At 45.9% G+C, this 72089-nt stretch overlaps 1 protein-coding gene across 1 annotated transcript; it reads left to right on the plus strand.

The window, feature by feature from the left end:
- Positions 1 to 12549: 12549 nt before the first annotated feature.
- On the plus strand, positions 12550 to 55251 carry LOC141165471 (N-acetyllactosaminide beta-1,3-N-acetylglucosaminyltransferase 3-like). Its single transcript, XM_073651072.1, has 2 exons — positions 12550 to 13141; positions 54730 to 55251. The coding sequence occupies exons 1-2, from the start codon at positions 12550 to 12552 to the stop codon at positions 55200 to 55202; spliced, it is 1065 nt and encodes a 354-aa protein (XP_073507173.1). The 3' UTR covers positions 55203 to 55251.
- Positions 55252 to 72089: the final 16838 nt, after the last annotated feature.

A 72089-nucleotide genomic window follows, 5' to 3' on the forward strand; every position in this document is an offset into this window, starting at 1 on the left:
TCCTGCCTGTACATCCCATTATCCCTGCCCTGCCTGTATATCTTGTATCTGTCCTGCCTGCATATCTTATTTATCCCTGCTCTGCCTGTATATCTTGTATCTGTCCTGCCTGTACATCCCATTTATCCCTGTCCTGCCTGTATATCTTGTATCTGTCCTGCCTGTACATCCCCTTTATCCCTGTCCTGCCTGTATATCTTGTATCTGTCCTGCCTGTACATCCCCTTTATCCCTGTCCTGCCTGTATATCTTGTATCTGTCCTGCCTGTACATCCCATTTATCCCTGCCCTGCCTGTATATCTTGTATCTGTCCTGCCTGTACATCCCATTTATCCCTGTCCTGCCTGTATATCTTGTATCTGTCCTGCCTGTACATCCCCTTTATCCCTGTCCTGCCTGTATATCTTGTATCTGTCCTGCCTGTACATCCCCTTTATCCCTGTCCTGCCTGTATATCTTGTATCTGTCCTGCCTGTACATCCCATTTATCCCTGTCCTGCCTGTATATCTTGTATCTGTCCTGCCTGTACATCCCATTTATCCCTGTCCTGCCTGTATATCTTGTATCTGTCCTGCCTGTACATCCCATTTATCCCTGTCCTGCCTGTATATCTTGTATCTGTCCTGCCTGTACATCCCCTTTATCCCTGTCCTGCCGGTATATCTTGTATCTGTCCTGCCTGTACATCCCATTTATCCCTGTCCTGCCTGTATATCTTGTATCTGTCCTGCCTGTACATCCCATTTATCCCTGCCCTGCCTGTATATCTTGTATCTGTCCTGCCTGTACATCCCATTTATCCCTGTCCTGCCTGTATATCTTGTATCTGTCCTGCCTGTACATCCCATTTATCCCTGTCCTGCCTGTATATCTTGTATCTGTCCTGCCTGTACATCCCATTTATCCCTGCCCTGCCTGTATATCTTGTATCTGTCCTGCCTGTACATCCCATTTATCCCTGTCCTGCCTGTATATCTTGTATCTGTCCTGCCTGTACATCCCATTTATCCCTGTCCTGCCTGTATATCTTGTATCTGTCCTGCCTGTACATCCCATTTATCCCTGTCCTGCCTGTATATCTTGTATCTGTCCTGCCTGTACATCCCATTTATCCCTGCCCTGCCAGTATATCTTGTATCTGTCCTGCCTGTACATCCCATTTATCCCTGCCCTGCCTGTATATCTTGTATCTGTCCTGCCTGTACATCCCATTTATCCCTGTCCTGCCTGTATATCTTGTATCTGTCCTGCCTGTACATCCCATTTATCCCTGCCCTGCCAGTATATCTTGTATCTGTCCTGCCTGTACATCCCATTTATCCCTGCCCTGCCTGTATATCTTGTATCTGTCCTGCCTGTACATCCCATTTATCCCTGTCCTGCCTGTATATCTTGTATCTGTCCTGCCTGTACATCCCATTTATCCCTGCCCTGCCTGTATATCTTGTATCTGTCCTGCCTGTACATCCCATTTATCCCTGTCCTGCCTGTATATCTTGTATCTGTCCTGCCTGTACATCCCATTTATCCCTGCCCTGCCTGTATATCTTGTATCTGTCCTGCCTGTACATCCCATTTATCCCTGCCCTGCCTGTATATCTTGTATCTGTCCTGCCTGTACATCCCATTTATCCCTGCCCTGCCTGTATATCTTGTATGTGTCCTGCCTGTACATCCCATTTATCCCTGCCCTGCCAGTATATCTTGTATCTGTCCTGCCTGTACATCCCATTTATCCCTGTCCTGCCTGTATATCTTGTATCTGTCCTGCCTGTACATCCCATTTATCCCTGCCCTGCCAGTATATCTTGTATCTGTCCTGCCTGTACATCCCATTTATCCCTGCCCTGCCTGTATATCTTGTATCTGTCCTGCCTGTACATCCCATTTATCCCTGCCCTGCCAGTATATCTTGTATCTGTCCTGCCTGTACATCCCATTTATCCCTGTCCTGCCTGTATATCTTGTATCTGTCCTGCCTGTACATCCCATTTATCCCTGCCCTGCCAGTATATCTTGTATCTGTCCTGCCTGTACATCCCATTTATCCCTGCCCTGCCTGTATATCTTGTATCTGTCCTGCCTGTACATCCCATTTATCCCTGCTCTGCCTGTATATCTTGTATCTGTCCTGCCTGTACATCCCATTTATCCCTGCTCTGCCTGTATATCTTGTATCTGTCCTGCCTGTACATCCCATTTATCCCTGCCCTGCCTGTATATCTTGTATCTGTCCTGCCTGTACATCCCATTTATCCCTGTCCTGCCTGTATATCTTGTATCTGTCCTGCCTGTACATCCCATTTATCCCTGTCCTGCCTGTATATCTTGTATCTGTCCTGCCTGTACATCCCATTTATCCCTGTCCTGCCTGTATATCTTGTATCTGTCCTGCCTGTACATCCCATTTATCCCTGTCCTGCCAGTATATTTTGTATCTGTCCTGCCTGTACATCCCATTTATCCCTGCCCTGCCTGTATATCTTGTATCTGTCCTGCCTGCATATCTTATTTATCCCTGCTCTGCCTGTATATCTTGTATCTGTCCTGCCTGTACATCCCATTTATCCCTGCCCTGCCTGTATATCTTGTATCTGTCCTGCCTGCATATCTTATTTATCCCTGCTCTGCCTGTATATCTTGTATCTGTCCTGCCTGTACATCCCATTTATCCCTGTCCTGCCTGTATATCTTGTATCTGTCCTGCCTGTACATCCCATTTATCCCTGCCCTGCCTGTATATCTTGTATCTGTCCTGCCTGTACATCCCATTTATCCCTGCCCTGCCTGTATATCTTGTATCTGTCCTGCCTGTACATCCCATTTATCCCTGCCCTGCCTGTATATCTTGTATCTGTCCTGCCTGTACATCCCATTTATCCCTGCCCTGCCTGTATATCTTGTATCTGTCCTGCCTGTACATCCCATTTATCCCTGCCCTGCCTGTATATCTTGTATCTGTCCTGCCTGTACATCCCATTTATCCCTGCCCTGCCTGTATATCTTGTATCTGTCCTGCCTGTACATCCCATTTATCCCTGCCCTGCCTGTATATCTTGTATCTGTCCTGCCTGTACATCCCATTTATCCCTGCCCTGCCAGTATATCTTGTATCTGTCCTGCCTGTACATCCCATTTATCCCTGTCCTGCCTATATATCTTGTATCTGTCCTGCCTGTACATCCCATTTATCCCTGCCCTGCCAGTATATCTTGTATCTGTCCTGCCTGTACATCCCATTTATCCCTGCCCTGCCTGTATATCTTGTATCTGTCCTGCCTGTACATCCCATTTATCCCTGTCCTGCCTGTATATCTTGTATCTGTCCTGCCTGTACATCCCATTTATCCCTGCCCTGCCTGTATATCTTGTATCTGTCCTGCCTGTACATCCCATTTATCCCTGTCCTGCCTGTATATCTTGTATCTGTCCTGCCTGTACATCCCATTTATCCCTGCCCTGCCTGTATATCTTGTATCTGTCCTGCCTGTACATCCCATTTATCCCTGCCCTGCCTGTATATCTTGTATCTGTCCTGCCTGTACATCCCATTTATCCCTGCCCTGCCTGTATATCTTGTATCTGTCCTGCCTGTACATCCCATTTATCCCTGCCCTGCCAGTATATCTTGTATCTGTCCTGCCTGTACATCCCATTTATCCCTGTCCTGCCTGTATATCTTGTATCTGTCCTGCCTGTACATCCCATTTATCCCTGCCCTGCCAGTATATCTTGTATCTGTCCTGCCTGTACATCCCATTTATCCCTGCCCTGCCTGTATATCTTGTATCTGTCCTGCCTGTACATCCCATTTATCCCTGCCCTGCCAGTATATCTTGTATCTGTCCTGCCTGTACATCCCATTTATCCCTGTCCTGCCTGTATATCTTGTATCTGTCCTGCCTGTACATCCCATTTATCCCTGCCCTGCCAGTATATCTTGTATCTGTCCTGCCTGTACATCCCATTTATCCCTGCCCTGCCTGTATATCTTGTATCTGTCCTGCCTGTACATCCCATTTATCCCTGCTCTGCCTGTATATCTTGTATCTGTCCTGCCTGTACATCCCATTTATCCCTGCTCTGCCTGTATATCTTGTATCTGTCCTGCCTGTACATCCCATTTATCCCTGCCCTGCCTGTATATCTTGTATCTGTCCTGCCTGTACATCCCATTTATCCCTGTCCTGCCTGTATATCTTGTATCTGTCCTGCCTGTACATCCCATTTATCCCTGTCCTGCCTGTATATCTTGTATCTGTCCTGCCTGTACATCCCATTTATCCCTGTCCTGCCTGTATATCTTGTATCTGTCCTGCCTGTACATCCCATTTATCCCTGTCCTGCCAGTATATTTTGTATCTGTCCTGCCTGTACATCCCATTTATCCCTGCCCTGCCTGTATATCTTGTATCTGTCCTGCCTGCATATCTTATTTATCCCTGCTCTGCCTGTATATCTTGTATCTGTCCTGCCTGTACATCCCATTTATCCCTGCCCTGCCTGTATATCTTGTATCTGTCCTGCCTGCATATCTTATTTATCCCTGCTCTGCCTGTATATCTTGTATCTGTCCTGCCTGTACATCCCATTTATCCCTGTCCTGCCTGTATATCTTGTATCTGTCCTGCCTGTACATCCCATTTATCCCTGCCCTGCCTGTATATCTTGTATCTGTCCTGCCTGTACATCCCATTTATCCCTGCCCTGCCTGTATATCTTGTATCTGTCCTGCCTGTACATCCCATTTATCCCTGCCCTGCCTGTATATCTTGTATCTGTCCTGCCTGTACATCCCATTTATCCCTGCCCTGCCTGTATATCTTGTATCTGTCCTGCCTGTACATCCCATTTATCCCTGCCCTGCCTGTATATCTTGTATCTGTCCTGCCTGTACATCCCATTTATCCCTGCCCTGCCTGTATATCTTGTATCTGTCCTGCCTGTACATCCCATTTATCCCTGCCCTGCCTGTATATCTTGTATCTGTCCTGCCTGTACATCCCATTTATCCCTGCCCTGCCAGTATATCTTGTATCTGTCCTGCCTGTACATCCCATTTATCCCTGTCCTGCCTATATATCTTGTATCTGTCCTGCCTGTACATCCCATTTATCCCTGCCCTGCCAGTATATCTTGTATCTGTCCTGCCTGTACATCCCATTTATCCCTGCCCTGCCTGTATATCTTGTATCTGTCCTGCCTGTACATCCCATTTATCCCTGCCCTGCCTGTATATCTTGTATCTGTCCTGCCTGTACATCCCCTTTATCCCTGTCCTGCCTGTATATCTTGTATCTGTCCTGCCTGTACATCCCCTTTATCCCTGTCCTGCCTGTATATCTTGTATCTGTCCTGCCTGTACATCCCATTTATCCCTGTCCTGCCTGTATATCTTGTATCTGTCCTGCCTGTACATCCCATTTATCCCTGTCCTGCCTGTATATCTTGTATCTGTCCTGCCTGTACATCCCATTTATCCCTGTCCTGCCTGTATGTCTTGTATCTGTCCTGCCTGTACATCCCATTTATCCCTGCCCTGCCAGTATATCTTGTATCTGTCCTGCCTGTACATCCCATTTATCCCTGTCCTGCCTGTATATCTTGTATCTGTCCTGCCTGTACATCCCATTTATCCCTGCTCTGCCTGTATATCTTGTATCTGTCCTGCCTGTACATCCCATTTATCCCTGCTCTGCCTGTATATCTTGTATCTGTCCTGCCTGTACATCCCATTTATCCCTGCCCTGCCTGTATATCTTGTATCTGTCCTGCCTGTACATCCCATTTATCCCTGTCCTGCCTGTATATCTTGTATCTGTCCTGCCTGTACATCCCATTTATCCCTGCTCTGCCTGTATATCTTGTATCTGTCCTGCCTGTACATCCCATTTATCCCTGCTCTGCCTGTATATCTTGTATCTGTCCTGCCTGTACATCCCATTTATCCCTGCCCTGCCTGTATATCTTGTATCTGTCCTGCCTGTACATCCCATTTATCCCTGCCCTGCCTGTATATCTTGTATCTGTCCTGCCTGTACATCCCATTTATCCCTGTCCTGCCTGTATATCTTGTATCTGTCCTGCCTGTACATCCCATTTATCCCTGCCCTGCCTGTATATCTTGTATCTGTCCTGCCTGTACATCCCATTTATCCCTGTCCTGCCTGTATATCTTGTATCTGTCCTGCCTGTACATCCCATTTATCCCTGCCCTGCGTGTATATCTTGTATCTGTCCTGCCTGTACATCCCATTTATCCCTGTCCTGCCTGTATATCTTGTATCTGTCCTGCCTGTACATCCCATTTATCCCTGTCCTGCCTGTATATCTTGTATCTGTCCTGCCTGTACATCCCATTTATCCCTGCCCTGCCAGTATATCTTGTATCTGTCCTGCCTGTACGATATTAGTGAAAAGTTTGGACACACTTGTTCATGCAATAATTTTTCTTGCCCTTATTGGAATGTGCACATGTGGAAACAAATCATAAAGAAACAAACCAGAATATATGTTACGTATTAGATGTCTGACAGTAACCACGTTACTCCGATGACAGATTTACACCCCCTTGACATTTTCTCAAGCAGCTTCATCTGGTAGTCACCTGGTATGGCTTCCAACAGGCGTGAAGGATTTCCCAGAGGCACTGAGCACTTGTTGGTGGCTTTGCCCTCACTCTGCATCCAACTTATCCCAACCATCTCAATTAGGTTAAAGCTGGGTGATTGTAGAGGCCATGTCATCTGACGCAGCCTCCATCCCTCTCTTTCAATAGTCTTGCTCATCATTATTGGCACCCATGAAGTTTAAAGCGCACCTGTCAGCAGAATTGTGCTCAGTAAACCACATACACTGTCAGGTGGGCGACGTTACACTGAGTAAAATGATACCTTGGTTGATGAAATCCGTCCTGTGGTTCTTGTGTAATCTTTACTTTCAGTTTGGAGATAGTGATATGCTCTTGCTCCGGGGCGGCCTGTGGGGGGCGCTCTATCTGGTGCTCTGCTTACATATTCATCTGTCTGCTCTTATGTCAGCTCACTGACCAGCCTCCTATTTTACATAATGCATCTAGTAGTCCGGGGCTAGGTAACATAGGAGGCAGGTCAGTGAAGGCACAGTGAGCTGCCATAAGAGCATGTAGATGAGGTCTGTAATTTTTATCGTAGGCACACTTCATCAGTGAGAGAGAAAATCTTTTAAAAAATTCCAGAAAATCACATTGTGTGATTCTTACATAATTAAATTGCATTTTATTGTATAAAATAAGTATTTGATCACCGACCAACCAGCAAGAATTCTGCCTCTCACAGACCTGTTAGTTTTTCTGTAAGAAGCCTCCTACTCTGCACTCATTACCTGTATTAATTGCACCTGTTTGAACTCGTTACCTGTATAAAAGACACCTGTCCACACTCTCAATCAATTACACTCCAACCTCTCCACCATGGCCAAGACCAAAGAGCTGTCTGAGGACAACAAGGACAAAATTGTAGACCTGCACAAGGCTGGGATGGGCTACAGCACAATAGGCAAGCAGCTTGGTGAGAAGGCAACTACTGATCCCGATTGCTCACAGAGACCACCCACTGTGATCTCTTGAGCAAACAGCTCTCTGCTGCCCCCTATCGTCCGGACAATTGCACGATTGGCCGACGATCAATATAGGAGGCTGCAGGCTGTTCTCTCGAAGTAGTTATAGGCAAGCTAGCAGTGAGCGTATGGCATACACACCACCTTCCAACACATGGAATATGTGTATATGCCCAGCACGGTCACTGCCAGCTTCACGATAGCCCAGTTACAATTATTCACTGCCACCACCGATCAGCTTTAAAATATAATACGGGCCTGATCGGACGCCTGCTTCGGAGGAGGGACGATTACAGGACAGAAGGAACAGACTATTACATTTTATATTTAATCCAAAAGGGAGGCAGTGTTTATGAAAAATATACAAAAGGTTTTACAAAAGGAGACAATACAATACAGGGTATACAGTTACACAAAATAAAAAGGATTAATAGAAGACTTACTATACCGATCAAATACTTACATAAATAATTTGCATTTTATTGCATTAAATAACAATCATACAATGTGATTTTCTGGTGGTGATTCTGTCTCTCACAGGTGAAGTGTATCTGACGCGCCCCCTGGGCCAGTGTTGTTTGGGGGATACCCGGAGCCGGATCAGATGGGGGTTGTAGTCTCCGAGTGGCGGTGACCTGGTCCGTGCCCAGGGTGTCAAGCTCAGTGTGTGGCAGTCCTACAGATGTTACTGGATGTTCTTTAGTGTCGACTACGCCACCCGTTGATTTGCGGTCACTACGGCCGCCGCTGCAGCAGGGTCCGCTGAGGCTGGTGGTGTGTGTGCAGCTCAGGTAGTATAACCCCCAACGGGAGGGGTATAGCCTCAGGGGGTCATAGAATCATAGAATGGTAGAGTTGGAAGGGACCTCCTGGGTCATCTGGTCCAACCCCCTGCTCAAAGCAGGATTCACTAGATCATCTCAGACAGATGTCTGTCCAGCCTCTGTTTGAAGACGTCCATTGAAGGGGAACTCACCACCTCTCGTGGCCGCCTGTTCCACTCATTAATCACCCTAACTGTCAAAAAGTTTTTTCTAATATCTAATCTGTGTCTCCTCCCATTTAGTTTCATCCCATTGCTTCTAGTCTTTCCTTGTGCAAATGAGAATAAAGATGATCCTTCTACAATGTGACAGCCCTTGACATATTTGTAGACAGCTATTAAGTCTCCTCTCAGTCTTCTTTTTTGCAAGCTAAACATTCCCAAATCCTGCAACCGTTCCTCATAGGACATGGTTTGCAGACCAGTCACCATTCTGGTCGCTCTTCTCTGAACTTGCTCCAGTTTGTCTATGTCTTTTTTAAAATGTGGTGCCCAAAACTGTACACAGTATTCCAGATGAGGTCTGACCAAAGAGGAGTAAAGACCGATAATGACTTCACGTGATCTAGACTGTATGCTTCTGTTAATACATCCCAGAATTGTATTTGCCTTTTTTGCTGCTGCATCACACTGTTGACTCATGTTCAGTCTATGATCTATTAGTATACCTAAGTCTTTTTCACATGTACTGTTGCTTAGCTCTATTCCTCCCATTCTGTATATGCTTTTTTCATTTTTATTGCCCAGATGTAGTACTTTGCATTTTTCCCTGTTAAAAACCATTCTGTTGGTTGCTGCCCACTGCTCCAGTTTATTTAGGTCTTTTTGAATCCTCTCTCTCTCTTCTCTAGTATTAGCTATCCCTCCTAGCTTTGTGTCATCAGCAAATTTAATCAGTTTACCCTCAATTCCTTCATCTAAATCATTGATAAAGATGTTGAACAATACAGGTCCCAGGACGGAGCCCTGTGGTACCCCACTTGAGACATTCATCCAGCTGGATGTGAAGCCATTTACAACCACCCTTTGAGTCCGATCACTAAGCCAGTTATGAATCCACCTAACAGTTGCCTGGTCCATTGCATACTTGGTCATTTTTTCAATAAGAATGATGTGAGATACTTTGTCAAATGCTTTGCTGAAGTCAAGATATACTATATCTACAGCATTTCCCTGATCCACCCAGTCAGTGATTCTGTCATAGAAGGAAATTAAGTTAGTCTGACATGACTTGTTAGTTACAAACCCATGCTGACTCTGGTTAATCACTTCATTCTTATCCATGTACTTACATACATGTTGTTTAATAATTTGTTCAAATATCTTTCCTGGTATAGAAGTCAGACTCACCGGCCTATAGTTCCCTGGGTCCACCTTCTTCCCCTTTTTGAAGATAGGAACAACATTTGCTCTTCTCCAGTCTTCTGGGACTTCTCCTGTTCTCCAAGAATTTTCAAAGATTATGGAGAGTGGTTCTAAAATTTCTTCTACGATCTCCTTCAGTACTCTGGGGTGTAATTCATCTGGACCTGGAGACTTGAACTCATTTATGTTAGCTAAATATTCCCTCACAATCTTTCTGTTTACAGATAACTTGGATTCCTCTATTCCTTTAAAAGGACAGTGAAGATCAGTTGATGTTACATTTTCTTTCTGAGAGAAAACAGATGCAAAATAGGAATTAAAAAGTTCGGCCTTCTCAACATCCTCTCTTACCATTTCTCCATTTTCATCCTGTAAAAATCCTTTAGCATCTTTGACTTTTCTTTTACTTTTGACATACCCCCAAAATCCTTTTTTATTGCTTTTGACATCTCTTGCAAGCCTTAATTCATTGTCAGCTTTAGCTAACCTGATACGTGCCCTGCAGGATCTGCAGACTGCATTATAATCTTCTTTAGATATGCCTCCCTCTTTCCATTTAATAAACATTTCTTTCTTTCTTTTTAGCATGTGTTTAAGTTCTGTGTTCATCCATCCTGGTTTCCTTAAATGCTTACCATTCTTCCTACTTTTCGGGATTGTTAACGATTGTGCTTTGAGAATCTCATTTTTAAAAATTTCCCATCCTTCCTGGACACTTTTGTCCTTAAGGACATCCAGCCATTGGATCCCTCCTATTCTCTTTCTGAGTCTCTTAAAATCTGCCTTTCTAAAATCTAACCTTGAAGTCTGAGTCTTCACATGTCTTCCTCCTCTAGTTATCCAAAATTCTATAATAGCATGATCGCTGCCTCCTAGGGTCCCAGCCACTTTTACCTCCTCAACCATTTCCTCCTTGTTTATAAGGATTAGATCCAAAGTAGCAGATCCCCTTGTTTTCTCCCCTACCTTTTGGAAGATAAAGTTGTCAGCAAGAGAGGATAAGAATTTGCTTGACCTGTTAGTTTTACTTGAGAGAGATTCCCAACAAATGTCTGGATAGTTGAAATCTCCCATGACCACTACGTCATATTTTTTGGAGAACTTGGTCATTTGATACATAAAGAGTTCATCCATATCTTCAGCTTGCCCAGGTGGCCTGTAGTAAATGCCTACAATGGTGTCCTTTCCGTTGTTCTCTCCTTGTATTCTTACCCAGACAGTTCCCACAGAACTCCCAGTCTCTGAAGCTTCAATCTCTGTGCAGATATACGCTTTTCTAACATACAATGCGACACCTCCTCCTCGTTTATCAAGTCTGTTTCTTTCAAATAAGTTGTATCCTTTTAGCCTTTTATTCCAATCATGTGTATCGTCCCACCAAGTTTCAGTGATTCCAATGACATCATATTCCTTTTCCTGCGTTAGTAGTTCCAATTCTCCTTGTTTGTTGCCCATGCTTTGTGCATTTGTATAAAAACATTTTAGTTTGTGATTGGTTTCTCTTCCTCCCATATTTTTATTATTTAAATTGTTTTGTCTTTGTTCTTCCTTTCCACTTCCAGTAGCAGAGATCTCAATAGTATTTGTCAGCTGTATCCCTATCCTGCCTGTATCTGTCTTGTCTGTTGTATCCCTATCCTGCCTGTATCTGTCTTGTCTGTTGTATCCCTGTGCTGCCTATATGTCTTGTCTGTTGTATCCCTATCCTGCCTATATGTCTTGTCGGTTGTATCCCTATCCTGCCTGTACCTGTCTTGTATCTGTCCTGCCTGTACATCCTTGTATCCCTATCCTGCCTATATCTGTCCTGTCTGTTGTATCTCTATCCTGCCTATATCTGTCCTGTCTGTTGTATCTCTATCCTGCCTGTACCTGTCTTGTCTGTTGTTCCCTATCCTGCCTATATCTGTCTTGTCTGTTGTTCCCTATCCTGCCTGTATCTGTCTTGTCTGTTGTTCCCTATCCTGCCTATATCTGTCTTGTCTGTTGTTCCCTATCCTGCCTATATCTGTCTTGTCTGTTGTTCCCTATCCTGCCTGTATCTGTCTTTTCTGTTGTTCCCTATCCTGCCTGTACCTGTCTTGTCTGTTGTTCCCTATCCTGCCTATATCTGTCTTGTCTGTTGTTCCCTATCCTGCCTGTATCTGTCTTTTCTGTTGTTCCCTATCCTGCCTGTACCTGTCTTGTCTGTTGTTCCCTATCCTGCCTATATCTGTCTTGTCTGTTGTTCCCTATCCTGCCTGTATCTGTCTTTTCTGTTGTTCCCTATCCTGCCTGTACCTGTCTTTTCTGTTGTTCCCTATCCTGCCTGTATCTGTCTTGTCTGTTGTTCCCTATCCTGCCTTTAGATCTAAATCGTCAGTTCATCACATATACCAAACACAGCTATGTACTAAATGATAGGTTATGTACTTCCCACTGCTTATATTCTACAACTCTGTATCATTATTACATTTTCTATTATAGATCAATGATGACAAGATTAGTAACCAGAGATATCCCTTCTATTCTACTGTGTATAGTAGTATTTGGAGACCTGTGATGTCACAACTGAAAGAAACAAATAGCTTGATTCTGTGATGTCATCGGTGTCACGTGACTCATAGAAATAGTACTTCTTACGCCTTAGTGTTTGACTGATACTTATATATTACGTGGTACCACCTTTCACTTAGTATGAATATATAAAGGCACCGATATAGGATGCATCATACATTTCTGTGGCTGGGAGATCATGACTAAGAGCCTTTCTCTTTGCAGGTCATGGTACGTCGACGACGTTCTGTCATTGCCGTCCTCTCACTTGCCCTTTGTTGCACCCTCTGTCTTCTTGCATGGATTATAGTGGAAGAGGAGCCAATATGGAACATTCCAGACTTACAGGATCCGTTTCCAGCAAACCTCAGCTCTCCGCCATCCCTCCGTCGTTCTGCTACGCTCTATGACTCAAACTTTAGCTTCTTTTTAGACCTATCCGAATACAACAAGACTTACCCAGGTCTCCAGAACTATAGATGTCGAGCCATCATAGGGCTATTAGGGTATTGCCGCACAGAGTACCCCCTAATTCTGATGGCAGTGAAATCCCATCCAAGAGCAAAAAATCGCAGAGATTCCCTCCGAAAGACGTGGGCAAAAGAGAGAAGGATTGATGGCTATACGTTTAAGCCGGTGTTTTTGATGGCAAGCTCTGGAAAGAAGAGGCAAATGATGAGGTTGATTGAAGAAGCTTTCTTTTACAAAGACATACTTTTGTGGGATTTCTTCGAGAGCCACCATAACTTATCTCTTAAAGAAAGGTGTTTTCTGGAGTGGTTGTATTATCGGTGTTCACAGGCAAAATACATATTCAAAGGTGAGTTTCTGCCGTATATCTGAGACTGGGCATGAGCCTTGTGTCTCCAGGACCGGCTGCATAGAAGACGCTTCTGTCACGGGTGTGTCAGAGGTGACAGACAGTCGCCCTGCAGTTGGTTGCAGGAGATCTCTACTTTTGGCATTACAGACATCTTCTTAGATGAGAGGCTGTCTCTAGGACCTAGCGGCTACCTCCCTCTGGTAATTATCTTCCTGGCCTGGGTGTATATATACCTGATGTGTCTGAGAGGGAGGTGTCGGCTATATTCATTTCTACTTGTGAGGCTTAGCAAGAGCAGTACTTCGTCCTCTCTAGAGCTTGAGGCCGTGTGCACATTTGGAGTCGTCTAAAGCTAAGCAATTTCCCCCTGTTTGTCTATCCTTGTTGTCTATAGAGTTTAGTGGAGATCAACTAGTGCTCATCTCCTCCCATCCCTAGCCTTAGCCATACATCAGGGAAAGTCAGGGTGAGGCAAGCATGCGAGAATTGCTGAAGAGGCAATATAGGGATGATAGTTGAGACAGGGTGACACTCGACCAGACTAGGAGGTCTCCACTTCCCACTAGTGTCTGGGCTCCCTTTCCCTCTTCCCTCTGTGTTGCACTAAGTCTTTCCCACACCTGCCGTGACATTATAGCCGGCCGAGCAGCACGTTTTGAAAAGGAAAAAAAAAAATACTGCCTTTTTTTCTGTGTGTTTTTGGGTGTGCACCTTTTTTTTTCCTTTCTCCCTTGGTATGGGATCAGTTGCAGAGCAGCTGCGCACTCTATCTCTGGAGGTGAATGACCTCCGCGGTGAGGTACAGCAGTGGCAGCGGTTACAGGTCGCCAATGTGGGGGTCTCTGCAGGTAGGTCTGTCCAGACTGAACGCAAGGTTGCCCTCCTGGACAAGTTTTCTGGAAGTAGAGACAAGGAAGACCTGTATAAGGAGACCTGCAAATTGTATTTCGAACTTCGTCCTTACTCCTCCGGTAATGAGTTTTTCCCACACCTGGCGTGACAGCTTACTGCTTTAGACAGTTTTTACTTCTTAAAAGGGTAGGAAAAATAGAAAAATAAACATTTTATAAGACTTCGAAGTACAACTGGAACTGCCCTTGATAGTTTACTGACCTATTTACATGGGCCCACAAAAACTAATGGGAACCTCATGGAGGTATTTCAGGACCTCTCCATCAATCTTGGGGGAACAATGGAGTACAGGTGAAAAAGGTTAGAACTAGTCTCCATGAAGAACGTAGCATAACGTCACAACCATGATGGCAACACGCTGATTATTGCTTTGCTGTCATAAATTTAAATGTACACATTATTATAGCGCAAAGTGCCCTTACAATTAATGCGCTAAGGGCATAGAAAATAATACACCAGCAAAAATCACTGAACGACCCCTGGTCCCTGAAGGAGCCCTTATGCTTCAGCCTAGTTACCTATATATTATTAACTAGATGGTGGCCCGATTCTAATGCATCGGGTATTCTAGAATAGGTATGCGGCCGACAGGGCGCAATCAGCAGAGCGGTGTTTAAATTTGGCGCCAAAATCGCTGATTGGTCGAGGCCGGCAACCGTGACCAATCACCAAAGCGGTGTTAAAATTTGGCGGCTATATCGCAGATTGGTCACAGCCGGCGGTCGCGACTAATCAGCAGAGCGGGGTTTAAATTTGGCGCCAATAATGCTGATTGGTCGCGGGCAGCGAACGCGACCAATCAGCAGAGCGGGGTTTAAATTTGGCGCCAATAATGCTGATTATTTGTGACCGGTAACCGCGACCAATCAGCATAGTAGTGTTTAAATTTGGCGACAGTATCGCTGATTGGTCGCGGCCGGCCACTGCGACAAATCAGTAAAGCGGTGTTTAAATTTGGTGTAAATAAAGCTGATTAGTCGCGGCCAGCAACCGCGACCAATCAGCAGAGCGGTGTTAAAATTTGGTGCCAATATCGCTGCTTGGTCGCGGCCGGCCACCGCCACCAATCAGCGAAGCGGTGTTTAAATTTGGCGCCAATATCGCTGATTGGTCACGGCCGGTGGTTGCGACTAATCAGCAGAGCGGGGTTTAAATTTGGCGCCAATACTGCTGATTGGTCGCAGCCGGCGACCGCGACTAATCAGCAGAGCGGTGTTTAAATTTGGCGCCAATAATGCTGATTGGTCGCGGCCGGCGACCGCAACCAATCAGCAGAGCGTTGTTTAAATTTGGCGCCAAAATCGCTGATTGTTCGCCGGGGAGCGGCGCTGCCTGTGCGGGTACTTCCGCTGCGAGCAGCTGGGAGATGAGCGGCTGCTCGCAGCAGAAGCATCCCGACCGGCGGCACCGCTCCTCGGTCCTCCGTTCTTGCCGTCGGGAGATCAGAGCGGTTTAAATTTGGCACCAATCTTGCTGATTGGTCGCGGTCGGCTGGCAGCCGCAACCAATCAGCAGAGCGTTGTTTAAATTTGGCGCCAATCTCGCTGATTGGTCGCGGCTGGCGTCGGCGACCAATCAGCAGAGCGTTGTTTAAATTTGGCGCCAATCTCGCTGATTGGTCGTGGCTGGCGTCCGCGATCAATCAGCAGAGCGATGTTTAAATTTGGCACCAATCTCGCTGATTGATTGCGGACGCCAGCCGCGACCAATCTGCAGAGCGTTTTTTAAATTTGGCGACAATCTCCCTGATTGATCGCGGAGGCCAGCCGCGACCAATCAGCAGAGCGTTGTTTAAATTTGGCGCCAATCTCGCTGATTGTTCGCGGCTGGCAGCCGCGACCAATCAGCAGAGCGTTGTTTACATTTGGCGCCAATCTCACTGATTGGTCGCGGTCGGCTGGCGGCCGCAACCAATCAGCAGAGCGTTGTTTAAATTTGGCGCCAATCTCGCTGATTGGTCGCGGCTGGCAGCCGCGACCAATCAGCAGAGCGTTGTTTACATTTGGCGCCAATCTCACTGATTGGTCGTGGTCGGCTGGCGGCCGCAACCAATCAGCTGAGCGCTGTTTAAATTTGGCGCCAATCTCGCTGATTGGTCACGGCTGGCGTCGGCGGCCAATCAGCAGAGCGTTGTTTAAATTTGGCGCCAATGTCGCTGATTGGTCACGGCTGGCGTCCGCGATCAATCAGCAGAGCGTTGTTTAAAATTGGCGCCAAAATCGCTGATTGTTCGCCGGGGAGCGGCGCTGCCTGTGCGGGTACTTCCCCTGCGAGCAGCTGGGAGATGAGTGGCTGCTCGCAGCAGAAGCATCCCGACCGGCGGCGTCGCTCCTCGGTCCTCCGTTCTTGCCGTCGGGAGATCAGAGCGTTGTTTAAATTTGGCGCCAATCTCGCTGATTGGTCGCGGATTGCGGCTGCGACCAATCAACAGAACGTTGTTTAAATTTGGCACCAATCTCGCTGATTGGTCACGGTCGGCTGGTGGCCGCAACCAATCAGGAGAGCGTTGTTTAAATTTGGCGCCAATCTCGCTGATTGGTCACGGCTGGCGTCCGCGATCAGTCAGCAGAGCGTTGTTTAAATTTGGCGCCAATATCGCTGATTGGTCGCGGTCGGCTGGCGGCCGCAACCAATCAGCAGAGCGTTGTTTAAATTTGGCGCCAAACTCGCTGATTGGTCACGGACGGATGGTGGCCGCAACCAATCAGCAGAGCGTTGTTTAAATTTGGCGCCAATCTCGCTGATTGGTCACGGCTGGCGTCGGCGAACAATCAGCAGAGCGTTGTTTAAATTTGGCGCCAATGTCGCTGATTGGTCACGGCTGGCGTCCGCGATCAATCAGCAGAGCGTTGTTTAAAATTGGCGCCAAAATCGCTGATTGTTCGCCGGGGAGCGGCGCTGCCTGTGCGGGTACTTCCGCTGCGAGCAGCTGGGAGATGAGTGGCTGCTCACAGCAGAAGCATCCCGACCGGCGGAGTCGCTCCTCGGTCCTCCGTTCTTGCCGTCGGGAGATCAGAGCATTGTTTAAATTTGGCACCAATCTCGCTGATTGGTCACGGTCGGCTGGCGGCCGCAACCAATCAGGAGAGCGTTGTTTAAATTTGGCGCCAATCTCGCTGATTGGTCGCGGCTGGCGTCCGCGATCAGTCAGCAGAGCGTTGTTTAAATTTGGCGCCAATATCGCTGATTGGTCGCGGCCGGTGGTTGCGAATATTCAGCAGAGTGGGGTTTAAATTTGGCGCCAATACTGCTGATTGGTCGCGGCCGCGACCAATCAGCAGAGCGGTGTTTAAATTTGGTGCCAAAATCGCTGATTGTTCGCCGGGGAGCGGCGCTGCCTGTGCGGGTACTTCCGCTGCGAGCAGCTGGGAGATGAGCGGCTGCTCGCAGCAGAAGCATCCCGACCGGCGGCGTCGCTCCTTGGTCCTCCGTTCTTACCGTCGGGAGAGCAGAGCGTTGTTTAAATTTGGCGCCAATCTCGCAGATTGGTCGTGGCTGGCGTCGGCGACCAATCAGCAGAGCGTTGTTTAAATTTGGCGCCAATCTCGCTGATTGGTCGCGGCTGGCGTCCGCGATCAGTCAGCAGAGCGTTGTTTAAATTTGGCGCCAATATCGCTGATTGGTCGCGGCCGGTGGTTGCGAATATTCAGCAGAGTGGGGTTTAAATTTGGCGCCAATACTGCTGATTGGTCGCGGCCGCGACCAATCAGCAGAGCGGTGTTTAAATTTGGTGCCAAAATCGCTGATTGTTCGCCGGGGAGCGGCGCTGCCTGTGCGGGTACTTCCGCTGCGAGCAGCTGGGAGATGAGCGGCTGCTCGCAGCAGAAGCATCCCGACCGGCGGCGTCGCTCCTTGGTCCTCCGTTCTTACCGTCGGGAGAGCAGAGCGTTGTTTAAATTTGGCGCCAATCTCGCAGATTGGTCGTGGCTGGCGTCGGCGACCAATCAGCAGAGCGTTGTTTAAATTTGGCGCCAATCTCGCTGATTGGTCGCGGCTGGCGTCCGCGATCAGTCAGCAGAGCGTTGTTTAAATTTGGCGCCAATATCGCTGATTGGTTGCGGCCGGTGGTTGCGAATATTCAGCAGAGTGGGGTTTAAATTTGGCGCCAATACTGCTGATTGGTCGCGGCCGCGACCAATCAGCAGAGCGGTGTTTAAATTTGGTGCCAAAATCGCTGATTGTTCGCCGGGGAGCGGCGCTGCCTGTGCGGGTACTTCCGCTGCGAGCAGCTGGGAGATGAGCGGCTGCTCGCAGCAGAAGCATCCCGACCGGCGGCGTCGCTCCTTGGTCCTCCGTTCTTACCGTCGGGAGAGCAGAGCGTTGTTTAAATTTGGCGCCAATCTCGCAGATTGGTCGTGGCTGGCGTCGGCGACCAATCAGCAGAGCGTTGTTTAAATTTGGCGCCAATCTCGCTGATTGGTCACGGCTGGCGTCCGCGATCAATCAGCAGAGCGTTGTTTAAATTTGGCGCCAATCTCGCTGATTGGTCGCGGCTGGCGTCTGCGACCAATCAGCAGAGCGTTGTTTAAATTTTGCGCCAAAATCGTTGATTGGTCACGGCTGGCGTTCGCCCCCAAACAGCACAGCAGTGTTTAAATGTGTCGGCAAGATCGATGATTGGTCGTGGGCAGCGTCCACGACCAATCAGCACAGCAGTGTTTAAATGTGGCGCCAAAATCGCTGATTGGTTGCGGGCAGCGTCCGCGACCAATCAGCACAGCAGTGTTTAAATGTGGCGCCAAAATCGCTGATTGGTTGCGGGCAGCGTCCGCGACCAATCAGCACAGCAGTGTTTAAATGTGGCGCCAAGATCGGTGATTGGTCGCGGACGCTATTTAAATGTGGCGCGCAAATCGGTGATTGGTCGCGGGCAGCGGCCGCGACCAATCAGCAGAGCGGTGTTTAGCTTTAGCGCCAAGATCACTGATTGGTCGCGGGCGGAGTGCGAATCGTATTGGTGAGGATCGGGGAGCGCCGCTGCCTGTGCGGCTACTTCCGCTGCGAGAAGCCGGGAGATGAGCGACTGCTCGCAGCAGAAGTATCCCGACCCGCAGCGCCGCTCCCCAGTCCTCCCTTCCGCATGGAGGTCATCGGCGCCGGCGGTCGGGGTCCTTCTGCTGCTAACGGCCGCCATCTTTTTTCAGAAATCCCGCGGCGCTGATTGGCCGCTGCCGGACCAATGAGCGACACGGGATTTCCAGGACAGATAGAAAGACAGACAGACAGACGGGATAAGACGATTATATATATAGATAATATTATCCTGGGACAGGATGATGATTATTATGACTGTTCTGTACGGACCGAGCTCTATAGCTTTATCCAGAATAAACAAACTCATAAACTGTACCCGATGATCGCTGGCATAATTACACAAAGAGTTAAATGGGAATACTGATTCATTTCCCAGACCACCTCAATACTGCCCCCTATGTACAAGAATATAACTACTATAATACTGCCCCCTATGTACAAGAATATAACTACTATAATACTGCCCTCTATGTACAAGAATATAACAACTATAATACTGTTCCTATATACAAGAATATAACTACTATAATACTGCCCCCTATGTACAAGAATATAACTACTATAATACTGCCCCCTATGTACAAGAATATTACTACTATAATACTGCTCCTATATACAAGAATACAACTACTATAATACTGCCCCCTATGTACAAGAATATAACTACTATAATACTGCTCCTATGTACAAGAATATAACTACTATAATACTACCCCTATGTACAAGAATATAACTACTATAATACTGCCCCCTATGTACAAGAATATAACTATAATAATACTGCTCCCTATGTACAAGAATATATCTACTATAATACTGCTCCTATGTACAAGAATATAACTACTATAATACTGCTCCTATGTACAAGAATATAACTACTATAATACTGCTCCCTATGTACAAGAATATAACTACTATAATACTGCTCCTATGTACAAGAATATAACTACTATAATACTACCCCTATGTACAAGAATATAAATACTATAATACTGCCCCCTATGTACAAGAATATAACCACTATAATACTGCTCCTATGTACAAGAATATAACTACTATAATACTGCCCCCTATGTACAAGAATATAACTACTATAATACTGCTCCTATGTACAAGAATATAACTACTATAATACTGCTCCTATGTACAAGAATATAACTACTATAATACTGCCCCCTATGTACAAGAATATAACTACTATAATACTGCCCCCTACGTACAAGAATATAACTACTATAATACTGCTCCTATGTACAAGAATATAACTACTATAATACTGCCCCCTATGTACAAGAATATAACTACTATAATACTGCCCCCTATGTACAAGAATATAACTACTATACTACTGCCTCTCTGTACAAGAATATAACTACTATAATACTGCTCCTATGTACAAGAATATAACTACTATAATACTGCCCCCTATGTACAAGAATATAACTATAATACTGCCCCTATGTACAAGAATATAACTACTATAATACTGCTCCTATGTACAAGAATATAACTACTATAATACTGCACCCTATGTACAAGAATATAACTACTATAATACTGCCCCCTATGTACAAGAATATAACTACTATAATACTGCCCCTATGTACAAGAATATAACTACTATAATACTGCCCCTATATACAAGAATATAACTACTATAATACTGCTCCTATGTACAAGAATATAACTACTATAATACTGCCCCTATGTACAAGAATATAACTACTATAATACTGCCCCTATGTACAAGAATATAACTACTATAATACTGCCCCTATATGCAAGAATATAACTATTATAATACTGTCCCTATGTACAAGAATATAACTACTATAATACTGCTTCTAGGTACAAGAATATAACTACTATAATACTGCCCCCTATGTACAAGAATGTAACTACTATAATATTGCCCCCTATGTACAAGAATATACCTACTATAATACTGCCCCCTATGTACATGAATATAACTACTATAATACTGCCTCCTATGTACAAGAATATAACTACTATAATATTGCCCCCTATGTACAAGAATATAACTACTATAATACTGCCCCCTATGTACAAGAATATAACTACTATAATACTGCCCCCTATGTACAAGAATATAACTACTATAATACTGCTTCTATGTACAAGAATATAACTACTATAATACTGCTCCTATGTACAAGAATAAAACTACTGTAATACTACTCCTATGTACAAGAATATATCTACTATAATACTGCCCCCTATGTACAAGAATATAACTACTATAATACTGCCCCCTATGTACAAGAATATAACTACTATAATACTGCCCCCTATGTACAAGAATATTACTACTATAATACTGATCCTATGTACTACAAGAATATAACTACTATAATACTGCCCCCTATGTACAAAAATATAACTACTATAATACTGCCCCTATGTACAAGAATATAACTACTATAATACTGCCCTCTATGTACAAGAATATAACAACTATAATACTGTTCCTCTATACAAGAATATAACTACTATAATACTGCCCCCTATGTACAAGAATATAACTACTATAATACTGCCCCCTATGTACAAGAATATAACTACTATAATACTGCTCCTATGTACAAGAATATAACTACTATAATACTACCCCTATGTACAAGAATATAACTACTATAATACTGCCCCCTATGTACAAGAATATAACTATAATAATACTGCTCCCTATGTACAAGAATATATCTACTATAATACTGCTCCTATGTACAAGAATATAACTACTATAATACTGCTCCTATGTACAAGAATATAACTACTATAATACTGCTCCCTATGTACAAGAATATAACTACTATAATACTGCCCCCTATGTACAATAAATAACTACTATAATACTGATCCTATGCACAAGAATATAACTACTATAATACTGCCCCTATGTACAAGAATATAACTACTATAATACTGCCCCTATGTATAAGAATATAACTACTATAATACTACCCCCTATGTACAAGAATATAACTACTATAATACTGCTCCTATGTACAAGAATATAACTACTATAATACTGCCCCTATGTACAAGAATATAACTACTATAATACTGCCCCCTATGTACAAGAATATAACTACTATAATACTGCCCCCTATGTACAAGAATATAACTACTATAATACTGCTCCTATGTACAAGAATATAACTACTATAATACTGCCCCCTATGTACAAGAATATAACTACTATAATACTGCCCCCTATGTACAAGAATATAACTACTATAATACTGCTCCTATGTACAAGAATATAACTACTATAATACTGCCCCCTATGTACAAGAATATAACTACTATAATACTGCCCCCTATGTACAAGAATATAACTACTATACTACTGCCTCTCTGTACAAGAATATAACTACTATAATACTGCTCCTATGTACAAGAATATAACTACTATAATACTGCCCCCTATGTACAAGAATATAACTACTATAATACTGCCCCTATGTACAAGAATATAACTACTATAATACTGCTCCTATGTACAAGAATATAACTACTATAATACTGCACCCTATGTACAAGAATATAACTACTATAATACTGCCCCCTATGTACAAGAATATAACTACTATAATACTGCCCCTATGTACAAGAATATAACTACTATAATACTGCCCCTATATACAAGAATATAACTACTATAATACTGCTCCTATGTACAAGAATATAACTACTATAATACTGCCCCTATGTACAAGAATATAACTACTATAATACTGCCCCTATATGCAAGAATATAACTATTATAATACTGTCCCTATGTACAAGAATATAACTACTATAATACTGCTTCTAGGTACAAGAATATAACTACTATAATACTGCCCCCTATGTACAAGAATGTAACTACTATAATATTGCCCCCTATGTACAAAAATATACCTACTATAATACTGCCCCCTATGTACAAGAATATAACTACTATAATACTGCCTCCTATGTACAAGAATATAACTACTATAATATTGCCCCCTATGTACAAGAATATAACTACTATAATACTGCCCCCTATGTACAAGAATATAACTACTATAATACTGCCCCCTATGTACAAGAATATAACTACTATAATACTGCTTCTATGTACAAGAATATAACTACTATAATACTGCTCCTATGTACAAGAATAAAACTACTGTAATACTACTCCTATGTACAAGAATATATCTACTATAATACTGCCCCCTATGTACAAGAATATAACTACTATAATACTGCCCCCTATGTACAAGAATATAACTACTATAATACTGCCCCCTATGTACAAGAATATTACTACTATAATACTGCTCCTATGTACTACAAGAATATAACTACTATAATACTGCCCCCTATGTACAAAAATATAACTACTATAATACTGCCCCTATGTACAAGAATATAACTACTATAATACTGCCCTCTATGTACAAGAATATAACAACTATAATACTGTTCCTCTATACAAGAATATAACTACTATAATACTGCCCCCTATGTACAAGAATATAACTACTATAATACTGCCCCCTATGTACAAGAATATTACTACTATAATACTGCTCCTATATACAAGAATACAACTACTATAATACTGCTCCTATGTACAAGAATATAACTACTATAATACTGCTCCTATGTACAAGAATATAACTACTATAATATTGCTCCCTATGTACAAGAATATAACTACTATAATACTGCCCCTATGTACAAGAATATAACTACTACAATACTGCCCCTATGTACAAGAATATAACTACTGTAATACTGCTCCTATGTACAAGAATATAACTACTATAATACTGCCCCTATGTACAAGAATATAACTACTATAATACTGCTCCTATGTACAAGAATATAACTACTATAATATTGCTCCCTATGTACAAGAATATAACTACTATAATACTGCTCCTATGTACAAGAATATAACTACTATAATACTGCCCCTATGTACAAGAATATAACTACTATAATATTGCTCCCTATGTACAAGAATATAACTACTATAATACTGCCCCTATGGACAAGAATATAACTACTACAATACTGCCCCTATGTACAAGAATATAACTACTGTAATACTGCTCCTATGTACAAGAATATAACTACTATAATACTGCCCCTATGTACAAGAATATAACTACTATAATACTGCTCCTATGTACAAGAATATAACTACTATAATATTGCTCCCTATGTACAAGAATATAACTACTATAATACTGCTCCTATGTACAAGAATATAACTACTATAATACTGCTCCTATGTACAAGAATATAACTACTATAATACTGCTCCTATGTACAAGAATATAACTACTATAATATTGCTCCCTATGTACAAGAATATAACTACTATAATACTGCTCCTATGTACAAGAATATAACTACTATAATACTGCCCCTATGTACAAGAATATAACTACTACAATACTGCCCCTATATACAAGAATATAACTACTATAATACTGCTCCTATGTACAAGAATATAACTACTATAATACTGCCCCTATGTACAAGAATATAACTACTATAATACTGCTCCTATGTACAAGAATATAACTACTATAATACTGCCACCTATGTACAAGAATATAACTACTATAATACTGCCCCCTATGTACAAGATTATAACTACTATAATACTGCTCCTATGTACAAGAATATAACTACTATAATACTGCCCCCTATGTACAAGAATATAACTGCTATAATACTGCTCCCTATGTACAAGAATATAACTACTATAATACTGTACCCCATGTACAAGAATATAACTACTATAATACTGTACCCCATGTACAAGAATATAACTACTATAATACTGCCCCTATGTGCAAGAATATAACTACTATAATACTGCCCCAATGTACAACAATATAACTACTATAATACTGCCCCTATGTACAAGAATATAGCTACTATAATACTGCTCCCTATGTACAAGAATATAACTACTATAATACTGCCCCTATGTACAAGAATATAACTACTATAATACTGCCCCCTATGTACAAGAATATAACTACTATAGTACTGCCCCTATGTACAAGAATATAACTACTATAATACTGCCCCTATGTACAAGAATATAACTACTATAATACTGCCCCTATGTACAAGAATATAACTACTATAATACTGCCCCTATGTACAAGAATATAACTACTATAATACTGCCCCCTATGTACAAGAATATAACTACTATAGTACTGCCCCTATGTACAAGAATATAACTACTATAATACTACCCCTATGTACAAGAATATAACTACTATAATGCTGCCCCTATGTACAAGAATATAACTACTATAATACTGCCCCCTATGTACAAGAATATAACTACTATAATACTGTCCCTATGTACAAGAATATAACTACTATAATACTGCTCCTATGTACAAGAATATAACTACTATAATACGGCCCCTATGTACAAACATATAACTACTATAGTACTGCCCCTATGTATAAGAATATAACTACTATAATACTGCCCCTATGTACAAAAATATAACTACTATAGTACTTCCCCTATGTACAAGAATATAACTACTATAATACTGCCCCTATGTACAAGAATATAACTACTATAATACTGCCCCCTATGTACAGGAATATAACTACTATAATACTGCTCCTATGTACAAGAATATAACTACTATAATATGGCCCCTATGTACAAACATATAACTACTATAGTACTGCCCCTATGTACAAGAATATAACTACTATAATGCTGCCCCTATGTACAAGAATATAACTACTATAATACTGCCCCCTATGTACAAGAATATAACTACTATAATACTGCCCCCTATGTACAAGAATATAACTACTATAGTACTGCCCCTATGTACAAGAATATAACTACTATAATACTGCCCCTATGTACAAGAATATAACTACTATAATACTGCCCCTATGTACAAGAATATAACTACTATAATACTGCCCCTATGTACAAGAATATAACTACTATAATACTGCCCCCTATGTACAAGAATATAACTACTATAGTACTGCCCCTATGTACAAGAATATAACTACTATAATACTGCCCCTATGTACAAGAATATAACTACTATAATACTGCCCCCTATGTACAGGAATATAACTACTATAATACTGCTCCTATGTACAAGAATATAACTACTATAATACTACCCCCTATGTACAGGAATATAACTACTATAATACTGCTCCTATGTACAAGAATATAACTACTATAATACTGTCCCTATGTACAAGAATATAACTGCTATAATACTGCTCCCTATGTACAAGAATATAACTACTATAATACTGCTCCTATGTACAAGAATATAACTACTATAATACTGCTCCTATGTACAAGAATATAACTACTATAATACGGCCCCTATGTACAAACATATAACTACTATAGTACTGCCCCTATGTACAAGAATATAACTACTATAATACTGCCCCCTATGTACAAGAATATAACTACTATAATACTGTCCCTATGTACAAGAATATAACTACTATAATACTGTCCCCTATCTACAAGAATATAACTACTATAATACTGCTCCTATGTACAAGAATATAACTACTATAATACGGCCCCTATGTACAAACATATAACTACTATAGTACTGCCCCTATGTACAAGAATATAACTACTATAATACTGCCCCTATGTACAAGAATATAACTACTATAATACTGCCCCTATGTACAAGAATATAACTACTATAATACTGCCCCCTATGTACAAGAATATAACTACTATAGTACTGCCCCTATGTACAAGAATATAACTACTATAATACTGCCCCTATGTACAAGAATATAACTACTATAATACTGCCCCCTATGTACAGGAATATAACTACTATAATACTGCTCCTATGTACAAGAATATAACTACTATAATACTACCCCCTATGTACAGGAATATAACTACTATAATACTGCTCCTATGTACAAGAATATAACTACTATAATACTGCTCCCTATGTACAAGAATATAACTGCTATAATACTGCTCCCTATGTACAAGAATATAACTACTATAATACTGCCCCTATGTACAAGAATATAACTACTATAATACTGCCCCCTATGTACAAGAATATAACTACTATAGTACTGCCCCTATGTACAAGAATATAACTACTATAATACTGCCCCTATGTACAAGAATATAACTACTATAATACTGCCCCCTATGTACAGGAATATAACTACTATAATACTGCTCCTATGTACAAGAATATAACTACTATAATACTACCCCCTATGTTCAGGAATATAACTACTATAATACTGCTCCTATGTACAAGAATATAACTACTATAATACTGCTCCTATGTACAAGAATATAACTACTATAATACTGCCCCTATGTCCAAGAATATAACTACTATAATACTGCCCCCTATGTACAAGAATATAACTACTATAATACTGCTCCCTATGTACAAGAATATAACTACTATAATACTGCTCCTATATACAAGAATATAACTACTATAATACTGCTCCCTATGTACAAGAATATAACTACTATAATACTGCTCCTATGTACAAGAATATAACTACTATAATACTGCCCCCTATGTACAAGAATATAACTACTATAATACTGCCCCCTATGTACAAGAATATAACTACTATAATACTGCTCCCTATGTACAAGAATATAACTGCTATAATACTGCTCCCTATGTACAAGAATATAACTACTATAATACTGCCCCTATGTACAAGAATATAACTACTATAATACTGTCCCCTATGTACAAGAATATAACTACTATAATACTGCCCTCTATGTACAAGAATATAACTACTATAATACTGCCCCTATGTACAAGAATATAACTACTATAATACTGCCCCTATGTACAAGAATATAACTACTATAATACTGCCCCCTATGTACAAGAATATAACTACTATAGTACTGCCCCTATGTACAAGAATATAACTACTATAATACTGCCCCTATGTACAAGAATATAACTACTATAATACTGCCCCCTATGTACAGGAATATAACTACTATAATACTGCTCCTATGTACAAGAATATAACTACTATAATACTACCCCCTATGTACAGGAATATAACTACTATAATACTGCTCCTATGTACAAGAATATAACTACTATAATACTGTCCCTATGTACAAGAATATAACTGCTATAATACTGCTCCCTATGTACAAGAATATAACTACTATAATACTGCTCCTATGTACAAGAATATAACTACTATAATACTGCTCCTATGTACAAGAATATAACTACTATAATACGGCCCCTATGTACAAACATATAACTACTATAGTACTGCCCCTATGTACAAGAATATAACTACTATAATACTGCCCCCTATGTACAAGAATATAACTACTATAATACTGTCCCTATGTACAAGAATATAACTACTATAATACTGTCCCCTATCTACAAGAATATAACTACTATAATACTGCTCCTATGTACAAGAATATAACTACTATAATACGGCCCCTATGTACAAACATATAACTACTATAGTACTGCCCCTATGTACAAGAATATAACTACTATAATACTGCCCCTATGTACAAGAATATAACTACTATAATACTGCCCCTATGTACAAGAATATAACTACTATAATACTGCCCCCTATGTACAAGAATATAACTACTATAGTACTGCCCCTATGTACAAGAATATAACTACTATAATACTGCCCCTATGTACAAGAATATAACTACTATAATACTGCCCCCTATGTACAGGAATATAACTACTATAATACTGCTCCTATGTACAAGAATATAACTACTATAATACTACCCCCTATGTACAGGAATATAACTACTATAATACTGCTCCTATGTACAAGAATATAACTACTATAATACTGCTCCCTATGTACAAGAATATAACTGCTATAATACTGCTCCCTATGTACAAGAATATAACTACTATAATACTGCCCCTATGTACAAGAATATAACTACTATAATACTGCCCCCTATGTACAAGAATATAACTACTATAATACTGCCCCTATGTACAAGAATATAACTACTATAATACTGCCCCCTATGTACAGGAATATAACTACTATAATACTGCTCCTATGTACAAGAATATAACTACTATAATACTACCCCCTATGTTCAGGAATATAACTACTATAATACTGCTCCTATGTACAAGAATATAACTACTATAATACTGCTCCTATGTACAAGAATATAACTACTATAATACTGCCCCTATGTCCAAGAATATAACTACTATAATACTGCCCCCTATGTACAAGAATATAACTACTATAATACTGCTCCCTATGTACAAGAATATAACTACTATAATACTGCTCCTATATACAAGAATATAACTACTATAATACTGCTCCCTATGTACAAGAATATAACTACTATAATACTGCTCCTATGTACAAGAATATAACTACTATAATACTGCCCCCTATGTACAAGAATATAACTACTATAATACTGCCCCCTATGTACAAGAATATAACTACTATAATACTGCTCCCTATGTACAAGAATATAACTGCTATAATACTGCTCCCTATGTACAAGAATATAACTACTATAATACTGCCCCTATGTACAAGAATATAACTACTATAATACTGTCCCCTATGTACAAGAATATAACTACTATAATACTGCCCTCTATGTACAAGAATATAACTACTATAATACTGCCCCTATGTACAAGAATATAACTACTATAATACTGTCCCTATGTACAAATGTGGCGCCAAAATCGCTGATTGGTCGTGGGCAGTGTCCGTGCCCAATCAGCACAGCAGTGTTTAAATGTGGTGCCCAAATCGGTGATTGGTCGCGGGCAGCGGCCGCGACCAATCACCAGAGCGGTGTTTAACTTTAGCGCCAAGATCACTGATTGGTCGCGGGTGGAGAGCGCGACCAATCAGCGAATCGTATTGGTGAGGACCGGGGAGCGGAATTGACTCGCCCCCTGGGCCGTGAGGCACTCGGAGCCGGGCGATAGGGAAACGATGGGGGTAGTGGTGGCAACCCGGTTCCGTGGTTCAGGGTGGTCAGACCAATGGTAGTCTGCTATGTGCTGTTGATATTGTCCGACTACGCCACCCGTGGATTGCGGTTATTATGAACCGCCGCTGCAAGGTAATCCCCTGAGGCTGATGGTGTGTGCAGCTGAGATTGGATAACTCCCCACGGGAAGAGTGTAGCCCCAGGGCAGTGCAATGGATGGTGGGGGTGATGGTGCAGGGAGTCCCAGTACCGGTAGTGCTGGAGGAGCGAGAAAGTACACAGACAACGTACTGCAGTCCAATGTCTTTTACTCACAGTTCATGTGCTCCGGGTCACTTAGGCACCAGTAGTGACCGCCCGAGCCGTGCTGCGTCCACCAGGTGTGGGGCTCGGTCATCTCCCAGGCAGTTCTGGAGCATGGCACAGGACCCCCTTCTTTCCTTTCTCTGGCCTGCCTCACCAGTGACTCACTTTTGTCCAGCTGCCGCGGACTTGTGCGGTTAAACGTGGGCCCCGTCCTCCGCTGTCCTATATGGTGCCTTCCTAGCAGGTTTGATGAGGTGTCGCACCAATAGATGATCACGACGACCGGTCTTTGGCTGAGGGTAGTTTCTCCTCCACCAACTTGGGGTCCGGTACCCTTAATCTGCCTGACCCTTCACCCTGGATTCTCTTGGGTTCTTAGGGTCCCTTCCACCTTCTTGTTTCTGAGCCTTTCCACACTTTGGATACTTCTCTTTCTGTTTCTGTTCCTTTCTTCTACTCCGGCCTTCACCCTAGGCCTGTCTCATGGAGCTGGGCCGAGGCTGAGCCACCGCTCCCTGTCACATCCCCACTCTGCTTCTTCTCTGACTGAACTGACTTCTTCTTCTACCCCCAGAACTAAGATGGTGCCCACCTTATATACCTCCCTCTCTGTGTGAGCCCAGATGACCAGCAACCAATGAGCTCCTTCCTACGCTCAGAAACCAACCCCTATCTGCCCCTACAGCACTGGGTGTTCCACCCCCCGCCCCACTCCAGTAGTGATGGGTAAAATGTGATTTTTTGGTGAGCCGCCTCTTTTGGATCCGAAAACGGCTCTTCATTTCCTATTACCTTTGGCTTTAAATTTGAAGCCAAATTCTGGTATGTTTTAATTCTGGTATGTTTTAATTCTGGTATGTTTTAATTCTGGTATGTTTTAATTCTGGTATGTTTTAATTCTGGTATGTTTTAATTCTGGTATGTTTTAACCCATGATTAGTAAAAATCTACACATGTGCCAATTTATGACATAAAACAGAATAGTTTCCAGAATAACCAGATTTTATATTATTTGCTGTAAAAACTTTAACAAACACAAAATGAAGATGCAAAATAGCAACAAGATCCTAATTATCAGTGCCACATTGTAAAGCTGCGTTCACACTTGGCGAGTTCGCTGTGGGCTGTCTGCTGCAAACAGTCTGCAGCAAAACTGCAGTGTGAACTGTGGCATCTGCATCCAGGCGGATTTAGAGAAGGAATTTGCTGCGGAATTCACCCGTCCATTGACTGCAATGAATTTAGCATCTCGGATATTCGGCACATATTCACATGCTGCTGCTGCTGCTGAAGACCTCATGTCAGATTCTGAATTTTTCCACGAAGTGAGAATGTGTTTTGGATAAAGACCATTGCCGCTGTTGGCTTCTGTAAATGCCGTGGAACGTCCACGCTGATGATCTGCAGGAAAACTCCACTGCAAATCCACAAAGTGTGAAGGCCGCCTAGAATTGTCTTCAGGGCCCATTGGATAAACTAAGTGCCATAGCTTGGATGGACTGATTCCGTTTATTTCCTCTGTTATTATCTGTTTTTTTGGTGTCCCATCAAGGACCAATGTCTTTTGCCATCACTAATATAATGTCATTAAAGGGGTTGGATCACATGGGCATTAGTGCCATTAATTGAAGAGAACTTTTTACAATAGGTTTATTCTCCATAGACTTATTTTAAAAATTCTGCTTCAATCCTGCTGGTATTCCATAAAAACCTATGGAACTGTTTACATGGGTTTCCATGGAAGTTGTCTTGTGCCGGAGCCCTATTCAGGATGCGACCATGTTGTCGGGCAGCGCTCGCTGACTGAGCGCATGGACCATGCAGCACCCGAGCCTGCGATCCAGTGATGCTCCATCCAGCCATGGTGTGTCTGCAGAGGAGATCCCTATCTGCCCATATGCATCGCTGGATCATTCAAGTGAATGGGAGAGAACAAGGGACGCACATTTACATCCGCTGCTTCTCCCTCGCTCGGCGAGGATTTACAAGCTGGCGGGAAATAACTATAATCAGGCTAAATCCAGATGTCAGTGTTCCTTTAATAAAGTGCCTGACTGCCTGCCTGCTGCTTGTCACAGATTGGAAGGAGGGGCGGGGCTGTGAGTCAGTGCTATGTGCGGCAGCAGGAGGAGCAGGCATTCTCAGTCTCCTGGATAAGATCAGAGTGACTACTGCCGGGAGGGAGGGGCCAGAGGGGAGGGAGGGGCGGGGCCAGAGGGGAGGGAGGGGCGGGGCTGTGAGTCAGTGCTATGTGCTGCAGCAGGAGGAGCAGGCATTCTCAGTCTCCTGGATAAGATCAGAGTGACTACTGCCGGGAGGGGCGGGGCCAGAGGGGACTGACTGTGGAACCTGAACTGGCAAAGAGCCGTTTAAATTTCAATTGGCTCCCTGCCAGGAGCCGACTCATATGATTCACTATAAAGAGCCGGCTCGTTCAGGAGCTACCCATCACTACACTCCAGCAGGGACATGGTCGGTCGTGCCTGCACTTCTGTCTAGTGGGAGCACCGTTGAGCTGTCCCTCGGAAATGGGGTGTGTGTGGTGTGTAGCACCCTGAGGATTCAGCTGCTACAGGGGTATTGCACCTCAACCCAGAGGTGTGATATTCCACTCCCGAGTAAGGAAGGAGTGTGGAACTGAGCTCGGTAGGCTGCATGCACTACATACATCCCATTTCCGAGGAGCAGACCGACGGTACTCCCACTTAGAAATGTGCAGGTACGACCGAGTCTGTTCCTGGCTGGAGTGGGAGGGGGGTGGAACATCCCAAGTAGTGTAGGGGCAGATAGGGGGAGCAGCCTGGGTAAAGATAGGAGCTCATTGGGTGCTGGTCACCTGAGCTCACACATAGAGGGTGTATATAAGGTGGGCACCAACTAAGAACAGGGTCAGTTGCAGAGAGGAAGTCAGAGAGCAGAGAAGAAAGACCCAGAGTGAGAGAGGAGAAGAGAGAGAGAGACCCAGAGGGGGAAACAGCAGAAAAGGACTCCAAGATCCCAACTTAAGCCCCCGGGTGAAGAGTCGGCACAGGGTACCGGAACCCAAGCTGGTGGGGGGCAAAACACACCCCAGCCAGAGACCGGAGACCGTGGGCAGCGTTTGTCACGGTCACCCACCACATCCACCACGAAGGCATACCACGTGGAGGGCCAGGGAACCCGAGGCCAAGGGTCTCCCAACAGAAGGCCCGAGGGAGCTGGACCTGGGTGGATCAATAGTGGGGACGGCCAGAGAACGGACAGAAGGAGAGCTCAGGGTCACGCTCCGGACTTATTTGGGGGTTGGCTGGATCCAGAACCTGGTGGACGCAGCACGGCTCGGGAGGTCACTCGAAGCTGGAGTGACCAGAACATCAGCAGTGAGTAAACATCCTAAACTGCATAACCCGACTCTGTCTCTGATTGCCGTCTACACTGCATCACCACAACCCCCATCCTCTGCACCTGATCCCCCTGAGGCTATACCCCACCCGTTGGGGGTTATATCATCAAAGCTGCACCTACACCATCAGCCTCAGCGGACCCTGCTGCAGCGGCGGCCACAGTGACCGCAACACAACGGGTGGCGTAGTCGACATTAAGAACTTAGCAACATCTGTAGGACTGCCACACACACTGAGCTTGACACCCTGGGCACGGACCGGGTCACAGCCACTCGGAGACTACAACCCCCATCTGATCCGGCTCCGGGTATTCCCCTAAAGAATATGGCCCAGGGGGCGCGTCAACTTTGGCGTAGTCGGCAGGATTACGTGCCCACAACAACCGGGTACTGCGTGCCTGAAAGAAAGAACGAGTTTACCTCAAAAAGAAGTCTCCTGCCGGTTCCGGAGGGTCCCCGCCATCGGACCCCTTCACCAGTCGATTCCCGCCGGGTGTCCGCCATTAACAACTTTTTCCCGCCATCTGCAGAGTTTCCCGCCACTGGGAAGCGATTCCCGCCATTTCCAAAGGTTTCCCGCCTTGGAAGAGCGGACGCCATTATGGGCGTGCCAGAGGGTGGCGAGAGGCCACCTCCCATCGTGGGCCAGGACCGAAAATGGCGCCAAAAGTGGAAACCGCCCCCACCAACAGAGACTGTGATGCTAGAGGTGTCTGTCAGCGTGAAAGAACCGCCCCTGGAGCTGACAGTCACCCAGTGGCCCCGGGACCGCCCTCGAAGTGGGAGGAGACGAAAGAAAAGAACGAAGATGGGTGCCGCCTGGAGCAGTCTGGAGCGAGCGCACCCGGAGGCAGGAAGCCTGGAAAGGAGTAGCAGAGAAGCTCACCCGGAGATGGCGAGAGAGCAGAGCAGCACCGGCCCGCTGGCCAGGAGCCTGCTGGAAGAAGAGCAGAGCAGCACCGACCCGTTGGTCAGGAGCCTGCTAGAAACCACGACCCCACTAGGCCTAGTGGAGGTCCTTGCACAGCTCCCCCGAGACCGGGAGTGTGCACAGACTGCCCTGGAGGGCCTCGCACGGAGGATGGCCCGGGTACAGCGAGAGACATTGGCGGAGTGGAGCCGAGAGATGGCCCAGCAAACCAAGACCCGGAGCACGCCAGCCAAGATGAGGAGACAGACCGCCTCTGAGGACGGCGCGGGAGGACCCAAGGCCGGAGACGGCGCCGAGAAGGGAGCCGAACGCATGGAGGCAGGTAAAGGGGACGTCTATACCCCAAATCAGGACACCGCTTGCCTGCCCCAACTCCCCGTCGCAGAGCCCGAAAGTCCCCCTGCTGTGCCCGAAAACGCCATGTCACCGACGCAGACTAGGCCCCAACCGGAAGCCGCCGCGACCCCTGTGACGTCACACGCACCGACCCCGAGCGTGACCAAGCAGGAAGTAACACCAGCCTGGTCGCAGGGCCTAGAATTCCCGGGCGTCGCATCACCAACAGCGCCCCCTACCTCCGCGGAGCCTCCGGCCTGGCCGCAAGGTCAGGTAGCCCAGGGCGCCGCCGTCCTAACGGTGCCCTTCACCTTCCAGGTGCCCCAGGCCTGGCCGCAAGGCCTGGGCAACCCGGGCGCCACCACCACCGCGTCCGCACCCGCAAAACCAAGGGTGCCGCGTCTGGGAGAGGACTTGTTTGCCCAGCACACGTGGCCGGACGGGCAGCCTTTCATCTGGCCCCAGAGGTATTATGAACTGGAGCACCAGAGGAGAGTTGGGGCCATGTGTGCACCCCTGATTCCGGCTCCGAAGCCCGTGATAAGGATCTCGCCCCCGCTTGAAGAGGCCCAATTTGAGTGGGACCCCACCGGAGAAGACCTAATGGGGTTCACTCAGGAAACCAGGGCAGCTGCAGCGGAGCGTGCTGAGTGTTGCCGACAGCAGCTCGAGGAGTTTGCGAGGGAGCGGAGAGAGAGGCGGGTCCGGGAACAACAGGCCCAAATAAGGAGCGCCGAGCAGAAGAGCCGAACCAGGAGGGACCCCCGTGCAGTGCACAGTCCCCGTACCACCGGGACTGTAATAAAGTTTAACCTGCAGCATGGGTGGGGCTTCATTAGAGACAACAACACCCCCGGCGACGTCTTTGTCACGCGCAGAGACGTGGAGTCCCATCTGCCGGAGGGGCACAGAGGTCGTGACCTTTACATCGGGGACGAGGTCACCTTTACCCGGCACAAGTGTGCCAAAGGACCTTACGCCCTCCATGTGCATCGCCTGACAGAGGAGGAGCTGCGATGTGAGGAGGAAGAGCAAGAGGATCCGGACGGGTCTGAAGCTGAGATCCCCAAAGAAGGAGCAGGAGGAAGACGTTGTTGGGTACAGCGGAGCAGGTGCTGTAAATAGTTACCCGATCGGGGTATAAAGAAACTGTTACTGCAAATATAGTCCCCGTTGGGACCAGCTGAGTGAACTGTTTACCCGTTTACCCTTAATTCCACAGGCTGAGGACTGTGAGCAGCCATTCCCTTTCCCTCCTTAACTGGCCGAGGACTGAGAGCGGCCATACCCTTGTATATAGTTGCGCGTCCTAAAGCGCCCCCTACCGGTTTTATAGGAAAACCATGTTTTCTAGAAAGACTGTCGCACTGTACCCGGTCACACGTTGCACAGTGACCGGAGGAGGAGCCAGAGGCGACGAGAAAGTTTTATATATATAATGTTTTATATATTTTATATGTTTATGAAAAATTTTGTATGTTTTTGGTGTTATGTCTTACAGCCCGAGGACGTGCTGTGATTTACCAGGGGGGAATGTAGCACCCTGAGGATTCGGCTGCTACAGGGGTATTGCACCTCAACCCAGAGGTGTGATATTCCACTCCCGAGTAAGGAAGGAGTGTGGAACTGAGCTCGGTAGGCTGCATGCACTACATACATCCCATTTCCGAGGAGCAGACCGACGGTACTCCCACTTAGAAATGTGCAGGTACGACCGAGTCTGTTCCTGGCTGGAGTGGGAGGGGGGTGGAACATCCCAAGTAGTGTAGGGGCAGATAGGGGGAGCAGCCTGGGTAAAGATAGGAGCTCATTGGGTGCTGGTCACCTGAGCTCACACATAGAGGGAGTATATAAGGTGGGAACCATCTTAGATCAGGGTCAGTTGCAGAGAGGAAGTCAGAGAGCAGAGAAGAAAGACCCAGAGTGAGAGAGGAGAAGAGAGAGAGAGACCCAGAGGGGGAAACAGCAGAAAAGGACTCCAAGATCCCAACTTAAGCCCCCGGGTGAAGAGTCGGCACAGGGTACCGGAACCCAAGCTGGTGGGGGGCAAAACACACCCCAGCCAGAGACCGGAGACCGTGGGCAGCGTTTGTCACGGTCACCCACCACATCCACCACGAAGGCATACCACGTGGAGGGCCAGGGAACCCGAGGCCAAGGGTCTCCCAACAGAAGGCCCGAGGGAGCTGGACCTGGGTGGATCAATAGTGGGGACGGCCAGAGAACGGACAGAAGGAGAGCTCAGGGTCACGCTCCGGACTTATTTGGGGGTTGGCTGGATCCAGAACCTGGTGGACGCAGCACGGCTCGGGAGGTCACTCGAAGCTGGAGTGACCAGAACATCAGCAGTGAGTAAACATCCTAAACTGCATAACCCGACTCTGTCTCTGATTGCCGTCTACACTGCATCACCACAACCCCCATCCTCTGCACCTGATCCCCCTGAGGCTATACCCCACCCGTTGGGGGTTATATCATCAAAGCTGCACCTACACCATCAGCCTCAGCGGACCCTGCTGCAGCGGCGGCCACAGTGACCGCAACACAACGGGTGGCGTAGTCGACATTAAGAACTTAGCAACATCTGTAGGACTGCCACACACACTGAGCTTGACACCCTGGGCACGGACCGGGTCACAGCCACTCGGAGACTACAACCCCCATCTGATCCGGCTCCGGGTATTCCCCTAAAGAATATGGCCCAGGGGGCGCGTCAGGTGCATGCAGCTAACTGAGCCCTGGTCCATACTCCATCCTTACCTGGGAGTGGAATATCACACCTCTGGTCTGAGGTGCAATACCCCTGTAGCAGCCGAGCCCTCAGGGCGCTACAGAATCGTCTTGGTGAGGACCGGGGAGCGCCACTGCCTGTGCGGCTACTTCCGCTGCGACAAGCCCGGAGATGAGCGACTGCTTGCAGCAGAAGTATCCCGACCCGCAGCGCCGCTCCCCAGTCCTCCCTTCCGCATGAAGGTCAGCAGCGCCTGCAGTTGGGGTCCTTCTGCTGCTACCGGCCGGGAGATGAGCGGCCGCTTGCAGCAGAAGTATCCTGACCCGCAGCTCCGCTCCCTGGTCCTCCCTTCCGCATGGAGGTCATCGGCGCCCGCGGTCGAGGTCCTTCTGCTGCTACCGGCCGGGAGATGAGCACCTCGCGCCGGTCATCTCCCGGCTGCATCTCCGTCTCGCAGATGAGCCGCTAACGGCCGCCATCTTTTTTCAGAAATCCCACGGCGCTGATTGTCCGCTGCTGGACCAATGAGTGACGCAGGATTTCCAGGACAGACAGACAGAAAGACGGGATAAGACGATTATATATGTAGATAATACTGCTCTATGTACAGGAATATAACTGCTATTATACTGTGTAACGTAGAGGAGTTTAGCCGCTATAGTCCTGCCTCCATACAGATAACACTGAGTCGGTGCCTGTAGATCTTGACCACAGTTGTTACTGACAGTTCTTTCCTTCTTCTGGTGAAGATCAGTCTGTAGCTCAGACGTGACAGAGAGGTTGCAGTTTTTAAGGGAGATGATACAATGGCGCTCTCGGGAATATGGCCAGCAGGCCTGCTGCGAATTGTAAGCAAAACCACAATTGTCCAAGAGGGTAAATACTAAATATGATAATTCGCGCTGAACTGCTGGATATAGGAAAAAAGAGAGAGAAGGTTTAAACTCACTAAAAAATAATTTATTTAAGTAGGATTAAAATACGTGAATAACAATTAATTATATAAAAAGTCGTTGGGGTTGCATCTAGGAAGGTAAATTAGATGCGAGAGAATTGTTGAATTCCGTTTTGATAGTAGACGGCCAGTATTATCAGAGTGGTCCTAGGTTGCAATAAACGCCCCTAGATGGAGAAAGAAAGGTGCGTGGGTTAGGGTGGATCAAGGCTCCAATGGATGGGCTAATAGAGAGAATCATAGAATGGTAGAGTTGGAAGGGACCTCCTGGGTCATCTGGTCCAACCCCCTGCTCAAAGCAGGATTCACTAGATCATCTCAGACAGATGTCTGTCCAGCCTCTGTTTGAAGACGTCCATTGAAGGGGAACTCACCACCTCTCGTGGCAGCCTGTTCCACTCAGAGGAGTCGTTGTATTACCCTTGTTGGTTGTAGGTGCGTTCCCTGATTATTTTCACCAGGTATAGTTATGCAGGTGGTCAGGGGTATACAAGCACCTAGTATACAAAAAGTTCCTTTGAGTGTGGGGAACAAAGAGAATTTATTTGTATCATAAATAATACTGGCCGTCTACTATCAAAACGGAATTCAACAATTCTCTCGCATCTAATTTACCTTCCTAGATGCAACCCCAACGACTTTTTATATAATTAATTGTTATTCACGTATTTTAATCCTACTTCAATAAATAATTTTTTAGTGAGTTTAAACCTACTCTCTCTTTTTTCCTATATCCAGCAGTTCAGCGCGAATTAGCATAGGTTGCAGTTTTTGTCCTGTGCACAGTCGTGCATCGCCTGCCTTCCTCCACGTCTCATCTCTCACATTTAGATTCACCCTGCCATTGACTAATATGTTAAACGTGAAAAACGTGTCCAAAACCATGTGTAAAAATAGCTGGAGCAGATCCCGCTGTGTGACCGACTTCCTCCGAGGTCTCATTCCTGGGAAATAGATGTGTGCAGGAAGCGTGTGGAAAGTGAAGTTAACCATTACAGGCTTGTCATGTGGAGGGTCCCCCTCGGGGAATGATAAAACTAAGACCCCAAAAAATCCACAACATCTGTGCTCCATAATAGAAGTTATTTATGCTGCGTGAAATGAAAGCCGGCTCAGAATCAGAGATATATTTCCTGATCAGAATACAGCAGGTACGGAAAGTATTCAGACCCCTTTACATTTTTCACTCTTTGTTTCATTGCAGCCATTTGGTAAATTCTAAAGTTCATTTTCTCTCAGTAAAGTCCACTCTGCCCCATCTGGACTGAAAAAAAACAGAAATGTAGAAATTTTTGCAAAGTTATTAAAGAAGAAAAACTGAAATCTCACATGGTCATAAGTATTCAGCCCCTTTGCTCAGACACTCATATTTAAGTCACATGCTGTCCATTTCCTTGTGATCCTCCTTGAGATGGTTCTACTCCTTCATTGGAGTCCAGCTGTGTTTAATTAAACTGATAGGACTTGATTTGGAAAGGCGCACACCTGTCTATATAAGACCCCACAGCTCAGAGTGCATGTCAGACCAAATGAAAATCATCAGCTCAAAGGAACTGCCCAAGGAGCTCAGAGACAGAATTGTGGCAAGGCACAGATCTGGCCAAGGTTACAAAAGAATTTCTGTATTACTCAAGGTTCCTAAGAGCACAGTGGCCTCCATAATCCTTAAATGGAAGAAGTTTGGGACCACCAGAAGTCTTCCTAGACCTGGCTGTCCAGCCAAACTGAGCAATCGTGGGAGAAGAGCCTTGGTGAGAGAGGTAAAGAAGAACCCCAAGATCACTCTGGCTGAGCTTCAGAGATGCATGAGGGAGATGGGAGAAAGTTCCACAAAGTCAACTATCACTGCAGACCTCCACCAGTCAGGCCTTTTTGGCAGAGTGGCCCGACAGAAGGCTCTCCTCAGTGCAAGACATATGAAAGAGTATAGAGTTTGCTCAAAAACACATGAAGGACTCCCAGACTATGAGAAATAAGATTCTCTGATCTGATGAGACGAAGATAGAACTTTTTGGTGATAATTCTAAGCAGTATGTGTGGAGAAAACCAGGCACTGCTCATCACCTGCCCAATACAATCCCAACAGTGAAACATGGTGGTGGCAGCATCATGCTATGGGGGTATTTTTCAGCTGCAGGGACAGCACAACTGTTTGCAATTGAAGGAAACATGAATGCGGCCAAGTACAGAGATATCCTGGATGAAAACCTCTTCCAGAGTGCTCTGGACCTCAGACTTGGCCGAAGGTTCACCTTCCAACAAGACAATGACCCTAAGCACACAGCGAAAATAACAAAGGAGTGGCTTCAGAACAACTCTGTGACCATTCTTGACTGGCCCAGCCAGAGCCCTGACCTAAACCCAATTGAGCATCTCTGGAGACACCTGAAAATGGCTGTCCACCAACGTTCACCATCCAACCTGAGGGAACTGGAGAGGATCTGCAAGGAAGAATGGCAGAGGATCCCCAAATCCAGGGGTGAAAAACTTGTTGCATCATCCCAAGAAGACTCATGGCTGTACTAGCCCAAAAGGGGGCTTCTACTCAATACTGAGCAAAGGGGCTGAATACTTATGACCATGTGAGATTTCAGTTTTTCTTTTTTAATAAATTTGCAAAAATTTCTACATTTCTGTTTTTTTTCAGTCCAGATGGGGTACAGAGTGGACTTTACTGAGAAAAAAATGAACTTTTTAGAATTTACCAAATGGCTGCAATGTAACAAAGAGTGAAACATGTAAAGGGGTCTGAATACTTTCCGTACCCACTGTATAGTCAGGTGTGAAGGCAATCGCTCCATTGTGGCCAATTAAAGAATTCATCTCGATTCTGGTGACCTTGTAATGTGATTTTAGCCAAGACCAGTAGTGAAGTAACAGAAGTAAGAAACCGGCAAATCACAGGCAACACTGAAGTGTGTAAACCCTCCTAAGACAGGTAGCGTGTAAGGGCTCCTTCATTTATGACTTACGGGCCTCCTCTTGTCCTGTAAGTAGATGTGCACATGAAGGCCTCATTCAGCAAAGTGTTTACACCAGAAATGCGGAGAAATGTGGAGTAAAACACTTTGATAATTCGAAGCTGTGGACACATCTTGTGCCTTTTGCATTATGCCACAGGTTGTCTGATTGATGGCGAGAAGTGGTGTACCTTACTCCACAATTCTTATTTCTGGTCCTGATGGCGCACGGAGGCGCTCACCACTTTTCAGATGCATCTCATTAAGAGACGTGTGTCTGACTCCAGCAAGACTGGAGAGAACAACACCGGTCTTGATGAATGGGGGCTGAGGTTTTTTGGAGCATTTAAAAGCAAGTTTTTTAGTGGAAATCTTTTCAGAACATACTCCTTCCATCCTTCCTTCCTTCCATCCTTCCTTCCTTCCATCCTTCCATCTTTCCTTCCTTCCTTCCTTCCATCCTTCCTTCCTTCCATCCTTCCTTCCATCCTTCCTTCCATCCTTCCTTCCTTCCATCCTTCCTTCCATCCTTCCTTCCATCCTTCCATCCTTCCATCCTTCCTTCCATCCTTCCATCCTTCCTTCCTTCCATTCTTCCTTCCTTCCTTCCATCCTTCCTTCCTTCCTTCCTTCCTTCCTTCCTTCCTTCCTTCCTTCCATCCTTCCTTCCTTCCATCCTTCCTTCCATCCTTCCTTCCATCCTTCCTTCCATCCTTCCTTCCATCCTTCCTTCCTTCCATCCTTCCTTCCATCCTTCCTTCCTTCCTTCCATCCTTCCTTCCATCCTTCCTTCCTTCCTTCCATCCTCCCTTCCTTCCATCCTTCCTTCCATCCTTCCTTCCATCCTTCCTTCCTTCCATCCTTCCTTCCTTCCTTCCATCCTTCCTTCCTTCCATCCTTCCTTCCTTCCTCAGACCACGCGGCTGCTCCCTCCTCCATCATTCTTCCTGTGCGTCTGAGCAGCGGGAGCGATCTCGTCACTACATAGCGCACACTGCCGAGCAGTGCAAGGGATCTACATACTGCAGAGACCAGAGCACCAGGGGAACAGGGGAGTTGAGTATTTTTTCTGGGGGGGAGGGTTACTTGGGTGTGTTACTGTTTTGAGGGTTAGTGGGGGCTATTATAATGTGTGTGATCCATTATACAGTGTGGAGGGTTGTGTAAGGGCCATCATACTGTGTGTGGGGGACTATTGGCGCCGTCATACTGTGTGTGGGGGACTATTGGCGCCGTCATATTGTGTGTGGGGGACTATTGGCGCCATCATACTGTGTGTGGGGGACTATTGGCGCCATCATATTGTGTGTGGGGGACTATTGGCGCCATCATACTGTGTGTGGAGGACTATTGGCGCCGTCATATTGTGTGTGGGGGACTATTGGCGCCATCATATTGTGTGTGGGGGACTATTGGCACCATCATACTGTGTGTGGGGGACTATTGGCGCCGTCATACTGTGTGTGGGGGACTATTGGTGCTGTCATACTGTGTGTGGGGGACTATTGGCGCCGTCATACTGTGTGTGGGGGACTATTGGCGCCATCATACTGTGTGTGGGGTACTATTTGTGCCGTCATACTGTGTGTGGGGGACTATTTGTGCCGTCATACTGTGCGTTGGGGACTATTGGCGACGTCATACTGTGTGTGGGGGACTATTGGCACCATCATACTGTGTGTGGGGGACTATTGGCGCCATCATGCTGTGTGTGGGGGACTATTGGTGCCGTCATACTGTGTGTGGGGGAGTATTGGCTCCGTCATACTGTGTGTGGGGGACTCTTGGCGCCGTCATACTGTGTGGGGGACTATTAGCGCCATCATTCTGTGTGTGGGGGGCTATTGGCGCCGTCATACTGTGTGGGGGGGGGGCTATTGGCGCCGTCATACTGTGTGGGGGGGGGCTATTGGCGCCGTCATACTGTGTGGGGGGGGGGCTATTGGCGCCGTCATACTGTGTGTGGGGGACTATTGGCACCATCATACTGTGTGTGGGGGACTATTGGCGCCATCATGCTGTGTGTGGGGGACTATTGGTGCCGTCATACTGTGTGTGGGGGAGTATTGGCTCCGTCATACTGTGTGTGGGGGACTCTTGGCGCCGTCATACTGTGTGGGGGACTATTAGCGCCATCATTCTGTGTGTGGGGTGCTATTGGCGCCGTCATACTGTGTGGGGGGGGGCTATTGGCGCCGTCATACTGTGTGGGGGGGGGCTATTGGCGCCGTCATACTGTGTGGGGGGGGGGGCTATTGGCGCCGTCATACTGTGTGTGGGGGACTCCGACAGAGTCACTGTGAGGATTTCATAATTTGCGGAGGGGTGGTAATGTAGGGTCATCATACTGTGTGTGTGAGGGGGTTAATAAGGAGGAATTAACTGTGGGGGTATCATACTGTGTTTGGGGACCACATTTGTTGACATCACACTTTATGAGGCAATGAAATGGGGAATACTAAAAGGCTTCAATAGGAGCAAAATTACTTTGTAAGGGCTGCAAAGTTGTGAGATATGGTCTTCTGTGACCCGCTGAGTATTATTTTCTTTTTGGGACTTCTGCCATGCGGCCCCATGATTTTTCTGTAAGGCCTCTGTTTGAAGTGTTATTTTTTTCCTGGAGAGTTTTTTGCGGCCTTTTGATTGCACGGGGCCTCAGGAACCACTTGAAAGAAATGACATGCACTTTCTTTTTTCCTACCAAGCATTTCGGAAAACTTAAGACGCAATTAAAATGGCAAAACATGTGAACAGTAAAGTGGATTTACAGGAAAGTCTGTAAGGGTATATTCACACTATCTTTTTCAGGTGCTGTTCATATGTTCCCTCTTTTGTCATCTCTTTTAACATCTTAAAGCTTCAAAACCGTGAACTGGTTAAAAAAAGAAGGAAGCGGACCATTTTTCTGGCGGCCTCCGCTTGGAAGACGCCGCTATCGTATAGATAGACTTTAACCCTGCTGTACTGTTCGGGTCTATTTGACCCGAAAAAAAAGTTTGTGAAGCTGCAGATGTGCTCAGAGCAGCGTGGGGAACGAGGAGGAGAGGTGTGTATTGTATTTAGTTTTTTTATGGGGAGTGCATTATATTATAGAAGCCAATGGGGGTGTTATAATATACTCTGCCTATGGGGGTGTATTATACTATATAGAGTCTGTCTATGGGGGATCATTATACTATAGAAGCCTATGGAGGTGTATTATACTATATACTCTGCCTATGGGGGGTGTATTATGCTATATACTCTGCCTATGGGGGAGCATTATACTATATACTCTGCCTATGGGGGTGCATTATACTATAGAAGCCTATGAGGATGCATTCTACTATAGAAGCCTATGGGGGAGCATTATACTATATACTCTGCCTATGGGGTGCATTATACTATATACTCTGCCTATGGGGGAGCATTATACTATCTACTCTGCCTATGGGGGTGCATTATGCTTTATACTCTGCCTATGAGGGTGCATTATACTATAGAAGCCTATGAGGATGCATTATACTATAGAAGCCTATGGGGGAGCATTATACTATATACTCTGCTTATGGGGTGCATTATACTATATACTCTGCCTATGGGGGAGCATTATACTATATACTCTGAATATGGGGTGCATTATACTATATACTCTGCTTATTGGGGAGCATTATACTATAAAGTCTGCGTACAGGTGAGCATTACACTATATACTCTGCCTATGGGGCAGCATTATACTACAGAGGCCTATGAGGGTACATTATATTATAGAAGCCTATGGAGGAGCATTATGCTATAGAACCCTATGGGTAGTGCATTATACTATAGAGGAATATGGGGATTGCATTATACTATAGAGGCTTATGGGGAGTGCATTATACTATAGAGGAATATGGGGGTGCATTATACTATATACTCTGCCTATGGGTGTGCATTATACTATATAGAGTCTGCCTATGGGAACTTCTTACACTATAGAGGCCTGTGGGGGTGCATTATACTATATAGAGTCTGCCTATGGGGGTATATTATACTATATAGAGTCTGCCTATGGGGAGTGTATTATGCTATATAGAGGCCTATGGGGGAGCATTATACTATAAAGAGTCTGCCTATGAGGTGAATTATACTATAGAGAACAATGGGGGTGCATTACACTATATAGAGTCTGCCTATGGGGGTGAATTATACTATAGAGGCCTATAGGGGTGCTGTCACGCTGTCTCTGTATACTGGAGGTAGGGGGCCTAAGCTGACCCTAAGCTGGGGCCCTGACTAATCCCTCAACCTGGAGGTACTGTTAAAGGTACAGAGGTCCAGGCCGCCAGCGTAACCCCTACCTCCTGAGGATCCCTGCACCTAAGTAATCTAGTCCTGAGAAGGACCCCGATCACAACAAAAGGGGACAAGTAATAATATGCCCACACACAGTACTTAGACGAACGAGACAGTACAAGGGAAAAACCAAAACCACCTTGCATACAAAAACTACACAACTACAACAGAGGGAACACCAACGGGAAAGGAGATAAATGATAAAGCGAGGAAGGGAAAAAACACTCCAAATACACTTATCTCTGAAACTCCAAATACCACGATCCGCTCTGTTAGTCTGCATGAAATGCTTTCACCGACACTTCCCTAACAGACCAGCAGGCATTTGAAGGAGTCTCACTACAGCAGCATTGATTGCAGCTGGGCGAGGCTGGACCTCGTCTAGCACAGAGAGAGAGAGAATTAACTCCCTCACTGCCGAAAAACACAAAGCACCAAAAAGTCAGCTGCGAGAAGTCAGGCTGTGTAATCGTGACGATCTTCGTGGCGACACACCCGTGACAGTACCCCCCCTTCTACGAGGGGCCTCCGGACCCTCAGGGCCAGGTTTATCCGGGTGAGTCGTGTGGAAGGCCCGAACTAATCGGTCTGCGTTAATATCCGACGCAGGAACCCACATCCTCTCCTCAGGACCATACCCTTTCCAATGAACCAGGTACTGAAGGGACCGGCGATTAAAGCGTGAATCGATGACCCTCGATACCTGGAACTCCAAGTTACCCTTGACCACCACTGGAGGGGGAGGTAAAGGTGACGGTACCACCGGCGCCACATACCTCTTAAGCAACGATCTGTGGAACACGTTGTGAATTTTAAACGTAGGGGGGAGGTCAAGACGGAATGCCACCGGATTAATAATAGAACTGATTCTGTACGGCCCGATGAACCTGGGACCCAGTTTCCAGGAGGGAACCTTAAGTTTTATATTCCTGGTAGACAACCATACCCGATCGTTCACACTTAGGTCCGGACCAGACACTCTCCTCCTATCAGCCATACGTTTGTATCGGTTCCCCATAGTATTCAGATTCTTCAGCACCCCTCTCCATACTGAAGCGAGTGATGAGGAAAATCGTTCCTCCTCAGGAACCCCCGAAGAGCCCCCCCTACTGAAAGTACAAAACTGGGGGTGAAAACCATATGCCCCAAAAAACGGGGACTTACCAGTGGACTCGCTCCGCCTATTATTAAGAGCAAACTCTGCCAGAGGTAAGAAAGAAGCCCAGTCCTCCTGGTTCTCTGACACAAAACACCGGAGATATGTCTCCAAGCTCTGGTTCATACGTTCCGTCTGACCATTGGTCTGAGGATGAAAAGCCGATGAGAACGACAAATGCATCCCCCGCCGTGCACAAAACGCCTTCCAGAACTTGGACACAAACTGAGACCCCCGATCAGACACCACCTCGGAGGGTACCCCGTGAAGCCTCACAATCTCCCCAATGAACACCTGCGCAAGAGTTTTAGCATTAGGGAGAGCCGGAAGAGCGATAAAATGTGCCATCTTGCTGAACCTGTCCACTACAACGAGTATGACCGTTTTACCCGAAGACGGAGGGAGGTCCGTAATAAAGTCCATAGACAGATGAGTCCAAGGACGCTCCGGGATCTTCAAAGGTAAGAGGGCCCCAGACGGACGGGTATGTGAGGTCTTAGAGCGCGCACAAACCCCACAGGACGCGACAAAAGTTACCACCTCCTTATGTAAGTTAGGCCACCAAAACCGACGCGAGAGGAGATCCACAGTTGCTCTACTCCCCGGGTGTCCTGCAAAAACTGAGTTATGGTGTGCCTCGATCACCTTTTGTCGCAACTGATCTGGAACAAACAGTCTCCCCGGAGGTCCAACAGGGGCGTCCCCCTGAGCCTCCAATACCTCCTCCTCCAGCTCAGAGCATACTGCCGAAACCACCACCCCCTCCTGAAGGATAGGAATCGGGTTGTCCGTATTCCCGGCCCCAGGGAAACTACGAGATAAGGCATCCGCTTTACATTTTTTGACCCAGGACGATATGTAACGACAAAATTAAACCTGGTAAAAAACAATGACCACCTAGCTTGTCTGGGATTCAGACGTTTCGCGGACTCCAGATATAGCAGGTTCTTGTGATCGGTGATGACGGTGACCGGATGGACTGCCCCCTCCAAAAAATGGCGCCACTCCTCAAAAGCTAACTTAATGGCCAAGAGTTCCCTATTGCCGACATCGTAATTCCTCTCAGCGGACGACAATTTTTTAGAGAAAAAGGCGCACGGATGCCACTTACCAGGGGACGAACCTTGTGACAATACTGCTCCCACCCCTACCTCGGAAGCGTCTACCTCTACAATGAATGGCTGTGACGCATCAGGTTGAATGAGTATGGGTGCCGAGGCAAAACATTTTTTCAAGGAGGAGAATGCTTGACAAGCCTTGTCAGACCACCTAGAAAAATCCGTCCCCTTTTTAGTCATGTCTGTGAGAGGCTTAACCATGGACGAGAAATTACGAATGAACTTCCGGTAATAATTAGCAAACCCCAGGAAACGTTGTAGTGCCTTAAGATTCTCTGGCCGATCCCACTCAAGAACTGCCCGCACTTTCCCAGGGTCCATACGAAAACCGGACGCTGAAACCAGGAAGCCTAAAAACTGGAGTTCCTGTACGGCGAACACACACTTTTCCCATTTGGCATACAGTTTATTATCCCGCAAGATCTGTAACACCTGCCTAACGTGCTCCTGATGAGACACCAGATCCGGCGAGTAAATTAAGATATCATCCAGATATATGACAACAAACTGTCCCACCAGGCGGTGAAAAATGTCATTAACAAAGTGTTGGAACACCGCCGGGGCATTAGTCAGACCGAATGGCATGACAAGGTTCTCATAATGCCCCTCCGGAGTGTTAAACGCCGTCTTCCACTCATCCCCCTCCTTCATCCTAATCAGATTGTACGCCCCCCTGAGATCCAACTTAGAGAACCATTTGGCGCCCACGATCTGATTAAAGAGATCGGGAATAAGTGGGAGCGGATACGGATCTCGGACCGTAATCCGATTAAGTTCACGGAAATCCAGGCAAGGGCGTAGGCCTCCATCTTTCTTCTTAACAAAGAAGAACCCCGCAGCCACCGGTGAAGATGAAGGTCTAATATGCCCCTTAGCCAGACTTTCTGAAATATAATCCTTCATGGCCTGCCTCTCAGGACCAGAAAGGTTATACAACCTAGCTTTAGGTAACTTGGCCTCAGGGAGCAGTTTTACAGAACAGTCATACTCGCGATGAGGAGGTAGTTCCTGACACCCTTTCTCCGAGAATACATCCTCAAAGTCCGCCAGAAATGGAGGTAAGACCCAAGGAGTAACCGCACCGATGACCGTGTTCATGCAGTTTTTATTACAGAATTTACTCCATTGGCTTATCTCTCTGGTTTGCCAATTAATAACCGGGTTATGCTTAGTTAACCAAGGAAGTCCCAACACTATAGGAGTGGGAAGACCCTCCAACACGTAGCAAGACAACAGTTCTTTATGTATCGCCCCCACTTGAAGTTTTACGTCATGCACAGCTTGCAAAAAACTTCCCTGACCGAGAGGCCTGGCATCGATCGAGAATATGGGGACCTTGTAGGAGGTGGAGTCATCACAGGGGGTAGAGTTATCCCGCACCTCTCCCGAAGCCGTCTGTCAACGCGAATAGCAAGGGCCATAGCGGCTTCCAGTGACGCGGGAGAGTCATACTGTGCCAACACATCCTGTAATTTGTCGGATAAACCTTGACAAAACTGGCTCCTAAGAGCCGGGTCATTCCACTGGGTGTCCGTGGCCCACCTACGGAACTCCGAACAGAATTCCTCCGCCGGACGATCTCCCTGCTGGATCCTACGTAACTTAGACTCAGCAAGGGAGATCCGATCTGGGTCATCATATACGAGTCCCAGAGCAGCGAAAAACCTATCCACTGACTGGAGAGCCGGGGAGCCCGGGGGAAGAGAGAACGCCCAAGATTGTGGGTCCCCTTGTAGGAGCGAGATGACAATTCCCACCCTTTGTTCTTCACTCCCCGATGACCGAGGCCGCAGCCGAAAGTACAACTTGCATGCCTCCCGGAAAACAAAAAACTTGTCCCGCCCCCCAGTGAACCTGTCAGGGAGAGCTACTTTAGGTTCTGGTCCGGCTTGCTCCTGAGGATACAAAACCTTGGACCTAACGTTCGCCAGCTCCATGGACAAACTCTGCAACTGCCGAGCTAGACCGGCTACTGGATCCATGGTAGCTGGAGAAAAACTAAGTGGTCGGTGAAAATGTCACGCTGTCTCTGTATACTGGAGGTAGGGGGCCTAAGCTGACCCTAAGCTGGGGCCCTGACTAATCCCTCAACCTGGAGGTACTGTTAAAGGTACAGAGGTCCAGGCCGCCAGCGTAACCCCTACCTCCTGAGGATCCCTGCACCTAAGTAATCTAGTCCTGAGAAGGACCCCGATCACAACAAAAGGGGACAAGTAATAATATGCCCACACACAGTACTTAGAGGAACGAGACAGTACAAGGGAAAAACCAAAACCACCTTGCATACAAAAACTACACAACTACAACAGAGGGAACACCAACGGGAAAGGAGATAAAGCGAGGAAGGGAAAAAACACTCCAAATACACTTATCTCTGAAACTCCAAATACCACGATCCGCTCTGTTAGTCTGCATGAAATGCTTTCACCGACACTTCCCTAACAGACCAGCAGGCATTTGAAGGAGTCTCACTACAGCAGCATTGATTGCAGCTGGGCGAGGCTGGACCTCGTCTAGCACAGAGAGAGAGAGAATTAACTCCCTCACTGCCGAAAAACACAAAGCACCAAAAAGTCAGCTGCGAGAAGTCAGGCTGTGTAATCGTGACGATCTTCGTGGCGACACACCCGTGACAGGTGCATTATACTATATAGAGTCTGCCTATGAGAGTGAATTATATTATAGAGGCCTATGAGAATGCATTATACTATATAGAGTCGGCCTATGGGGGTGCATTATAATATATAGAGTATGCCTATGAAGATGCATTATACTATAGAGGCCTATGGGGGTGCATTATACTATACAGAGTCTGCTATGAGGGTCCATTATACTATAGAGGCCTATGGGGGGTGCATTATACTATATAGAGTCTGCCTATGGAGGTGCATCATACTATATAGAGTCTGCCTATGGCGGTGCATTATACTATAGAGGCCTACGGGTGTGCATTATACTATATAGAGTCTGCCTATGGGGGTATATTTTACTATATAGAGTCTAGCTATGGGGAGTGTATTATACTATATGGAGGCCTATGGGGGTGCATTATACTATATAGAGTCTGCCTATGGGGTGAATTATACTATAGAGGACAATGGGGGTGCATTATACTATATAGAGTCTGCCTATGGGGTGTACATTATTCTATAGAGGCCTATTGGAGTACATTACACTATATATAGTCTGCCTATGGAGAGTGCATTACATTGTATGCAGGCCTACGGGGAGTACATTATACTATAGAGGCCTATGGGGACTGCATTATACTATATAGAGGCCTATGGGGAGTGCATTATACTATATTGGGGAGTATCTGGTGCATTATACTATATGGAGGCTATTTATACAGTGTGGGGATTACAGTTAGGGGCATACAGTATGGAAGATAATGTGGGGTCTTTGTACAGTGTGGGGACCATCATACAGTGTAGGAGCCATCAGTTTGGGGGCTACTAAGGGGTCAGTATACTGTGTGGGGTACTATACAGTGAGGAGCATTATACTATATATAGGAGAGCATCATACTGTGTAGAGGGGAGCTGTACATGGGGGGTGACTCAAGACATTATTAAATCTTAAGTTGGCACTTATCGTTATAGGGGAGCTCAGGTTATTGTGACTGTCAAAGGGGCACACAGAGGGCATTATTACTTTCTAGGGGGCACAATGTGGGCACTGTTTTCTAGGGCACTTGCACAGTCCATTACTATAGTCTAGAGGTTTATTTTACCATCTACAGGGCACACAGTAGGTGCAGTAATAGGGACACGGCAGCAGCGGCTCAGTATTGGGGTATCAGCAGGATGAGGGGCCTGAAATGTAAGGAGTCAAAAGTGTCTTTGTTGTGATCTCTGCAGACCTGAGACTCTGAGACCAGGCTGGAGAAGTTGTCGTGTCGGTCTGGTCCAGATGGAAAAGACGGGAAAAGTGACCGATTTAATCAGAAAGAACGTCAGCTGTAAGTTACAATATATAAGTGTACTGTAATCTCGTATATGTTCTGCAAGACTGATATCTACCACTATATGGTCACCATATGGCGGTAATATCAGTGCTGGTCTTTGTATAGAGATTATTTTCAGTAACAGTGCGGTCATCTGCTGAGGTTCTCTTACATCCACTCTCTGGGTGTGCCACCATAGTTGTAATCAGGGTTACCTGGTTAGGGGTCCACTCAGAAGTTTTGCACTCCCCGAACCTAAACCCTCTGAGTCCGATGCAAGCAATTCAGTCTAAAAACAAAATTGTAATTTGGAACTTGCAGCCTTCTGCCCAGACAGGAAAACCGTCCTCTGCTAACATCAGATAATTCTCCAATAACTATTAGAGAAGTTTAGAGTAAATGGATAGAAATTCTTACAAAATTATACAATACTGGTGAAAATGCTTCTGTGGATGAACAACTTTTGGCATTCCGAGGTAGGTGCCCGTTCAGACAATGGCCAGGATATAACCGTTCATTGCACGCGCTGCAGCGTTCGTTGGTAGACGCAGCGTGTGCATGCTTGCACTTGCAGGGCAAGAAGAAATTAAAGGGCTGGCAGTCGTCAAAACACAGCTGCCGGACTGAGCACTGCGGACCCTAGGAATCTGCCATCATCATGGGCTATCAGAGAGAAAAATGAAAATCCATACAGACATCTCCTGAGAGGGGGACATATCCCCCCTCACATTGAACATATGGGATTAATTACAACTAGAGAAGAGAGAAACTAAATAACTGAGGAAGCTAGAAACATAGGAAGAGTTGACACTTCAACCTTATTTGAAGCAGGGACCTCCTGTAGTGATCAGGTAATTACAGCCGAGAAATTCGTTGAGGGAAATACAGTAAGACAGAGACTTGTTTACGCAGAGTCAGGGAAATAACCTTCCCCGGGAAAGATATTCCTTTCTTCAAACAAAGCTGAACAACTGAAGTTAGACACTGTCTCCGACACCCAGATATGAATATTGGGATTTTGCATAGATCCGATATTTATGGGACATATATTTTTGGCATTGTACTAAAGGGACGGGCATAACGCATTCACTCACGTAAACGTAGGGCCATTGGAACCCCTCCAACTTAATAACATTCTGATAAATGATACTATACATGCCATATTTCCTCTCTAGCGAAAGGTAAAATTTCGATAGGAAATATGATGATGATATCTACTGCTTGGGACCTTCAGAGGTGAAGATATGCTGTAAGTTAGGGATTTTATAAAATTCTGAAGAGCCGAGCATATCCCACAAACATCCCACACATGAGCTCATCAAGGGGAGGTATGTGAGCTTAACTTTGATCTAATAAAAAGCGGAAATTGGGTTTGGTCCTTTCTCAGTCCTTGGAAGGTACAGCTAGCTGTGGGTTCTGTCCATTTTCCTAAGGGGTACCTCCCTCTAATAAGCTCTGAGCCATTTCGGTAACACCATGTTTAGTCATTTTCTTTCGTTATTCCTTTTTATTTTATATAATTGTATATATCATATTGTTTTGTTACCACTTTGTATCATCTTTGCACATCTTTTATAAACACTGCCTACCTTTCTGGATTAAATATAAAATGTAATAGCTCTGTTCCTCTTGCTCTGTAAACCGCACCCCTGAAGCCATACACTACCGTAAACGGGTGTACAATTGGCCTGTATAAACGATTGGTGGTGGCAGCTAGTAGTGGTTCAGTTTTTATTTTTGTGGAGTTGGCAGTGACCGTACCGGGATATATATATATATTTCATGCGTTGGAATCTGAGGTGTTTATACCATACACTCACTGTGATTTCCCCAATAACCAGCCTAGTAGTAGAAGCAACTGCGGCCTCGTCCATCACTCATCACTCAATTGCATAATTGTCTGGATGATTGGAGGCAGCGCAGTTGCTTTTCCTTGACATACTTGTGGCAGCAGTGAGATCTGGGTGATCTCTCTGATATCATCTATGACAAAGTGGTAACAGTGGTGGGATCTGAGTGACCTTCTTCTCCCCCACCCCGGCTGTTGCCCTTGACATAGGCTATAAACAGCCCAGGGGCCTGAGGTTCCCCACCCCAGCTTTAGGCTATAGTTTTGCTGATAAGGGCTTTCCGATCTGCACTTGTGATGGATGTTCTTGTTCTTAATTCTTGTTTGATGGTTTTAGCCTTATACAGAGAAGTGCAAAGCCCCCTCAAAGAAAGTCAGACCAGCCATGAATAGACAGCAAAGACCCTTCCTTCTTTACTCAGGATATATATTTGACATTTTCTATAGGACTCACAAAAAAATGACTTGTAAGACTTCCTCTAATACTTCTCCCTGAAGGGTCTGCAGATCTTCTGAGATGTCGAGCCTTTTTATGACCATCTAATGTTCTCTGTACAATGCCATTTATTTGGATTACTCATTGGTGTTTCTTTTCCATGCAGGTGACGATGACGAGTTTGTTAACCCCAATGCACTGGCGGCCTACATTACCTCCTCAGACCCAACTCATCGACTTAAGATCCATGGACAACTACAGGTTCACCCACCTCCTGATCGCCATGGAAAGTATGCAGTGCCACTATCAGTCTATCCTCATGGGTACTACCCTCCATTTGTGTCTGGTGGGGGCTTCCTCATACCAGCAGAGTTAGTTCCATCTCTCCATTGGGCTGCATCCATTATTCCCGTCTTCCCTTTGGATGACGTCTTCTTGGGATTCCTGGCTTTGGCTACCAAAGTTGAGTTTCACCATGATCCGCGATTCTTCTCATTTGGTCTGAAGAATGATGACTATTGTCACTACATGGATGTCCTGGTGGTCCATGGTCTGTCACCACAACGAATAGTGGAAGTATGGGAAATCCTTCCGTATCTAAAACCTTGCCCACCAGAGAAGGAAAGGGAGGAGGAATAGAAAGAAGAGACAATGACTATCAACCTCCCCCACTACATCTCACTATGTCTTCTGCAAACAAGCCATGCTGAAACTGAAAAAGAACACGGCTCCCTCCTATGTGCATCACCCTGCAGGGGACGGGGCCGGCTCACAGCTCCCTACTATCTGCATCACCATGCAGGAGGCGGGGCCGGCTCACAGCTCCCTACTATCTGTATCACCATGCAGGAGGCGGGGCCGGCTCACAGCTCCCTACTATCTGTATCACCATGCAGGAGGCGGGGCCGGCTCACAGCTCCCTACTATCTGTATCACCATGCAGGAGGCGGGGCCGGCTCACAGCTCCCTACTATCTGTATCACCATGCAGAGGGCGGGGCCGGCTCACAGCTCCCTACTATCTGTATCACCATGCAGGGGGCGGGGCCGGCTCACAGCTCCCTACTATCTGTATCACCATGCAGGAGGCGGGGCCGGCTCACAGCTCCCTCGTATCTGTATCACTCTGCAGGAGGCGGGGCCGGCTCACAGCTCCCTACTATCTGTATCACCATGCAGGAGGCGGGGCCGGCTCACAGCTCCCTACTATCTGTATCACCATGCAGGAGGCGGGGCTGGCTCACGGCTCCCTTCTATCTGCTTCACCCTGCAGGGGGTGGGGCTGTTCACAGCCTTCTATTTGTATCACCCTGCAGGGGGCGGGGCTGTTCACAGCTCCCTACTATCTGTATCACCATGTAGGAGGCAGGGCCGGCTCACAGCTCCCTACTATCTGTATCACCATGCAGGAGGCGGGGCTGGCTCACAGCTCCCTTCTATCTGCTTCACCCTGCAGGGGGCGGGGCTGTTCACAGCCTTCTATTTGTATCTCCCTGCAGAGGAAAGGGCAGGATCACCTGTAGAACCTTGACGAAGGCCACATTCATATATGTTTTGTTACCTACATGGTATAGTGATGAGGTCTCTTTATAAATCTGCAAAGTGAGGGGTAGCCACCATCCATCATCAGCAGAGATACCAGTCATGGGGAATGTGCACTTTTATAACATACTGTACATACTATGGGTGCAGTGTCGCACTGGGGAGCCAAGGGCCGCACTTTTCAGCTTCATGCAGATGTGACGTTCTCCTCAATCACAGATTTATATAACAGTTGTAACATCCCTGGCGGCGTGCTTGCATGGCTTACCATCTCCCACCAAGCAAGACCGCAATCTTACCTTTCAGGCCAGGCTGCACACTTTTGCTCCAGTACCTGCTGTTTGTATGTCTCTTGTCTTCTGGCTTAGGGCGTCGGCGCTGTTGCTTTCTGATTCTTAAAGCTACAGTGTGCGCAGTCCTAATGCGTCCCCAGCCTATTGCTGTGAGTCACTGGATACTTAAACCCCCTCCACCCAGTAGAAGGTGCCTGAGCAACACTTTCTTACAGTCTGTTCTGTGCTACTGTGAGTTGCCAGGTCCTGTCCTGACTCTAGTCTGTCCGCCACCCTGGGGGCTGAGTACCCAGGGCCTCTACCTGTACCTATGACTTCTAGTCAGTTTTCGCCATCCTGGGGGCTGAGTACCCAGGGCCGCTACCTGTATCTCTGACTTCTAGTCTGTGTCCGCCACCCTGGGGGCTGAGCTCCCAGGCTCGTTCCTGTGTCTTGTTTCCGGTTCTGTTCCTGTCTGATCAGTGTCCTAGCCCGTTTCCTGTTTGTCTCTATGTCCGAACCTTCCCTTTTCCTGCAGTGTCTGAACCTGCACCTAACTCCAACTCGTTGTCTCTGAACTTCTGTTTGTGAGTTTTGTGTCCACTCGCTACTTCATTGTAAGTACCTTGTGTGTATCTGGTTCTGCTTGTCCCCTTTCCCTTCCTCCGTATCTACCTCCTGTGTTCTAATCATCTTCCTGTATTTCCAGTCTGTTCCATGTGAACAGAGCCCTGTCCTGTCTGCCTGCACCTTCTGCTCTTTTCTGCTCTGCTTGTTCACTGCACCTGCGGTTCCGCTCTGCTCTGCTTGTTCACTGCACCGGCGGTTTTGCTCCGCTCTGCTTGCTCACCGCACCTGCGGTTTTGCTCCGCTCTGCTTGTTCACCGCACCTGCAGTTTTGCTCCGCTCTGCTTGTTCACCGCACCTGCGGTTTTGCTCCGCTCTGCTTGCTCACCGCACCTGCGCTTTTGATCCGCTCTACTTGTTCGCCGCTTCGGCAGTTCTGCTCTGCTTGTTCACCGCACCGGCGGTTTCGCTCTGCTCTGCATGTTCACCGCATCTGCTGTTTCACTCTGTTCTGCTGGCAACCGCACCTGCGGCTCCATTCCTGTGTCCCCATCCTGCCTGTGTTCCTACCTGCCAGTACCCGCCTGTCTGCATACCAGCCGTGCCTGCCAGTGCCCACCTGTCTGCTTGCCAGCCGTGCCTGCCAGTCCCCTCCTGTCTGCATACCAGCCGTGCCAGCCAGTACCCACCTGTCTGTATGCCAGCCTAACCTGCCTTTTCCTGCATTCCCCGGTGTGGGTCAACAACTGTGACCCGGGTCTGACCTGGAGTAGCACCTGGTCCCTCTGCTCGGTTCCTCCCTGGTTCATGGAGTCGACTGAGCCGCCGTGTGACCTTGGTCGGACCGAGTTGATACTTAATTACGCCCCTCCAGGCACTCCTCGGTTCATGGTACAGTGGGATCACTAATCAAGCTCATGCCAGTCAGTCCGGGCGTGAGAGTAGCAACAGTGAACTGTGTAGATTGTAAATGAATCAGATGCCACCTGTGTCTGTATATAATAATTCAAGTATATAGTGCCAAGTACTGCTCACATAAGAGGGTGGGGGCCCACCGGAGGATTCTCCTCTTCTCCAGTCGGCCAGTCCAAGCCTGTACAGGTGTCAGTCTAATTTATTGATTTATAAAATGAATATATATTTTTATGTAGAGATGATTATTTTCCTGTAAGGAACACAATACTGTTATTTATTAATGTTGTAATAAATCTGTGTTTCTCATAATGGATCATTTGACATTATATGCATGATATCACATATCCTATAGTAGGATAAATCTGGTCTGTTAACTCCATCCCGACAAATGATCAGTTTCATCATATGTTGGCTCCCTGTCTATGATGACGGCTTGCTAGCCGAACCCGCATCCTTGCCAGCAGATGATGGCTGTAATAATCAGCCATCAGCTGCCTGTAACAGCTGCAGGTGGAGTGGATCTCTGACGCGGCTGTTGGCCTGCCAATCTGGTTCTATGCGCCCATCAGCATGCTCATGACGTGATATCGGGGGTCTAAAAGGTTGCCATAACAGCCATGGGTCTACTGAAGACCCCTGTGCCTACCATGTCCATGGCTAGCATTTCTAGGAGACCATGACTTTTGCTATATACAGCAATGCTGTTGTATTGCTGTATATAGCACAAGCGATCAGATGATTGTAGGTTCAAGTCCCCTACAGGGACTAACAAATACAGTAAAAAGTAAAAAAAAAAAAAAAATATGAAAAATAAATATATCAATGTTTAAATCACTCCCCTTTTCACCCATTAAAAATAAAAAAAATAAAAAAAAAAGCTTTAAAAAATACACATGTTTGGTATCACTGTGTTCGTAAAAGTCCGATATAACAAAATATAAAATAAATTAATCCGAACAATGAACGGCATAAGGAAAAAAAATCAGGTACCTCAAAAAGTGTAATAAGAAGTGATCAAAACATCATATCTACTGTAAGGAGGTTACTGGACACATTGTTGATGGGAGGTATGTAACACAGAGGTGGATGTCTGTGATGTAAACCTGGAGTAGACGGTTCCTGTGTTACCTCACCACGCACCCAAGTGAGTAGGATTCCCAGAATTGGTGTTAGAAGTGTGGACAGCGTTCCCGGGGAACATGTGTGACGGCTACAGAGGTACTGCTTGTCCTGGGTGAAGGCGACTGTAAGCCAGCAATCAATGTCAGACAGCATGGAGGACCTGGTGAAACACCTGGTGCAAGGCAAGCTGCAGCAGCAGCATCAACGACAACAGTTCGGCCCCGGGAACCAAGTCCTCGTACTAATTCCCACTGTGAAGAGTAAGTTCTTGGCCAAGTGGCAAGGGCCTTATGAGGTGGTGGAAAAGCTTGGTGAAGTGTACTACAAGATTCATCAACCGGGAAGACGTAAGCCGTACCAGGTCTACCACGTCAATCTCATCAAGCCGTGGAAAGACAGAGAACCCATTGAAGCTCCATGTTTCCTGGTCAAGCCAGAAGCAGATGTTGAATGAGTCTCAATAGCGGTGAAGCTGTCGAAGGCCCAAAAACAGCAGTGTCGGGAATTGGTGCAGCAGAACAGGGACCCGTTCTCAGATTTGCAGAGGTCTAGAAAGGTCATGGAACGCAAGGTTCTGACGGAACCCCATGTGCATGTGAATTTGAAGCCCTATTGAATTGCAGAGGCCCGACGAGAGTTGATCTCTAAGGAAGTAAGTCGTATGTTGAAACTCTGAGTCATTGAGGAAGCCAAGAGCGGATGGTCGAGCCCGATTTTGCTGGTTCTAAAACCCGATGGTAAATGGAGATTCTGCAACTATTACAAGAAGCTGAATAAAGTCTTCAACTTTGAAGCATATCCGATACACAATGTCAATGATCTGATCGAGAGACTTGGGCTGGCAAGGTACATAACCACCTTGGATTTAATGAAGGGATATTGGCAAATTCCCATGTCACAAGAAGCCAAGAAGACGGCTTTTTCTATACCCAATGGATGCTTCCAATATATCCAAATGCTGTTTGGACTGCAGGGAGCCCAGGCCACCTTCCAGAGGGCCATAGACTAGATCCTCACACCCGATAAGAATTATGGCCAAGGCATACCTGGACGATATTGTAATTTTCAGCCCGGATTAGGGAAGTCATCTGTGAAAGGTCCAGGCGAACAGTGCAAAAACAATGGCGTAAAGGTGACTTCTTGAAACAGATGCCACACATTGAGAGCAAATGGATTTTTACCCGGGACACTTTAAAACCTAAAGGCCTTAATTCTGAAATATAATTATTTGCCTTCAATGAAGACTAATACTTCTACCCTTATTGTCCAAGTAGAAGTGACATAGAACTCTGTTTACCCTCATTGGATGATTGACAGCTTAACTCCAAACCCAGCTGTCTCCACACAACCATCAATTAAATGGGTGCACATATAAAAGGGACCTACATACACCTATGGACCAACCCTGAGGAATGAAACCATAGTTTCCAAAACGCCTAGGTTTCTTGGTCAGCCTAGTCCCCTTTACCGGTACATACCATGTGCGCCTACTTCACGCAGGTCCTTCTGTCCTGCCGCCACACGCCAATGCAGGTCCTCTATACCTGCTTACCACACGCTGATGCCCGGAGAGCCGCCTAGGATCAGTGAGTCACCGGCCGGGACCCTGTTCCTTCCCTCTCCCTCATCTGCTACCCTCCCATCGCTTACCTCTCAACGGAGAAGTCCACCAGCGTGACCGCACTCCGCATAGGTCCTCCGATACCAGGACACTGACGCTCTACTGGCATTTTGCGCTCCTCTCTGGTTGTCTCTCGTGCAGCAGGTACAACAAGGCTAACCTACCAGCACCACCACCTTTTAGAAAATTTTAATTAGCATCAGACCATGCCCCACTCAGGTGGATGAGAGAGATAAAGGGGAAAACTGCTTGTGTTTGGTGCATCTGGGCCAGGTTTTATGGGCAAGTCTGGGTGCTCACATACCCCACCTGTGGGGGTGGTGAACATGTTAAAATGGAGTTTCTTGTTGACACATGGTCTGCGTGTGGAGGAAGAAGGCCTCCTGTGTGTTATGTCCAGACTGAGCCGGTATACTGGAGGCTATCCAGCCTGTGTGACCAGGACTGGCTTTAAAGAGACTTTGTCAGGAACTGTTCACTTTGTCCAGCCTGCACTGAAGGCCTTTTATTTTTCCTTTGCTTCTGGCATGGTTTATGAAGCACCAATAAACCAGCCTGGACATTTAAATGGAAACGGTTCCTCTGTTGCCTCATGACGCACCCAATTGACTAGCAATGCCACACAACCCTAAAATGGTATAGATAAAGACATTGGCTCAGAGTGCAAGAAAAAGCCTTCACACAGCTCCATATCCAGAAAATTTAAAACGTTACGGTTCTCGGAAAATGGCGTCAAAAGCAAAAAAAATAATTTTTTACCACCTATGTAAAACAAAAATTATACATGTTTGATATCTCCATAATCGTATTGACCTGGAGAATCACTGTAAAAAAAAAAAAAGGAGGATTTACGCTTTTTTTTTGGCTACTATGCCACACTTGGATTTTTTTTCCTGCTTTTCAGTGCATCACATGATAAAATAGATGGTGTCATTCAAAAGTACAACTCGTCCTGCAAAAAACAAGCCGTCATATGACTATGGGGACAAAAAAAAAGAAAAAAGTTATGGCTCTTGGAATAAGGGGAGGAAAAAAACGAGAGCGCAAAAACAAAAAATCGTCCGGTTCTTAAGGGGTTACGCTACATCTGTTCATGTGTGTAATATGAGCGAAAAGTAGAGGCCATTGTTCTGCAATTATCCCCAAATCTGAAAGTCTGTCCACAACTGTTGACAACTTAAAGGGCTATTCCCATCTCCAAGATCCTATCCCAATATGTAGTAGGTATAATAATATTAGCAAATCCCTCCAATTAGAAATTTAGCATAGTTCTTCTGATTCACTATGTGGCTTACCTCATGTGCAGGACATAGCAGTAGTTTAGATATCCATGGTTACTTATCTTAAGACAGGAACTTTTTTTTTAGCATATCTAATTGTGGAAGTTATTTCTATTCTATTATTTAAAATGTACTTTTGTTCGTGGAACCACCCCTTTAAGCTCAGCGGCTCCTGCCCTCTGCCCTGGAAGTGCTGCTGAGCACAGTGACTGCTTGCAGAGGTGATGTGCGTCACCATTGCAGCCTTTATTACTCAGACCAGCGCTGGTTGTAGGATGAATCCTAGTCCAGAAAAATCCCTTAAAGGGAACCTGTTTGACTGATATGAGATATGGCCAGCACCTTTCAGCCCTGATATACAGCTTTCTATAATGCTGTATATAAGCCCCCGATCCGACCTGCAAGAGAAGAAAAAGAGCTTTTATTATACTCCCCTGTGGGGCGGTCCGAGGGGTGTCGCTCGTCTAGGTCCGGTGCCTTCCTCCTTCTTGGTTCGTGTGGATGACGCGTCCCGTTATGTCATCAACACAGTCTCCTGCGCAGGCGTACTTCTCAATCTGACCCGCGTCACTTTATGTGGTAATAACTCTGGAGCTTCCACGTATACCAGTGATTCGGAGATAGTTTTATCGTGACACATTTCACTTTATGATAGTATTACTTTTAGGGCGATATGATTTGTTTTTTATTTTTGGAAAAATAACTAAAAATTTGACAAATTTTGAAAAATTTGCAATTTTTCAAACTTTGAATTTTTCTGCCCTTAAACAGACAGTCACACTACACAAAATGATTAATAAATTATATCCGCTATCAAAAGACTGACCTTCACTTCCAAACAGAAAACAGGTGTGTACAGGTGCTCACTAAGAGTAGCCATCTCCATACAGAGTATAACTAAGGTCGGGGTGACACAACCGTACAACATGGCCAAGTGCTCTGTGATAAAACATTGCACAGCACTCGGCCCAATGTTCTTCTATGGGGCAGCTCAGAGTAGCGGTTATTTTCCCATACTGATTCGGCAGCATGCTGCGAGACTTGATTCACTCACACCCATATAAACATCAGACTGCACTTGGATGCCATCCCAGTCCAGTCCGATATACGCCGAGTCACTCATGGAGGAGATGGAGAGATTACTTTCTATGTCTTCTCCGCAGCTGTGCTGCGATCCTCTCATGCGAGCACAATAGCACCACACTCGGCTCCCGCTCGCAGCAGAGCAGGATCTGAGGGTCATCCGATGTCATACACTGGTGTGACTCCAGCCTTACAAACAAAGTAGCACTCTGTAGCACTATAGTATACACACATGAAATATATGAAATTTGAATTGCATTACTGCTCTAGAAAATAGGTTTAATTGAGAATACTAAATTGGCCATTTCATGTGTGCCCGGCAGCCACGATAAAGCGATTCTCTCTTCTGGGAACCTATCTAATGTGAACCCTCTCACAAAAGCCTACATTTATATGGGATGGATTTACATTAGATAGGTTCCCAGCAGAGCGAATCGTCTTATCATGGCTGCCGGGTACACATGAATTGGCCAATTTATGCGATAAGTATTTTGTATTTTTTCTATTTTCTAGAGCAGTAATGCTATTCATATTTCATATTTTCATGCTATATCGCTGCAGAGTGCTACTTTGTTAGTTACTTTACATCAGCGTCAGTCTGGAAACCATTTTACGTTAGGATATTAGATGTTTTCAATAGAATTTACAAAACCTAGATTTTTAGGGACAACTTAACTTTTGAAGTGACTTTGAGGGGCCTACATGTCATAAAAACCTCTGTAAAATGCACCATATCAAAATCTGCAGCCCCCAGCGTATTCAAAACCGCATTCAAAAAGTTGTTAACCATTTAGGTGCTTCATAGGAATTAATGCAAACTGGAGGAACAAAATGAAAAATTACATTTTTTTTTTTTTACTGAAATGTTGTTCTGAGTTCCAATATTTTTAATTTTCACAAAAGTGAAAAGGAGAAAATGTCCTCCACAATTTGTTGTGCACTTTGTCCTCAGTACACCAATACCCATATGTGGTTGGAAAGGTGGGAGCGCTGTTCGTTTTTTGGAGCGTACATTTTTGTGAGACAGATTGTGGACTCCATGTCGCATTTGTTGAACCACTGAAGTACCAAAAATAGCAGAAACACCCCACAAGTGACCCCATTTTAGAAACTGGACCCCTCCAGGGGGTTTATCTAGGGGTGCAGTGAGGATTTTATGCAGACAGGTGATATGCAGAATTTTATAACACTGAGCTGTGAAAATTAAAAATTATGTTTTTTTTTCAACAAAATGTTGCTTTAGCCCCAAATTTCCACAAGGGTAGGAAAAAATTTACACCACAATATGTTGTACAATATCTCCTGAGTAGGCCAATATCCGATATGTGGAGAGAAAACTACTGCTTGGGCGCACCATTTTGGAACAGATTGTGAGCGCCATGTTGGATTAGCAGAGCCCCCAAGGTACTAAAACAGCAGAACCCCCCCCCCAAAGTGATCCCATTTCGGAAATTACACCCCTCAAAGAATTCATCTAGGAATGTGAATCGCATCTTGATCCAACTAGTGCTGAATTTTATAATATTAGGCCATGGAAATAAAATGTAATTTTTTTTTGCCATGAAAATGTCCTTTTAGCCCCAAATTTTTAATTTTCCCAAGGTAACAGGAGAAAATGGACTATGCAGTTTGTTGTGCAATTCCTCCTGGGTAGACAGATACCCACGTGTGGTCAGAGATTCTTGTTGGGCGCACGGCAGAGCTCAGAAGGGAAGGAGCGCAATTTGACTAAGGAGCACAATTTTTGCTAAAATGGATTGCGGAAACCATGTCCCTTTTGCAGAGTCTCTGAGATGCCAAAGCAGCAGAAAGCCCCCACAATTAATCCCAAGTGACTAAACCTTATGGGGAACTCATCTAGGGGCATCTTGAGCATATTAAACCCACAGGTGATTGCAGAATTGTATACCATTGGGCTGTGGAAATAAAAAATTACATTTTTTTTTCCACTAAAATGTTGTTTTAGTCCCTAGGTTTTAATTTTCAAAAGGGGAAATAAGAGAAAATGAATGGTATAATTTGTCCCACAATTTCTCCTGTATGTGGCAATACCCCATATGTGGCTGTACAGTACAGCTTAGCCATACGGCCAGACTCTGGGGGGACGGAGCACTACATTACTTTTGGCGCACATATTTTTCTTGAATAGTTAGCAGACTCCACTTGCAGAGCCCTTAAGTGCCAGAACAGCAGAAAACTACACCGTTCTGGAGGGTTCATAACATTTTGGATCACTTTCAGGCACGATTCACATTTGACCCGTTGAACTCTGTCTTATCTAGCACTTCCTAAGAATTCCGCTCACACACTTCACTTTCCTAGACTCTCCACTGGCTAAACTAGGAAGTGTTTCCCTTCTTAACTGCTCTAACCCCTTCCGACTAATGGGCTAGTCCCAATGTGTTAACTGTATACTATCCTAAGTGGTGAAAACTATATCCTTAACTTTTGTAATGGTTCCCCTAGTGGACAGACCTCCCCCATTCCCAGGGACAGCCTTGAGGATAAAACCTCCATTAGAACCGAGACCTAAACCGGCCATGAGGATAAAATGCAACACTCTTTTATCAAACATATATATATATATATATATATATATATATATATATATACTAGCTATTGAACCCGTTCTACACCTGGGTGACGAGCATTTTTATTGGTATATGGTCTCCCATGCTAGTATGTGCTGCCCCCCTCCTGGTATTTGTGCTGCCCCCATCCTGTCCCCACCATCCTATCCTGGTATGCATGGCACCCCTCATCTCCATCCTGGTATGCATGGCACCCCTCACCCCCAATCCTGGTATGCATGGCACCCCTCACCCCCACCCCGAATAATAGTATGCATGGCACACCTCATCCTGGTATGCATGGCCCACTCAGCCTTATCCTGGTATGTATGGGTCCCTCACCCTCATCCTGGTATGCATGGTACCTCTCATCCCCAATCCTGGGGTGCATGGCACTCATAATCCCCAATCCTGATATGCATGGCACCCCTCATCCCCAATCCTGGTATGCATGGCACCCCTCATCCCCAATCCTGATATGCATGGCACCCCTCATCCCCAATCCTGATATGCATGGCACCCCTCATCCCCATCCTGGTATGCATGGTACCCCTCATCCCTATCCTGGTATGCATGGCCCCTCATCCGAATCCTGGTATGCATGGCACCCCTCATTATTCCTATCCTGGTATGCATGGTACCCCTCATCCCTATCCTGGTTTGCATGGCACCCCTCATTCCCAATCCTGGTATGTATGGCACCCCTTATCCCCAATCCTGGTATGCATGGCACCCCTCATCCCTATCCTGGTATGCATGGCACCCCTCATCCCCAATCCTGGTATGCATGGCACCCCTCATCCCTATCCTGGTATGCATGGCACCCCTCATCCCCAATTCTGGTATGCATGGCACCCCTCATGCCCCAATCCTGGTATGTATGGTACACAATCCCTCATCCTGGTATGCATGGCACCACTCATTCCCCAATCCCATTCTACACCTGGGTGACGAGCATTTTTATTGGTATATGGTCTCCCATGCTAGTATGTGCTGCCCCCCTCCTGGTATTTGTGCTGCCCCCATCCTGTCCCCACCATCCTATCCTGGTATGCATGGCACCCCTCATCTCCATCCTGGCATGCATGGCACCCCTCACCCCCAATCCTGGTATGCATGGCACCCCTCACCCCGAATAATAGTATGCATGGCACCCCTCATCCTGGTATGCATGGCCCACTCAGCCTTATCCTGGTATGTATAGGTCCCTCACCCTCATCCTGGTATGCATGGTACCCCTCATCCCCAATCCTGGGGTGCATGGCACTCATAATCCCCAATCCTGATATGCATGGCACCCCTCATCCCCAATCCTGGTATGCATGGCACCCCTCATCCCCATCCTGGTATGCATGGTACCCCTCATCCCTATCCTGGTATGCATGGTACCCCTCATCCCTATCCTGGTTTGCATGGCACCCCTCATTCCCAATCCTGGTATGTATGGCACCCCTTATCCCCAATCCTGGTATGCATGGCACCCCTCATCCCTATCCTGGTATGCATGGCACCCCTCATCCCCAATTCTGGTATGCATGGCTCCCTCATCCCCAATCCTGGTATGCATGGCACACCTCATCCCCAATCCTGGTATGCATGGCACCCCTCATCCCCAATCCTGGTATGCATGGCACCCCTCATCCCTATCCTGGTATGCATGGCACCCCTCATCCCAAATTCTGGTATGCATGGCACCCCTCATGCCCCAATCCTGGTATGCATGGCACCCCTCATCCCTATCCTGGTATGCATGGCACCCCTCATCCCCAATTCTGGTATGCATGGCTCCCTCATCCCCAATCCTGGTATGCATGGCACACCTCATCCCCAATCCTGGTATGCATGGCACCCCTCATCCCTATCCTGGTATGCATGGCACCCCTCATCCCCAATTCTGGTATGCATGGCACCACTCATTCCCCAATCCTGGTATGCATGGCACCACATCCCTCATTCTGATATGTATGGTACCCCTCATCCCTATCCTGGTATGTATGGTACCCCTCATCACCAATCCTGGTATGTATGGTACCCCATCCCTCATCCTGGTATACATGGCACTCCTCATCCCCCAATCCTGGTATAGATGGGCCTCCTCATCCCCCAATCCTGGTATGCATGGCACCCCATCCCTCATCCTGGTATGCATGGTACCCTGCATCCCTATTCTGGTATGTATGGACTCCTCATCCCAGAAACCTGGTATGCATGGCACCCAATCCCTCATCCTGGTATACATGGCTACCTCATCCCCAATCCTAGTATGTATGGCCCCCCCATCCCTCATCCTGGTATGCGTGGTACCCCTCACCCCTGTCCTGGTATGCATGGCACTACTCATCCCCCAATCCTGGTATGCATGGTCCCCTCACCCCCCAATCCTGGTATGCATGGCACCCCTCATCCCCCAATCCTGGTATGTGTGGCCTCCTTACCCTTCAATCCTGGCATGTATGGCACCCCTCATCCCCCAATCCTGGTATGCATGGTCCCCTCACTCCTCAATCCTGGTATGTATGGCCCCCCTCACCTCCCAATCCTGGTATGCGTGGTCCCCTCACCTCCCAATCCTAGTATTTGTGGCCCCCTCATCACCCAATCCTGGTACGTGTGGCCCCCTCATCCCTTTCATGCTGTACACATACAAAAAAACAAACACTTATACTCACCTTTCTTCCCTGTGCTCCAGCGCTGCTGTGTCCTGTTCTGCCTGAGGCCAGGGGAGGAGTGCGGCGCCGGAGTACGCGCGTGCCCATACCGCATGGTCCGGCGCCATTTTGCTGAAGACACACTGCAAATGTGTCTTCAGTAAAATGGCGCCGGATAGCGCTATGCACATGCGCCGATTCCGACGCCTCACTCCTGCCCCAGTCTCTGGCGAAGAGAGGCGCCGCGGCAACGCTCATCCCGGTCATGTAAGTATGTAAGTATGGTGCCGGAGATCGCTGTATGCGTTCAGCGTCTACACATACCGCGATCTCCGGCGCCATACACACTCATTTTACCTGTAACGGCTCCACGTGTTCTTCTATCTGGAGCCAGACTGTGCAGGCGGGTCACGCTTGTGCAGTCTATAAAGGCTTCAGACAGAGACACGCATCTCCAGTTATATTATAGATATATGTCACAGTTCATGTTAACCCCCTGTTGCCACAACGTCTTTGTCTACCTCCTTACAGACGTAAGAGAGGTTTTCTTCTGATGACTCTTCCATGAAGGCCATATTTGTGCAGGCGTCTCTGAACAGTAGAACAATGTACCACAACTCCAGAATCTACTGAATCTTTCAGAAGGTCTTTTGCAGTCAAGTGGAGGTTCTGATTTGCTTCTCTAGCAATCCTACGAGCAGCTCTCACTGAAATTTTGCTTGGTCTTCCAGACCTTATTTTGACCTCTACTGTTCCTGGTAACTGCCATTTGTTAATTACATTTTGAACTGAGGAAAGGGTAACTTGAAAACGCTTTGCTATCTTCTTATAGTCAGCCTCCTGCTGCTTTGTGGGCCTCCACCATTTTCAGAGTGCTAAGCGGCTACTAAGAAGCAGGGCTGTGGAGTCGGTGTCCATTTTGGTGGAGTCGGAATCGGAGTTGGTATAAAATAGACCTACTCCTACTCCTCCGTCACGTGATCGCGGGTCACCGATGCATGGGCATGACAACCCGGGGTCTGCAGCAGACCCCTGTCATTGTCATGTAAAGCATGCTATGCGTGCCACCTAGCACATGAGCATTTCTACTACATAGAGGCGATCTGCTCATCACCTCTATGTAGCAGAGGTGATCGGACAGCTGCTGCTTTTAGTCTCCTATGGAGAGTATAGAAGCATGCAAAAAGTGTAAAAAAAAAATGTTTTAAAAAATATTTAAAAAAATAAAAAAAATATAAAAGTTTAAATCACCCCCCTTTCGCCCCATTCAAAATAAAATAAAAAATAAACCCTACATAAACATATTTGTTATCGCCGCGTTCAGAATCGCCCGATCAATATAAAAAAAAAGAATTAATCCAATCGGTAAACGGCGTAGCGAGAAAAAAATGTAAAATTACGTTTCTTTGGTCGCCGCAACATTGCAATAAAATGCAATAACGGACGATCAAAAGATCGGATCTACCCCAAAATGGTATCAATAAAAACGTCAGCTCGGCGCGCAAAAAATAATCCCTCACCGGCCCCAGATCCCGAAAAATGGAGACGCTACGGGTCTCGGAAAATGGGGCCATTTTTTTTGTAGCAAACTTTGGATTTTTTTTCACCATTTAAATAATAAAGAACCTATAGATGTTTGGTGTCTCCGAACTCGTAATGACCTGGAGAATAATAATGGCAACTCAGTTTTAGCATTCAGTGAATGTGGTAAAAAAAAAAAAAACTGTGAAATTGCATTTATTTTTTTGCAATTTCACCGCACTTGGAATTTTTTTTCCCATTTTCCAGTACATGATATGGTAAAAACAGTGATGGCGATTAAAAGTACAACTCGTCCTGCAAAAAATAAGCCCTCACACGGCCATATTGACCGATAAAATAAAAACGCTATGGCTCTGGAAAGAAGGGGAGCAAAAAAACAAAAACGCAAAAATGGAAAATGCTCCAGTCATGAAGGGGTTAACTTTAGGCCTTTTAGAAATCATTTCATCTTCAACTTGCTTAACTGCTCACAATAACAGTCATTTTCACCAGGGGGTGCCCATGCCACTGTACATGAAGAAAGCCGGACAGGGCGGCCATAGAAGGGCATTACCCAACACCAGGACTGAGAAAGAACATGGGGAGCACTACCTGCAAAATGACCTCAGTGTGCGTATTTCTGACCAAAATGTCAAAAACAGAATCCATGAGGGGATTTGGCAGATCCTCGTTCTTGTCACGGATAAGAGCAGGTTCACACTTACCAGATTTGACAGATGTGGGGGTCTGGGGAGGCTGTGGTCATGATGCATGATGGGACATGAAGCATAACTTCACCCGTTAGGTGGGGTGTTAGTGATAGCCTGGGGAGGCGTATCCTTGGAGGGTCACACAAACCTCTATTTTTATAGCCAATGTGGAGGAACTGTCAGCCATTATGCTGGGGTGGTGAGCCCGGGATTTCTTCAGATGCAGGACTCTTCTCATATGGCCACAGTGTGTGGTCAGCTCCTGGATGATGAAGGTATTGATACCATTAAGTGGCCCTCACATTCACCTCAGGAGTCCGACTGCCACCTCTGGTTTACCATGTAGTGCCACAGACTGTCCATCTGCTCAATGATCCAGGTCTAGGAGGCCAGCAGGAGTCAAGTGTCAACACATTGTCAGGAGTGCAAGGAGCCTCAAGAGGCCACATTGTAAGGAGTGCAATGAGATTCATGAGGGCACATTGTCAGGAGTGCAAGGAGATTCATGAGGCCACATTGTCAGGAGTGCAAGGAGCCTCATGAGACCACATTGTCAGGAGTGCAAGGAGATTCATGAGGCCACATTGTCAGGAGTGCAAGGAGATTCATGAGGCCACATTGTCAGGAGTGCTAGGAGCCTCATGAGGCCACATTGCCAGGAGTGCAAGGAGCTTCATGAGACCACATTGTCAGGAGTGCAAGGAGCCTCATGAGACCACATTGTCAGGAGTGCAAGGAGATTCATGAGGCCACATTGTCAGGAGTGCAAGGAGCCTCATGAGACCACATTGTCAGGAGTGCAAGGAGATTCATGAGGCCACATTGTCAGGAGTGCAAGGAGCCTCATGAGGCCACATTGCCAGGAGTGCAAGGAGCTTCATGAGACCACATTGTCAGGAGTGCAAGGAGCCTCATGAGACCACATTGTCAGGAGTGCAAGGAGATTCATGAGGCCACATTGTCAGGAGTGCAAGGAGCCTCATGAGGCCACATTGCCAGGAGTGCAAGGAGCTTCATGAGACCACATTGTCAGGAGTGCAAGGAGCCTCATGAGACCACATTGCCAGGAGTGCAAGGAGCTTCATGAGACCACATTGTCAGGAGTGCAAGGAGCCTCATGAGACCACATTGTCAGGAGTGCAAGGAGATTCATGAGGCCACATTGTCAGGAGTGCAAGGAGCCTCATGAGACCACATTGTCAGGAGTGCAAGGAGATTCATGAGGCCACATTGTCAGGAGTGCAAGGAGCCTCATGAGGCCACATTGCCAGGAGTGCAAGGAGCTTCATGAGACCACATTGTCAGGAGTGCAAGGAGCCTCATGAGACCACATTGTCAGGAGTGCAAGGAGATTCATGAGGCCACATTGTCAGGAGTGCAAGGAGCCTCATGAGGCCACATTGTCAGGAGGGCAAGGAGCTTCATGAGACCACATTGTCAGGAGTGCAAGGAGCTTCATGAGGCCACATTGTCAGGAGTGCAAGGAGATTCATGAGGCCACATTGTCAGGAGTGCAAGGAGCCTCATGAGGGCACATTGTCAGGAGTGCAAGGAGCTTCATGAGGCCACATTGTCAGGAGTGCAAGGAGCCTCATGAGACCACATTGTCAGGAGTGCAAGGAGATTCATGAGGCCACATTGTCAGGAGTGCAAGGAGCCTCATGAGGGCACATTGT

Source organism: Phyllobates terribilis, unplaced genomic scaffold (assembly GCF_046119375.1).
Source record: "Phyllobates terribilis strain yellow unplaced genomic scaffold, ASM4611937v1 Scaffold_11__3_contigs__length_659146591, whole genome shotgun sequence".
Classification (NCBI taxonomy): domain Eukaryota; kingdom Metazoa; phylum Chordata; class Amphibia; order Anura; family Dendrobatidae; genus Phyllobates; species Phyllobates terribilis.

Bases quoted from the DNA above. Each gene is read 5' to 3' on its own strand.
- LOC141165471 (XM_073651072.1), top strand. From the start codon at position 12,550: ATGGTACGTCGACGACGTTCTGTCATTGCCGTCCTCTCACTTGCCCTT. The intron at 13,142-54,729 runs GTGAGTTTCTGC...TTTTCCATGCAG, and splicing joins GGCAAAATACATATTCAAAG to GTGACGATGACGAGTTTGTT.